We start from the raw sequence: 69,242 nt of genomic DNA on the forward strand, positions 1-69,242 counted from the left end.
CACCACCAGCGGCTTTGTCGAGTGTCAGCGGGAGTCACAGACATGCTTTTCTGTTAAACTTCAGGTTTATTGCTTTCAGGTAAGGAGAAAGGCAATTTCTCACTTGTGCGTGACAGATAACAACCAGATGCCAAAAGGGTGGATCCAATTTCTTCTTGTCACAGTGTTTCCTAGAAAGTCACAGTGAAAGCAAAAAGCAACGTGTTCAGAAGTCCACGAGTGAATCTACAGCCATGTTCTCCCAAGGGAGCAACAATCACAGAAAGGCACAACATCTTCTTCCCAACAGCAGCTCGTTCCTTGTTAGTGGAGCTTGTAGCTCTCCACGTGCTGCATTTTGCTCCTTTGGAAATCTTCATCTCTTTGCAGTAGTGGTTGATAAACTTTTACAACAGAGAATGATGGGTTCAAAGCAGTACCTAGCCAGATATTCACCTGAAATGCAGTTGCCAACTCGGCACAAGCCCCCTTCATGGTTACAGCTGTCTGGTCCATGAGCATCTCCTGTATAAAGAAGAGGCAAGTTGGTGGGTAAAATGCATGGGGCTTCCTCTGGCATCATGTGCCCAGCCAGCCAAGTCAGCACTGCGAGCGTGCATGGAGCCTGGTAACACAGGGCTGCAAAGAGCACATCTGGGGTCCCTGTTCCAAAGGACAGCTTCAGACATCTGCATTAAAAAACCCAAGTTGCGGAGCCAAACTCACTCAAGGAACATTTTATCACGCTGTTGTTTTTTCAGGACGTTGCCAAAGGCCATGCACGGGAGGTCAGAGCGGTTGTCCTCGCCCTACCAAGGAGGCAACTGCAGTCTGAGAAAAGGCAGAAACATTTTCCCAGAGCACAGGACATCTGTAGGGCTTCTCCAGCCAGTCTGCTCCCAGAAAGGCAGTGAGGTGCCCCATTTTCACAGCTTCTTCCCTGATCATTTTTACATTACGCAAGGGATTAAACCATGGATTTTGCCAACTATCTCATGCAGAAACCTGAGGGCAACTTTCCCCCTATTTTGCTTTGATTACACAGTGAGGAAAGACTAGTCCTGTTCCCAGATAGCTCTGTTTACCACCCTCGGCCTGGTCTTACCGTGACTGGTCAGGGAGACGAAGATTAAAATGAACCAAAGGATCCCCATTGCTTTTGTTCTTCTGGAAAATCGCAGGGCTGAGCATGAGATTTTACAGAAGCCTCTGTGTGCTGCTGGCATGCTGGATGGCATCTGGGAAGAGGAAGGGAGTAGGCAGGAGTTAATTGTATTCCAGTCTTGGGAGTAACTTTTACTGCTGAGAAACCCTCCGTGTCGTTCTGACCCAGTGCTGCAGCTCCAAACAACATTGACTTGCTTTACCTTTGCTGGTTATTGGCTTTCCCAATTCCTCTCCCCGGCAGTTGGCATTTTAGACTGGTAGATTGCCAGATGCAGGCAGCTCATTGGAAAAAGAGGCTCAAGGGGATCCTCTGCCCTTCTGCAGCCAGCAAAGTCTCCGGGGAGCTGATGGGTGGGAGGATGGCAACCTGCAAGGAAAGACTCCTGAGGAGCTGCAAGGAGGAGAATGGTGCAGGCTAGGAGTGGTTCATTTTTTTATCTGAGCTCATGTGAATATTTTCTCCAGCTGAAACCTGGGTGTGATTTTTTCCTGCCAAAAATGTCATTCCAGCTTTGGCTTCCGAGGAATTTGGGAGGCTTCATTCCTGAGCGTGATGAGCACTCAGCACTGGTGGAGGAGGTAGCCGGATGGCTCAGCAACGCACCCCTTGGTGGTAATAATGTGACAGATATACAGCTCTTGCTGTAAAATCAGCCTGTGATATTCCAGCTTCCCTTGCCTGGCTGCTGCCCCTGCCTGGTCCTGCTGTTTGCTGTCCCTTCAGCTATGTCAATATCACAGTTTGTGTTAATACATCCTAAATTGCATGGTTGAAAGATCAAGGTTAAAAATTCCCTTCCCCCTCAAAAAATGTAGTTCAGATGCACTTGATAGAGTCTAAGTTTTCTGTAGATCAGCTTGATTTATGTCCCCTGAAATGCCTAGTTATTGGGGATTTCTCCATAAGTGACAGTGGCAGACAAGACTCTGGAAGACCAGCATGATGCCCTGGGTCATCTCAGGTGACAACAATGTCCAGCTGTCAGGAGCTAAGTCTGGTCCTAAAGCCAAGAAGGACAAAAGACAGATTTTTTTCTTTCCCTAGGCTCAGATGCATTAAAACCTCTTGTTCAAAGGCTGACAAGTCCTGATCTAGAGCAGTCAAGTGCTGGCAAAACCCTCATTTTCCTTGTCCACTTATTCTCATTACCCATTAGTCCATGGTCACCTGGTGGACCAGAAATAGGTCCAATCACCCTCTTGGTGTGGGAACTACTCCCTTAGGACTAGAGTAAGGAGCTGGTCTGGGACCTTTACACAACTGTTTGAACACTGTAGTGGTTGGACTTGTCCCTCTGGGCTTTGTGGTGGGCAAACCTGTAAGGCCAGTATGGCAAAAGAGCTGGAAGGTGTGGAGCATTTTGTGCTAGAGCAATACTGATCTTGGAGGAACAGCAGTCATATGCCTGCTGCAGTCTGATAATAATTTCTAGGTGGGCATGCTCAGGTTTTGCAAAGGTCAGAATTCTTCTACCTCCTCTCTCCAGGCCATTTTTTGGATGTGTTGCTTTTTCAGTGCATTTTCACTCTAACAAAAGAGCTTGGACCTGATTTTTCCCTGTTGCCCTCTCCCAAGCAACATTACTCCCCTCTCCTCATCCTCTTCATGCCTTATAACTGATGTCAAAGCTTGGCTGGTCCCACTGTCACTTCGTGAGGGTGAGATGTATCCTCTCTTGAAAGGGTTGTAGGACTGCTTGCTGCTCCATGCTGTCTCTGAGGCTGGAAGGCGTGTGGTAGGCCAGGACCCCTCTCATGCTGTCCCAGATGCTGATCCACTCAGTAAGGATGCAGGGAAGTGAAACAACCCCCAAGCTGGAAGAGAAGCTTCTTGCCTGTGGCCCGTGGCAGTGTGTATCATGTCAGCTTTGCAAAGAGAGTTTGGAGGGTCTTTTGCGATCTAGGGTGGCAAAGGATGGTGCACATCTGGACATCTTTTGTGGCTGAATGATGGGACAACAGCTTGCATGGAAGGGGCACAACATATTGCAGTCTTGACAAAAATGAGCCCCTCACCTCTTTGCTTTTTGCCTCTGTGAAATAATTATTGGCATTTTGAGACAGCACTTCCTAAAAGGGACTATCCCACTGATAGCACACACATACCCAGAGTTTGTTAGAATCAGTTAAAAAGCAGGTTTGAGGGGACTTCCACAGTCCATCCCCCTGTCTGAAGTGTGGCCATCTTCAAAGCTGCATTCCCCCAAGGACTTGTACACTGTGGATTTACAGTGCACCACACATACACCGTACAGCTGTGGCTAAGTGCTATCATTATTAATAGCATCTTTCTGTGTTCCCTGGGCCAGGTGGTGTGGACATGCTCATCCCCTGAGTGTGATTCTGTGTGTGGCTTTCCACAAACAAGCACACAGTTGGTTCACTCCAGGGTGGAAATGGGGTGAAAATGGGGTGGAAATGGTTACAAATGCAGCACAGACAATCCAGTGCCCAACATCTCCATGCAAGGCAAGGGATGGATCAATGTGTTAGTACAGATGCGCCTTTTTGTTAACTCCAGGGGCTAGTAATGCTAAATTTTGTAGCTGTGCTAGGGAGAAACATTTCTTTATGAAAACAGGGGCAGCAAAGGCAAGATACTCAGTGCCAGGGTTTTAAGGGCTATAAGTCTTTACTTACACAGATAAGGAAGATCCTTCCCACCTCTTTGGCAGAGTTGGGGTATACACCTCAACAAGCCCCCCTCCTGTCCTCAGATAACCCTGGTCCAGGGAGAGCAGCCAGTGATGGTTGTGTGTGTCTTAGGAAGGCTGGAGGAACATGGTGCTGGCTTTGAAACCATCTCATGACATAGCCGTCAGTGGATGCACACCATCTGTAAATCTGAGTGCGGCCCTTTTTGTTTGGCATTGACCCAGGATCTTCTGAGAAATGATAAACACTTGGCTGGACAGCTGCAGCCACTGAGACTTGTTGTCCACCAGTGGCTGCTGAGCCGTGGGTCTCTTCTAAACCCCCAGGTCACTCCATGTTTTGGGTTTGCAATGTACCTTTGTGGGTGGGTGAATTCCTTTCACGGGAGGGTTTTCATCTGTGAGGTTATGGTGACCTCAGTGAGTCCCTAGATGAGTTTCTTTGGGAACTGTGCAGACTGTGACTTTTTCCTGTGTCTTTATCTGCACACACATCCTGATTTGGGGCTAATAGCAGGCTTTTTATACTTTGCTGATTTATATCTCATGACACCTCAGTGAAATCTTCTAGCAATCCATTAACTTGTTAGTTACAGTGCCTCTTCCTCCTGTACTAAAGATTTTTTTGCTCTCCTTCATGACTCAAAGAAGCTGAGATCTTGAATAAATTCGCAAACAATTACAAACTGCCACCACCCAACCAAAATCAGCTAATGGAAATAAAGTGAGAAGAAAGAAAATGGAAGTAAAGCTCAATGGTGAAAGGCCATATGTAAGACACAGGAAGACTTAGGTCTGACTTCTGATCTAGACTTTCTGGATGCCTCTGTCCTGTTGTCTGGAACCAGTGTCCTGGTTCACCAGTGTCCTGTATCCTCACCTTACCTCTGGAAGAACCTTCATGCTCAACATGAGAGTAAATCATACTTCGATCAATGTCAATGCACCTCCAAGTCTCAGATGACAGTGTCCTTTAAAAATGAATGAGAGGCAAGTAAGACATGCCAAGGAAAGCAATTTCATTATCACTGTCATTATATTGTTGATTACGGACAAAGGAGCATTTCTTAGAGAAGATCCCGGGTTCCCATGGCTAATGTACGTGATGGAATGGGATATCTTCAGGACATCACATCTTCTTCAGTTCCTTCTAATATATATATATATACCAGCAACAGAGCATGGTGTAACACTGACCAGTCTTTATATGTTTTTGTGCAGGACCATGGTCACCATGTTGGCATATCCCAGGCACCCAAGTGTAGACTGAGTCCTGCATGGACACATCACTGCTCAAAAAGACTCATTGAGATGGAAAACAGGTTTATGGAGACACCAGCCATGTGTCAGGGGACCGGACAAGAGAGGCTGACTCAGGCATGGTAGTGGGGGTGTATTTATATGTGGGAAAATTCAGTGGGAACAGAGACTAAAGCCCATTCATTGACTTCACTTGATTTTAGTGGGTCATGGGATAGGCCATAAATCAGATTATTTAATTAAAAAGAAACCAAAAAGTGGGGGTTTAAAAAATTATAATTATTAAAAAAATATATTAATCTTCTCTCACACATTTTTCTTTTATCAAAGCTTGAACTCCTTGGATATATCTTTACTAGTAAACAAAACAAGGCAGGGCATAAGATCTGGGATTTGATTATCCAAACTGTGAAATGCTTAGCATATCCCTGGGGAGGTTTTGGTCCAGGTTATTTCTCTCCCAAACTACTGCCAAGTGTGTCTGGGATCAGGGATCGTGTTCACCAGGCAGTCTGGATATAACCACCTGTTTCTGGAGGACAAGAGAGGATGGGCATGACCAGGTTATGATATTTGGCTTCAGGGCTAGAGAAGAGGCCCGGAGGCTGCTTAGTTTACTAGAAGAGTTGTAGCAATTCAGATACTGAATTGACATGAAAATTTACCCAGTTTTCTGTGAGCGAGTTGTCAGTTTGAAAGATATAAGGATCAGGGGAGACCTGGGCTCTGTCTCCAGCTTGCACTGACTGGCAGTATGATCTTGGGCTTTGAAGTCATTGGGAGAATTCAGGAGCTTAGGGATACACATGTGCCCAAATGATTTGTGGAAGCAAAGCACAATTGTTTGCCCAAGGGTACGTCACTCATCTGGTTATTTGTGCATCTGGGTTTGGTTTGCAAACGATTTCCCTGATATCTCCCCTCACATCTTTGTCTGATCTAAACATGTCCATTGATCCCCATCCCTGCAAAACACCCTCCACCACTCCAAAAAAAAGGGAGACAGCCAAAACCATGCCAAAGACCACAATGACAATTTATGAGTGCAGACCATCCAGCTCCAGCGCCTTAGCCTGGCTCTGATTATGTTACAAACATGACATAGCCTCAGAGACAGCTGGAGCAAGCCCAACATTTGCTTTGTGTCCACAATTCAGTAAAGTGCCTGAGTGGTGCAATGCACGCCAGGACTTCATCCTTGACGTATCTCAGAGGCTTGTCTGATGCCCTAGATTTTTGCAGCTCTAGATTTTGAATTGGATTTGTACTGGGTAAAGACCACTGTGGGTGCAGACCTGGAGGGTCACAAGGGGGAGTCAGCATTGCTATTACTCATGGCACACTGAGAGTCTTTCTGTCTGCAAGATGGTGAGATGTGCAGATGCTGGGCAGCGGGTGGCCAGACAGAAACACCTAGGCCTTAAGATTTTAAAATAAATTCTTCCTGGATCATAATTTGCAATGGCACTGGGCGGAGCGGGGTGTCAAAGAAGCAAAAGAGAAGAAGCTTTGTGCCCCAAAATCCTTCTAGTAGGAATTTCTTTTAATGAAAGAAGAACTACTATGTTTTTCAAGCCAAATCTAAAGTCTCAGGATGACTCTCCAACAGTTGACTCCTTTGCCAACTCCAAATTTCATTCTCTCTCTGCAGCATTTTAGTGCCTGTTGATAATGGGTGGCAATCTCATCTTCTCTGGTTGGTGCATGACCTGTAAACAGCTCAGCAGAGCACTCAGAGCCACCATTATTGATTAATTAAATATCACTTAAATCCTCCTACCCTGGAAAAGCCACATAACTCACAGGGAGGAGTAGGCAGTGTTCGTGCCTGGCATGGTGTGTGATGAGGGACATCTGGATATCTGAAAGCCTGAGTCAGTGGAGAAGTGATTCCTGGCTCTTTAAACTCTCTGCTTTCCACAGACCATCACGGATGTGTCAACAAGGTATTTTTCTCAACTTGCATCAAACTTTGAAAGAGCCGCTTTTGTTTCAGGTCTGGATAAAGGCTTGTGTGCTCAAACCCGTCCAACTTTTCCAGCTGTGCCAGTTGGCTCTCTCTCTGTACAGACCTTGCTCTGCTCATGTCATTCAACCATCAGAGCCATACTGAAATGGTGGAGTGACCTGAAAGCAGCCTCTCACCTACAAACTCCCTCTGTGCTTCACTTCTTTATTAGCCGTTTCCTCAAAAAACCCGCTTAATTGTCCTCAGTCTTGTAAAACATCCAAACATATCAACAACATGAGGCTGTCAAGCAAGATCAGGTTAATCAAGAAGACTGTAATAGAGGGGTAGCTCTGCAAGCAGATGTTTCCCTCTGATGACTCCCCCACAGCACGATGTCTGGCATTGGGGTAAGGCAGAGAGCCAGAGACAGCAGCTTCCTACAGACACTGTCATAGTTTTCTCAAAAAAACTCAGTTTCTTATGAACTTAAAGAAAAATCAGCTGCTTCTACCCACTCCTGAAGCAGACAAGCCATCTGCAGTATTGCTTCTCTTTCCACCTGTTCTCACTTGTCCTTCCAAGACTCCTCCAGGAAGAGTTGCTGACATTAAAAACTCCTAAAATAACACAGATCAACTGGTGTAGGCAGACCATAAGCCTGGGCTGGCCTTTACGATGTAATGCTTATATATTTGTGGGTATTTTCCTCCCTTGAGAATTTTTTTCCCTGTGTGTCATTACATAAATTGTCCTCCCTCTTCTCTAGCAAAAAACCATGAAGGGCAGACAACAGTCTTAAAAGGCCTCCTCAAATAATTTCTAAACCTTTCTTCCCACTTAGTACTCCATCCTAGGTAAAAAATGTGGCCTCAAGAAGGGTTCTACTGTTTCTAGCTGCAAGCCACACACACATGCCTGATTTGTGACACAAACTCAGGGAACACCTACATAAAATACTCCTTGAACTGCCAGCAATAGACACAGCAGAAAACACTCTCAGAGGTATTAAAAGAGTGCAAAGAATTTCTTGTAGAATGAATACTCCTAGGAGAAAATGAATTAAATCAGTTTGAACAGAACAATTGATTGGAGAGCCCTCCTGAAGAGCATTCATCTCCAACTACTAAGAATCCCTGCTGAGCTCTTGGCTGGTTACCTAGAGGGTCACAGGGAGAGGTGATTCTTCTTGTTGAAATAAAGGTAGAGGTCAATATCATTTTACACATCTTAAGAATGGAGGAAAAAAGTGTTAGACCAAGGTCATCTCACCTGTCTAAATGCTGTTTGGGTAAGAGTGGGGTCACTCTTTGGTCAGTGAGGGATGAGTGTGATGACCTTTCCAGTGGATCTGTTCCTCTCTGTAGTCAGAAGAGCAGCCTAGGACAACTGGCTGAGATTGGTTAAAACACTGGCTTAGAGAATGACCTTTCTGAAGTGTGTGATGGGGATGTGAACAAGACATTTACATTAGCTCAGGCTAGAGGGAAGGATGTCTCAGCTGCTGAGATACAGGATGATGGAAGTTTGCTGCTGCAAGGGGCTCTGTCCTGTATGGGAAGGGTTTGAAATGCTCCCATCCAAAGAAGGTACCATGGCTTGTTCTTCTAAGGTCATTTTTAGATGGGAGATGAATGCCACCCTTCCTCATGTTCCTCTGCAAAGATGTCCAGCTACTCAGCCTTCAACTGGAGAAATTAGAAAGCCAGAAGACATGACTGGGAGCTGCTGAGCACATGGAGATGATGCTCAGAAGCAAACGTTTTTCCATCTACATTTTGAATGAAAATTTTGCAGTTAATAAATTTAACTTTACCACAGAGGGAAGCACAGACTACATAAAATATTTTTAGCTAGACAGTTTTAGATAGATCTACCAGGTTACCCAGGTAGTACCTGTGTTCAAGTGGGTGCAGTTTATTGGTAGAAATAGGGAGGCAGAGAAGAGCAGTTGACTGGCATCCTGCTTTGGAGAATGGGGATTGAATAGTAGAGACATGGCCTGACCATGCCAGTTAGACAGCCCTTGCTTCCATCACTTTAATAGAAGGGAAGGTATTGTCATTAGGAAGGAAAGGAAGGAAGGAAGAAAGGAAGATAGAAAAGCAAGGGTGAAGGTTGTATTACGAGGGAATATGGTTTCCAAGGACATTACAGCAAAGTTTTTGTGCATTTCTCTGTGTGGGCATAATAGAGAGACATTCTGCCTCTTTCCATATATATATATATGACTGTTAGACTTGTTTATTTAGTATATATTACCTTTGTTATATAAAGAAACACGTCACCTCTCCTTAATTATACACTTTGCATGTTGAGAACACCAGACATCTTCTCTACAACACTAGGAAGAAAACTTGTTTGTTTTCTTGGCCATGCATTTCTGTGATTTTCTGCAATTCCGTGAGGTCTTTATTACACTTCTGTGCAGCACTTCCATTCTCTGTCAGGGCAAAGCCCCACTTGTTCTTGCAGACATCTGATTTCTGGAGGAACACAATGACCCCCCTCATCTTGACAAGTATGGAAGTTTGATGTCGTGTCTGCAATGAAAAGGATTTAAGTCAAAAGAGAAAACATTACACCACCATCTGAAACCACTCATACATGGACAGTGTCATGAAGTTCTGGCTGCTGTGTCTCCAAAAGCAAAGACACAAAGATGGACTACGGGGCTTATCAGAGCACTTTTGTAAAAAGAGGAATTTGTGACCCATCAACTTGGAAGAGAAATAACTGAAGGAGGGATATCGTAAAGGTATGAGGAAGGTGGATGCAGAAAGACTATATTTCATTTGCAGTACAGAAGTAGGCGATACTGAATAAAATTATGAGGGAAGAGGTTTAAAAAAAAAAAAAAAAAACACCAAAAAACACCAACAGAAGAAATTCCTAATCTAAGGGGGAAAAATCCAGTAAGGACTTTTTAAACACAAAGATGTTTATGTCTAAAAATCCTGAGCTGCAGATTCATGAAAGCCAGTAGAATATATAAGAAAGTGTGCTTATATGGTTTGAGTGTTCATTAATAGTCATTTTACACACATAGAGTAACTGTATGGAAATATTCACTTCTGCAGACAGATACAGGATGAACCTTAGGTCTGATTAGCGCAGTTGGCTATAAAGCATGTATTGACTTAATGATATATGATGTTGACTATTGAGGAGCTCCAAAACTAAGCAGGTCCAGAAAAGATTAGATAAATTTACAGGGAAGAGGTCAGCTGGCACCTATTACACATAGCAGTGTGGATACAGTCAGCAGTGTCCCAACATATGATTATAGGAAGATATATCAAGGAAGGAGGACTCTGTGTGGGTCACACACGGTTTTTATTTTATTTCCCCAGGGAATCTGTTCTGTTGGAGATAGAACATTGGGCTATGTGGTATTTGGCCAACCCAAAATGGCAATTCTGTTCCCGTGCTCCATGCTGACATTAGTGGAGGAACAGACAAGTCCATCGTTGTAGGTGGGAGCACATGACTTAGGCCATTTGGAGACAGAGTAAGAATGTGTTTCACTGACTTTAGTAATCTCCTCTCCAAACATTGGCTGCCTGGGCAGGGTTTCCACACATACCTATGCAGCAGGTTTTCTGACGCCAAGAGCAAGTTCCAAACGCAGCAAATGGCTCTGGGCAGGATTTTGAATGGAAGCAGAAACCGTGGTATCCAACACAACGTAAGGTGTCTTTGGGCAAGATGAGACCTACAGAAGAATGGGATTCCCAGTTGTGTTGCAGGATCAGTCCATTTCTCATGGTCCCCCTCCTGCTGAAGCCCCACAGAGCCCAGTTAGAGGTCTGATACAAATATCCCCAAAGACCAAAGCAGCTTTTCCAAAAGTTTTGAGAAGCCTCATGGAACCTCACAGGACTCCAAGGAAGATCTCTGTACAACTAGAGAAAAAAGGTAGTTGTTGATGGCAAGTTTCTGAACATATCCTGGGCACGCATGTTATAGTGGGTAGGGACAGCCCAGCCTTCTAAGTTCCAGGACTGCAAAGCTGCAGGCCAGTCATGCAAGGGTCATCAAGGTGCTAGTATGTCCTAAAAACAAATCAAAAGCTGGAATCTGACCTAGTTAACTGGGACAAGAGGTTTGCCCAGTTCCTTCCTTCTCTGAAAACCTTACTCCAAGATGGGGAATTTCATTGGGCATGAAGAAAAGCTAAGCTAAAATCACGATCAGTAAATGAGTCAGTGGAGTAGAAGGGCTGAGGAAAGGGACCCAGCATATCCAGAGAGCTAAAGTAAACTTCACTGGTGTAGCTCAACCTGAGTAATACAAGGGAACACCTCTGCTCCTTTCCTACTGTACACAGAGGGGACAATTTATGACCCTGAGATAAGAAGAGGCAGGTGATTTCCATGGTACCATCTTCCAGTAGTGCCACAACTTGGCACAAAGCTACTTCAGAGAGTCATAAGGAGCCAACACACAGTAGTGGCTTCTGTGGAGAGGTTCTGGTTTGACATCTGATCACCATAGGTTCATTTTTCACTGCTTCTAGACTGAGAAATAGGGAACAGCTCTAATGAAAGCACAGAGGAGTACATTCTGCACCACCACTCAAGCTAGTTGTACCTCCTACACAGGCAGACCCCAGCGTGGGTCTTGCCCCTTACCTGGAACAGCCTGGAGGAGGAAGAGGAGAAGAGCCATGAGGCAGGAGAAGAGCTTCATGGTGGAAGGTCTCAGCTGCAGTGTGGAGACAGGGCCACAATGCCAGACCCTTTGAGCAGGGGAAGAGGGAGCACTCGCATTTATAGGGCTGTGGGAACAGACCTGGCTGTCCGGGGGACCTTGGCAATGTTGAGTGGGGAAGGCAATGAGTACAGCTTGACCGCTGCACATGGCTAAACCTGAACAATAGCAGAGGGTCACAAAAACAGGCAGAGAGGAAACTATACCTCCCTACCCAGCCACTGGGAAGGCTACTTCTCAATACCAACCCACCCGGAGAGCTTCATTACTTGTTACCATCAAAGACCAAGGTGGTTGGTAATGGACCACCCAAAGAAAATTAGCCATCATTTTGGTGGGAGAGGAGGCACCTGGGAGTGCCAGAAGACTGTTGATGATGGTAAGTATAGGAGAAGGTCCAAGGTTCTGCTGCAATGTTTGCAGTCTCCATTCATCAATGCAAAGAAATGCTTTTTGCATCATTTCCCTAACTGAAAAATAAAATTTGAACCAACTAAACAACCAATTTTCTTTCTGAAAATATTAGTTGGTTGTTATGGTGGACTCAATTCAGTTGTCAAAATATATAGGCTTAAGTCATGTGAGCTGCTCTAGGATATCCGAAGAATCTCATGAGACTATCTGGTAAGACACAGGACCTCTAGGACAATCTGCACACGATTAGAGAGAGGGGCAAATGGATGGCCATGTGTATAGCCTAACTTATTTAAAACGGCACTAGACACTCATGTGTGGTCAGCTGACTGAAGCTTAGGCGGTGGTTAGTGTGACGCTCAGATACTGAGATGGAAGCATCTACAATCGATGTGGTTGCATGGAAATGAGATGTTTAATTAGTGGTTCTAGGGCTCACATCACTTGTTTGGCTATAATAGGACCTTAGGAGCCAACACACACGCAGAAACCTCCATTGTAGATACTTGTACTTAGCTGGCCAAGTCCAGAACTAAGGGCATCTATTGTTATTAAAGATGCCTCAGGGATCCCATCTGGCCTCCAGCTGCTGCTCTCTGAGGGTGCAGATCCCCCATAGATCCTGCATGACACCTGCCAAGTCCCAGGCAGCCATCCACATTTCTAATGTCACAGGGCCTCTCAGATGACTCTAGTCTATGTGTGGGGGCAACTGGGTTAATTCCTAAACGTTCTTCTCAGTTCTGAACTTCTGGTTGTGGTCATTTTGTAGGAAAAAAAATCTCTTGGGAACCAGTGTTGCATCAGAGGACACACAGCAGAGGCATACATGAGGTGCAGATTATCAGAGTTTGCAGCACACTCAGTTTTGCAGGTGTATAAAGAGAAGAGGTTAAGTGAGATTGTATAAAGAGAAGAGGTTAAGTGAGATTTATGATACAGTCTTCATAAGGATCTGTCTGTACAGTGTTTGAATTGTGCTACCGACAGTCACATTGGAATGGTAGCTGACAGCTCAGGTTCTCCTTCAGAGCAGAAGAAACCAGTGTAACTTGAGCCTGTCTCTATACATGGTATTTATCCGTGTTGTTCTGACCCAGTGGCCTTGATATCAACAATACAAACCTTTCCCTTAGTCAGTGTATATTGTTCTCTGCCTTTCTGGTTTCTTTGTTAGTTTCTTATTGCAAATTTGCAGGCACCATTGAGCCTCACAGGCAACTATGTGGCAGGAGAGCTTTTCATATCCATTTTCAGGCACTCCAGGGAAATGGATGAAACAAAGACCTTGACAAGAAAACTTTAGTTGGCTCAGGCTCCCGCTGAAGCCAAGGGGAATATCGCAGCTCTCAGACAGGATCCGACATCACAGAAGAAATACTCACACATGGGGAAAGCTCTGCCCCTTGCCTAATGATCAGTTCTGCAGCTGGGGCTGCAGAAAGTCACCAACCCTCCATGTAGTCAATAGCTCATGCTCATTGTTGCAATGGTCACAGGAAAGGCCTGTTCCCAGTTCACCCAGTTTACCAGCAGACAGGACTGCTGGAGAGTATTTCATGCATTTCCACACAGGGTGTGAAAATGCAAACTGCAGAATTCTGAGCAGGGTTGTTTTAATCACTATTTTAGTCATTAGCATTATTAAGATGAATCCCACATGATTTGGGATCTTCTGTTTTGTGGCGTTTAGTGGAGCATGTCTCACATTAGATGTATGCAAACTACAAGTGGGGTTCCCCTCACCCCACCTGAGATATCTGCAGTTTAGAGTCTGCGTTGGAGCCACTCGTGTAGCCAGTGTCCTATCTACAGTGTGATACTCTGGCAGACTCATCCAGTGCTTGCTTCTCTCCAGTGACTATGAAGGGAATGCAGAAGACTACTTCAGATGGAGGGATCTGTACTGTTAACCTCCCAAAAAAGTGGGATAAAACCCATCCCAGCTCGCTAATATAACATCATCTCCTAGTTTTCTCTTGGAGTCGATGGAGACTCAAAGACTTCCAGAGAAGACTTCAGCCCTGTCTGAGATACATGTCTGAGGCAGGTGGGATAGACAGGGTGGGATAGAAGATGGCTGTTTCTCTTTCTTCTGGTCAACAGAGATAAACCCTTTAGTGATCTTTCTGCTGTGGAGTAGATCTTGCTAATCCAGCCTTCCACACCAATATAGGCTGCCTGTATAGTAGTGTCCCTACCCACCCCATTCAGTTACATTCGCTAATGTAACAAAAGTCATAGCCTGAAAAACATATTGTATGGGTATCAATCCCACCAGCAAGGTTACCTCTTCTGGTGACATGGAAGCATAGGAAGTGTTGAGTGGGTATTTACACGTATTTCCAGAGGATAACTGCATCCCTGCTGCAACTGGTGTGGAAGCACACAGCAGTCATCAATACGGGTTGAGAACTGGGTGACCCACTAGATTGACTTCTAAAGTTGCAGAGGCTCTGGCTGTAGAAGAGCCTTCCAGTGTTGTAACGAGGTCCTTAGCCATGGGTCTGGCAGCCACAGCCATCTCCACTAGGCAGTTCTTACCTTGAAATCACCATGATGGCTCCTGAAAACTATCTGCCATGCCAAATCATCGTAGCTCCATGTCTTGGAGTAGGGATATGCTGAAGAAGATGTAGATCCATCTTAGTGGCAGACAGCAATGATAGAGAAGCTTCTACCATCGTGTGAAATGTGTATTCTCTCCTTTCAGTAGATTCAGAAAACTATGGATCTTTCTGTGGGACTCACATCCCTTTGAGAGCTTAAGGAAGGGAGTATGCAAGAGAAGAGAGGACTTCTCTTTAATTTTGAAGCTTTCAGTCAATGGACCTGGAATAGCTCTGAGTAACCTGGGATGCTAAAATTATGGGAAACCTCTGCTTCCCCCAAGAACTTATACAGACTTGCGTTATGGCAATGTAAATCAGCAGAATTTGATTGCAGTTGGGGTGCAGTTCTCCTCAAACTAGCTGAAAAACAGACCTTATTTATAACATTGTAAGGAGCTGGAAAGGTACTGGGGGGAAAATGGGGTGTTATGCTGAGAAATTTGAAAATTTCAGTATTCTGTCAAACTGATATCATACAGACATCAATATATTCTGCTTAAAAATAAAAATGAACACAGCAAAGCCAAGTGTCCAGAAATATCTCATGCATCTCTTCAAGATATTTTATGGCCCTATAGTCTATCAGTTATCTAACACACAAATATACCCCTACGTGGAGACACCTACTTTAATTGTACAAATCCTTGAGCTGACTCCCACCCCCAGGGAGGATTCAGTTGCCTGAACATGGTATCACTGTAGATGTCCTGGATCATCTAAGATATCTGCACAGGGTGGAAGTCTATGAGATACTCAGATGCTTCTGGAGAGGCAAATGTAGACCAGGCAGCATATCCCGTAAGACAACACTAGCTGTTCGAATTTAGGCAGCTGAATCTCTCCCATTATGTTGTGCAGTTGGAAACTAAGCAAGTACCAGAGTGGGATAGATGAGGAGAGGTGCCACTGTGAGGTAGTCAGCAGGGAGCAGGTGAAGCTCCCCATGACCACATCTGAGGCTGCACTTCTAGAAAACTGTGGGCTGATAGGGGGAAAGTCTAACAGAGACCAGTGGGGTTGAATAGCCAAAAAAAGTATATGAGATATGGAAAAAGAGCTGTATTTCCATGAAGGAAACAAGCTGAATTTCCAGCCTGGACCAGGGATGGATGGTCCTTCACTGAGCAAAATGCAACTCCAGCCTCTCTCTGCAGCTTGTGGAACTCATGAGCTAGTTCATGGCTCCCTCTTGTGGGAAGACATGATGGAGGAGGAAGGGACAGCAAGGCCCGTCTTGTGGGGCAGGGTTTGCTCAGAAGGAAAGGTAGGTGCCTGCCTCTCTGCTCCATCCTCAGCATCGATAATTCACAGAGTAAATCTGTGACTATTATTGATATGTCTGGAGAGCAGGGATTGCTTCTGGTTGCAGACACCAAATTTTAGGGACTGGAGTGAGTTGCCCACATTCAGGATGTGTATATTTATAAAGTTAAACTTTTTCTAACTTCATATAAGTTTATATAACTTTATAAAGCTTTGTAACTACACTAATAATGGGAGCTCTGCTGCCTAGAGGGCACAGGTAGGCATCTTCCTTGTAGACACATTCAGGTGTCTAAAGCAGGATCCCAGCCCTAGAGACCTTCTCCTAGTGCTTGATGCCTTGCTAATCAATGCTACCTCATACAGTCAGAGAGCACTAACCACATAATGCCAGCTATTTCGTTTAAAAAAACCCCTAATTTTCAAAAGCTTGAAAAGGGAGGATTTCAGAAAGTCTTCTGAGATTTCTTTTTTCACAAGTGAAGAATGTTTCTATGTAGAAATATACCCTACCACTAGCTCGAGTAAGATTGTCGTGACTTACTCCCAAACAATTATCCACAAATAGAAATCTAATAAAGTTCAGCAACAGTCTTTGCCTCCAAATGAATATTGTGTATCTCATGTATTTGTGTACAGTGGACAAGTAGCTCATTGGCTATGCAATTCAAGCAAACTGCCTAAAGTGTAGCTAGATAACTATATGCACTGCAGAAAATAAATGCATTTATTAAACTATCACTTATACCATTCCTCATTTGGATGCTGTAGTTTTTATTTGCATTTATTTGTAATTTTCTCATTTTTTAACTTCATTTCTCAAGGATTTTCTAAAAAGCGTCATTCTTAATAACAACAATAAGTTCTGTTTTACATCACAAACTTGTACTCTTATATTAAGTAGTTTGTATTCTTTAAGAGGAAAGAGACATATTAGTAATTGTGTCAGAGCTCTAACTCTAAGATTTTTAACATGAGCTCTAGGGCAAGCAGGAACAGAGTGCAAAGATGTCAGAATTTGTGACACTAGGCAGAAGGTAGAGCAGCGAGGAGCAATGTAGGATGAAATGGAGGTGGAACAAAACAGAGATGGGTTGAGGGCTAAAAACCATGCTCTGGAAGAGAAAGGGAATGAGACAGGTAGAGGCACAGCCATCCTGCCTCTATCCAGTCTCGCAGGAGGTCCAGTTGAAATGGGACATTTGTGAATAAGGTGTTAAAACACCTGTCTGTGAGAAAAATGCCTGATGGATTTCTGATAGAAAAATATCTTATTGTTGGCAGAATACATGACAAAACAAGGGAATAAGCCAGAGCCAGGGCAATACCCAAAGTTGGTTACCCACCACTTGCAGAAGGACACCAGGGCAGCCCAATTGCCATCACCTGCACCATGGCCAGGCTGTGGGCAGGATTAGGTCAGGTCAGGCAGAACTGAACCCTGCAGACTCCTGGTGCATTGTCCATTGCACCACTGGTGCCAGCCCCTGCCCATAGGGTGCCCCCACCATGACCCTGCCCCAGCCAGCCTGTACCCAGCAGACTTCCTCCAGCACACTGGTGTGGGCTCGGAGTTGAAGAAGAAAGAAAGTTTCATCTCCTCTCTGAGACCTTTTTCCATAACAACCTTGTACTAACCAACTGTGGGGAAAGGACTGGGCAGCCAGAGCTGGCTGTGGATCTTGCCTGCACTGTTGGTGGACCTTGCCTGTACTCATGAGATGTCTTGTCTTCCCTGCAGAAGGTCGAGCTGCCATTCCCAGGCAAAACAGGGTTTGGTTACCTACATCAGGAGCTCTAGTGTCCATCTCTGACTGGGCTGAGCCCATGGGTTGTCTGTTTTTAACACTGTCCACCACCATTTCTGTGTGTGTACTCAAGAGCCCACCACAGGCTGAGCTGCAGGAGGGACCATGGTCCCTTCTCTGTGTTCTGCCCTGGGCCATCATCCTCCCTCAGAGCATCCCTGAGCCGGGCTTCTGCCCACACTGACCTCACAGACCACCCCATCCTAGCCTGCACGTTCATCCTCCAGCTTGGACTCCTCTCTGCATCCAGGCCTTGGCCATCCTTCCCCTCTATAGCTGCAGCTGAGGGGGTCCTGGACACCCCTGGGGTGCTCCCCACAGAGAGGACATCCCCATGGAGAGGCCGGGATCCGTGCTGGGGACCTGCATCCTTCCACCCTGACCTCGTGGCGCAAGGGCAGCGCGTCTGACTCCAGATCAGAAGGTTGTGTGTTCAAATCACACCGGGGTCAGCCTTGGGGCAACCACTGGCCAACCTCTGTATTGTCTCCCTGCTTTTCTGGGGGCTGCCTCTGCAAGGCATTGGCCAACTAAGGTGGGGCACCTCAGGAACAGCTGAGGGGGGAAACATGATGTCCAGAGCTTTCCTTTCAGGCAGACTATACTTGTTGAAGGTTATGGTGGCCAATATAGGGGTGTGTTCTGGTGGGTGTCTTCTACAGGTGGCCTCCTGGGGGACCTGGACTTGCCCTCAGGCAATAGTTGCCTGGGAGGGTGGTACAGTCATGGGGTGGTACAGTCAGTCGGTCCAGGGGATTTCTGGACGGGGCCAAGGACAATCCTTTGGTGAAGGACTTTGGAAATAGAGACAAGTTTCTGACGAACAACATGAGAAGCTTTTTTAAGAATACTAAGAAGGAATATCTGGGGAGCTCTAATCTGGTCAGCCTCACCTCAGAGCCCAGATGAAGACTGTGGAATAAACACTCCTGAAAGCCATGCCCAAATGAAGGAAGGATGTGATGATGACTGCAAACGGTGACCATGGATTTATGAAGGACAGAACACTCTTGGCCAGCATGATAGGTTTCCTTGAAGAGATGACTTCCTCAGGGGTCAAAAAGACACCAAGGAACATCATTTATCTTGACTATGATTTGACCTCTGGTGGGGTCTCCCAGACTGAGCACAGTAGCAGGACACAGACAGAGCGCCTGAGCTGAATCCCAAGGCAGAGTAAAGTGTCTGGACCATGGGGCTGAGGGGGTTGTGGTCAGCGGTTGGCAGTCCAGCTGACATTCTCACCACCTGATGTTGCACTGGGAGTTGTTTGGTGTCTTTGTGATGGGAACAGAGGATGTTCTGCAGAACAAAGGACACGGTCAGCCTTCCAGGGCTACAGGGATGGTGAGGGGCCGGGGCCAGTGGCGCAATGGACAACGCGCCTGACTACGGATCAGGAGATTGCAGGTTCGACTCCTGCCTGGCTCGACACTTTTAGCCTGGAGGCTGCTTCTCCTGCCCTCTGTGAGGACCTTCCTTCCCCTGCCCCTCATCCATCCTCAGGGCCTTCTGCAGGGCAAAAGTGCTGGGGTGTCCTCTTGCCCTTCAGTAAGAAATAAAGGGTTCCTACAGATCTTATGGTGGAGCTGGGCACCTTGTCTCTTCACTCTTCTCTATTCAATACTGACATCCCTCTATTCCCAATATTTACTCATGTTCCACACTGGGAATACTGCACACGGCTTTGGGGCCCCCAGTATAAGGACATTGGTGAACTGGAACAAGTCTAGTTGAGGACCACCATGAGGGCCACCAAAATGGCCTGATGTTGGTCTGATGGCTTCTCCTCATACTCACTGCATGAGTAGAAGCCATGGGAACTGTGTTTATTTGGCCTGGGGAAGAGGAGGTTTCAGTGAGAACCTGATAACAAACCTCTAGTACCTATGAGGTCGTCCAGCCAGGTTCTTCACAGCTTTTCATGATGAAAGGATGAGAGACGATAAGTATAAATTGAAATGGGAGGTTCTGTCAAATATGAGGGAAAAGTATTTTCTAAATTTTCTGTCATTGATGAAGATGGGCAGGAGCGAAGGATAGAGAGGGACAGTGAAAAAGGGAGGGAGCTGCAACCAAGGCATGGGAATGGGGGCTCAACAGTTTTCAGTTGGTGCAAAAAGTGCCCAGTGGTTGCCAGGGTTAATGACTGAGGAGGGGGAGACATCTCATTTGCCTTGCAGGAGGCTCAGCTGCAATGCCCAGCTTATCAGGGTCTGGGTCAGCCCTGCGTCTCCTGGGAGCTGTAGTGGTCAGTTCTGGAGTGGTCCCCATGGGGAGAGCATCCCCACCACCCAGGCTGGGTCCATGCCTAAGGGCTGCATCCCTCCATATCGACCTGGTAGCACAAGGGCAGCATGTCTGACTCCAGATGAAGAGGTTGTATGCTTGAATCACACCAGGGTAAAGGTTCCCCATTTCTGCAGGGTGTTGCTGGGGTGTTTCCTCCACATGTGGCAGGACTTTCCTTTTGTCCTCTCTAAGGTTCATGAGGTTACTATCAGCACATTTCTTCTGCCTCACAAGACCTTTCTGAAAAGCAATCCTTCCCTCCAGCATATCAGCCTCTGCTCCTAATTTGATGTTGTCCAGAAACTTGCTGAGTGTGCACCTCATCCCATCATGCAGGTTGTTAATGAAGACATTTAAGAGTATCAGTACCAGCATCAACACCTGCAAACTCCGTTAGTAACAGGACAGCTGCTACATTTCCAAATGGTGATTCCAAAACTGGGTCTGATGGTCCATCTGGGATTTCACCCACCTTCTTAGCCTCTCCTTCAGTCCATATCTTTTCAATCTGGACACAAGAAGACTCAGAGACCCTGTTTAAAAGTCAAGATAAACAAATGTTTCTTTCCCAGATTCCAGCAAGGCAGGCAGTTGGGTAGGTCAGGTAAGTAAATCTATGCTGGCAACTGCTTTTGTGTCCTTCATGTGCCCATTTTGCTCAAGTGATTCCTGACTTGATCATCCTCTGCCATGAATAATCCACTGCCATAGGCTCTGTCAGAAGGCAAAAGAATGTAAAGCTGAGAGCAGAGCTCATCAATAAGGACAGAGGCAGAGAAGGCATTGAGTACCTCAGCCTGCTTCATGTCTGTTGGTGTTTCCCTCACTCACTCAGAAGTGTTCCCACACTTACTTTTAATTTTCTTTTTCTGCCAATGTGATTCTAAAAGCCATTTTGTTGACCTTTCACATGCCTACCAATCTCAGCTCCATCTGAGCTTTGGTTTTCTTGTGTCAGCAACTAATTCTAGCCATCAGATTGGGGGAATCGTTACCACCCTGTCTGACACTTGCGGGACCACATCTGTAGTGTGTATCCAGTTTGGGGATCTCCAGGACAAGAAAGACATTTACAGACAGTGTTAAGTCTCAGAGATAGTCATCCAGATGAAAAGGTAATGGAGTGGCTGTTGAGGAGTGGCCTAGAGAACTAGGTTTCTATAATATGGAGAAGAAGAGGTCAAGGAAGGATTATAATATTGGTTTATGCCATGTATGCTACATAGAAAGTGGAGCCAGGCTTTTCTTGTGGACATAGAGGATGGAGCTCAACAACAACAGATTACATCAAGGAAAATCTCTATTAAGATGATAGGAAAAAAATTTCACACATCAGAGGTCACACATTAGAACAGGGTCCCAGAGAGGTTTTGGAGTTCCCATCCTTGGAGACATTCAAAGCTCGACTAACAAAATGACCTAATGTGAAAGACTTTTGTGCTCTGAGCAGGGGATTAGATCACTTGGCTTCCAGGGATCTCATAAAATCTAATTTTTTCTATACTTAACTAAAATCTCTGGCAGCCTTCCCTGCTCCCCTCACAAAGCCCATCCAGCGATGGGAAGCCCCCAGAACTCCAGGAGAGCTGGGGCCAGTGGCGCAATGGACAACGCGCCTGACTACGGATCAGGAGATTGCAGGTTCGACTCCTGCCTGGCTCGCCATTTTCCTGCCCACATTCTGGCCGTAGTACTGATGGGGACAGGGGACACCCCTTTCTCCATGGTGGCCTGCCTTTGCCTGGAGTTTCTCCCTTCTTGCTGGGCTTCCTGCACAGTAAAATCTTCCCTCACATCAGAAGATCTGACTGGATATACTGGCAAAAAAACCAAAAATTCACTGTGAGGGTGGTAAATCACTGAGAGAGGGGCCCAGAGAGGCTGTGGGACTCTCCATTTTGGAGTTACTTAGAGTTCAAGCAGGCAAGTCACTGATCTGAATGTCATAAGTTGATAAGAAATTTGGACTAGAGACCTTCACATGTCATTTCCAACCGGAATCACTCTATTATTCAATGGGAAATGCCTACTTGCATGTTCTTTTGCTGCTTCATCCCATGTTGGCAGGCTCATGGATTTGTCACTACCTTTGTGGTACCTTCATCCTGCATGCGGCTTGGACAAGGAAAGTCGAAGATGTCCATGTAGAGGCTAGCCCAGACCAAATGGCCATCAAGAAAAGATCTCACTACCCACAACTCACCTGCTCTGCCCTCTGTCATCAGGCAGTAGAGGACAATACAGTAGGCTTTGGGCTGAGCTCAACCCACAGTTATTCACCACAGCTCCAGAGAGCCCTGGGCTGCTCCAAGCCCTGCGTTGGCTGGGAATTGTAGCTCCACATCCCATGGGGCAGGCAAGATGTGTCCTCCAACCCACCAGAGCAGCTGAGGGGCTGGAGGCCACCATCGGCCCTTGCTGCCTGGCCTACTTGAGGGGGGACTCAGCACAGGCACCACTTCTTCTGGGTGGTGGGACCAGTGGGACCAATACTGACGTCTCCCCCATAGGTAAATATGGCAAGACTGTCATGGATGGGGAAGGAGGAAGCTAGGTGAGGTCTTTCCACTCCTCTTTGACCACCAACAGATGTGGATGGTACAGAAAGCACAGTGGGGGCACCAGGTGGGACTAGAGGCTGGGGCCAGTGGCGCAATGGACAACGCGCCTGACTACGGATCAGGAGACTGCAGGTTCGACTCCTGCCTGGCTCACCCTGAAACTGCCTGGGTGTTGTGGAGGTGACAAGGGACAGCTATCTTCATTAGGTCCTTCCCCTTCTGGGCTTTTTTTCCATCTCTCTGGCATCAGCATCACAGGAGAATCATTTTGTAACACACTACATCTAAGCTGCAAGCAAGCCACCTTCTTCAAGAGCCACCACCCCTCAGGTCCTTTTTGACCTGGCCTGCTGACTTCCTAGATTGCTGGGCAGCAAGATTGCTCCTGAGGTCTCTCAGTGTGTGTTTTCTTCATAAGCCCTGTGCAGATCTCCTCTCTGTCCTCCTGAGCACCACGGGTTGAAAGATACCTGAAGCCTCACTTGTAACTGTGGGTAAGGGGTGGGTGGAAAAGGATCTGGGACATTGGGCTTCAAGGGTTGTTGTCAGGGGCTAGAAGTGCAAATGGTGGTTAATTACTCCTAGTGTTCCTCAGGGGTCAGTGCTGACACTGACACTGTTGAATATCTTCATTGTCATGCTCAGTAATGGGATTGGATGAATCCCATGTGAGTTCATGGATGACGCCAGTGGGGGGGAGAGCAGCTGACACTGGCAGGGATGGTTATCATTCAGAGTCACCTGGACAGGGTGAAGGAAGTTCAGCAACAGAAAACTCAACATCCTGCCAACAGCATGCTGGGTTGTCCTAGTAAGGACATAGCCACCAGCTCAAGAGGAGTGATTACTGGCCATCATCCAGCACTCCTGAGACCATCACTGGGGCACTGAGTCCAAGACTGAGCTCCTCAATACAAACAAGACACTGACAACATGGAGCAAGTATAGAATTGTCCTTTTCTATGCTTTTCCACACCTCTTTCAGCTTTTCCCTTAGTTAATGTTTTTTAAAGCCTGCCGTCAGACATACTTTTGTCTCTTCCTGACTCATATACCATGTATTCTCCTGAGCAATCCTAATTCCTAAAATAAGGTTGTAAAGTCATAGAAGTGAGGGGTCTGAGTTGCCTGGGTGTTATGTCCCTCCATCCTGGCCCTGTGGCACAAGGACAGCACGTCTGCATCTGGATCACAAAGTTGGGTGTCTGAATCCCACTGAGGCTGGGCTTGGGACAGTCCGGCAGGCAGATGGCCTGTCCATGCTTTCCGTGGGGCTCATCGATGTTGCACGCAGAACTTTGTAAAGCACTGACAAACAGCAGCAAGACCCATGTGAGCCTGAAAAGTTGTTGGGGACCAGAGAACATGAATGTGCCAAGACAGACTAAGAGTGCTGGTTTCTCCAGCCTACAGGGTGGCAGTCCAGGAGGCATCTTCATTCTGCTATGGGATTTGCTGTGGTGTCCCTGGTTATGGTATGGGCCTCAGCTCTGCCCCTTTTGGCCTGCCCAGCTCCACCATAAGGTCTGGAGAAACTGTTTCCATCTTGCAGGGCAAGAGGACACCCCAGCACTTTTGCCCTGCAGAAGGCCCTGAGGATGGATGAGGGGCAGGGGAAGGAAGGTCCTCACAGAGGGCAGGAGAAGCAGCCTCCAGGCTAAAAGTGTCGAGCCAGGCAGGAGTCGAACCTGCAATCTCCTGATCCGTAGTCAGGCGCGTTGTCCATTGCGCCACTGGCCCCGGCCCCTCACCATCCCTGTAGCCCTGGAAGGCTGACCGTGTCCTTTGTTCTGCAGAACATCCTCTGTTCCCATCACAAAGACACCAAACAACTCCCAGTGCAACGTCAGGAGGTGAGAATGTCAGCTGGACTGCCAACCGCTGACCACAACCCCCTCAGCCCCATGGTCCAGACACTTTACTCTGCCTTGGGATTCAGCTCAGGCGCTCTGTCTGTGTCCTGCTACTGTGCTCAAACAACTCCCAGTGCAACATCAGGTGGTGAGGAACGTCAGCTGGACTGCCAACCGCTGACCACAACCCCCTCAGCCCCATGGTGCAGACACTTTACTCTGCCTTGGGATTCAGCTCAGGCGCTCTGTCTGTGTCCTGCTACTGTGCTCAGTCTGGGAGACCCCACCAGAGGTCAAATCATAGTCAAGATAAATGATGTTCCTTGGTGTCTTTTTGACCCCTGAGGAAGTCATCTCTTCAAGGAAACCTATCATGCTGGCCAAGAGTGTTCTGCCCTTCATAAATCCATGGTCACCGTTTGCAGTCATCATCACATCCTTCCTTCATTTGGGCATGGCTTTCAGGAGTGTTTATTCCACAGTCTTCATCTGGGCTCTGAGGTGAGGCTGACCAGATTAGAGCTCCCCAGATATTCCTTCTTAGTATTCTTAAAAAAGCTTCTCATGTTGTTCATCAGAAACTTGTCTCTATTTCCAAAGTCCTTCACCAAAGGATTGTCCTTGGCCCCGTCCAGAAATCCCCTGGACTGACTGACTGTACCACCCCATGTTACCCTCCCAGGCAACTATTGCGTGAGGGCAAGTCCAGGTGCCCCAGGAGTGACTGAGCATGCAGTTATGAAGCTTCTTGCACTCCTGTGAGGAAAACTTCATTTCCTTTTGCTTCTTGATGGGGCAAAATTTGGTAGACACCCACCACAACACCTCCCTGCATTGGCCTCCACTCTGGAGTAACCCATAACCTCTCAACCTGACCCATATCATGTGGCTGAAAGGGAAGCTCTGGGCATCACATTTCCCCCATAGCCCATTCCCAAGATGACCCTCTATAGCTGGTCAATGCCTTGCAGAGCCCTGCCCCTCACACAGACCAGCCCCTCAGAAAAGCAGGAGCAATAGAGAGGGTGGCCAGTGGTTGCCCCAAGGCTGACCCCGGTGTGATTTGAACACACAACCTTCTGATCTGGAGTCAGATGCGCTGCCCTTGCGCCACGAGGTCAGGGTAGAGGGATGCAGGTCACTGGTATGGACCCTGGCCTGGGCAGTGGGGATGTCCTCTCTGTGGGGAGCACCCCAGGGGTGTCTGAGCCACCCCAAGAGAAAGACTATGGGAGGAAGAGAAGACAGGGCCACCCCTTGAGGAGACACCAGCCAAGTTGTGCCCACAGCACAGTGACCCGTCTGGAGGGTGAAAGCCCAGGGAGGGATGGGTCAGAGGTGCAGAGTGAACAACATGGGTCCAGGATATGCAGGGTGTCCTGGTTTCATCTGGCATAGAGTTAGGAGCTAGAATGGTGCTATGTTTTGGATTCAATATGGGATCTGGTATGAGAAGGATGCTGATAATACACTGATGTTTATGGTTGTTGCTAAGAGATCAAGGTCTCCCCACGTCCTGTCCATTCGTAGGTGTGCAAGAAGTTGCGAGGGGGCATAAACAGAGCACGGGACCCAAATTAACCAATGGAATATTCCATATCATGTAACTTCATGCTCAGTACATAAATGAGGGGTGGCTGGGAAGGGGACGGGTTCTCTCTTGCTTCCAGGACTGTGACTGCAAGATCTTGGCTTTTTGGGATCGCTAGCTGGGAATGGGCTGGGTATCAGTCAGCAGGTGGTGAGCAATCATGTTGTACATTAGCTGTTTGTACTTTCTATTATTATTGTTGTTTTATTTTATTACAATTACTAAACTGCTTTTTATCTCAACCTATGAGTGTCCCTTTAACCCTCCAATTCACTCTCTCTCCAATTCTCTCTCCCGTCCCCTGGGCGGGGGGAGGGTGAGCAAGCGGCCGCGTGGTGTTTGGCTGCCAGCTGAGTTCAAAGCACGACATGGTGGCAGGTGAACTCAAAGCACACTCCATCCTCCTGCTGTGCCAGGCTGTGCAAAAGGCATGAGGGTCCCTCCTGCCACAGGGCTTGAGGTGGGTGCTTGTGCATCTGCCAGGTGAATGGGGTCTCTCTTCCCAGGGAGGTGGTGGGCCACCATCCCTCCTGCTCCTCTGGAGACACCACTCTCAGGAGCCTGTTACTCCTGGGAGAGGCCCTGCAGGGCTGTTCTGGAGAATGGTTGTGTTTTGACCTTCCTCCTCTGAAGTACCTCATTTAGAGCCCACCTTGCAGACTTAGCAAGGCTACTGGCAAAGATAGTCCCACTCTATCAGGTTAATCAAAAGTCCCCTTCTCTCAAAGAATGGCCCATGGCCATAAAGTCCAGGATGACACACGATCAGAATATCTCCCAGCCCCGACCTCGTGGCGCAATGGTAGCGCGTCTGACTCCAGATCAGAAGGCTGTGTGTTCAAATCACACCGGGGTCAGGATGTGGGGTAGCACAGTGAGATGAGCATCTCCTGGGCAATTGTTTTTGCCCTCCCACTCTCTATGCCACAGCCCTGGTGAAGGGCAGTAGATGTGCCAGGGCAGAGTGGTCTCTCCTTGATGGACCAGTGTTGGGAAGTATCTGGACAGCTTCAGCCTTCCCTAGTCCTAGGTTTACATAGCAGACAGGATTAGTGGACATCCCAGCTGTGGTTTTACGTCTGGGTAACACTTGTCCTGGTCCTAATACCCCTCCAGAAGGCCAAGTGCATCTGACTCCAGATGAGGACTTCTACAAAAAGCCCAGCCTGCAGTCTCCTGATCCATAGCAGGGCACGTTATCCATTGCAGCACTGGCCCTTGCAAGCCTGGCACCCTATGGCAACACGTTGTCTTGTTGGTATTTGTGTTTTTTGCCTCCCATCTTATCACTGTGCACTCTGAGAAAAGTCTAGGTCCATCTAGTCTATATCCTGCTGATAGGCGGTTGAAGGGTGGGATAAGACCTCTTTGCATATTCTTCCTCAGCTTGAATAAACCTAATTCTTTCCACCTTTCCTTGCATCTCAAGTACCCAGATCCCCCACCACCTTGGTGGGTCTCACTGGACTTGCTTCATTATTTTAATGTCTTTTTGTTGATTCTGTTGAAACACCTGGCTGTAGGGAAACAAAACCAAGCTGTCAGGACTAGCCATCAGGATCTTTAACTCTCTACTTACTCTCTTCCTTCCCCATCCATTTCTTGGTGAGGGGGGCAGAGGGGATGGAGGGCTGGAAAAAAGGATACTCGAAGTTATGGGAATGACCTTATATGAGTTATAGTTGATTTAAAGTAGTTGAACTCTTTTAAGGGATTTTTAAAGGTTAATTTTAAAAGACATAAATAGAGCACGTAATGAAAAGAGACAATGAAGCAAGGCAAGGAAAAAGTAGGGGGAAAAAAATGTAATTTCTCCAGTTGTATCCACACCAGGGGTGCACTGCCCCACAGCAGGTCCAGGCTGCTACTCCTGTGCCAGGACCGGGCATTTAGTAGGAAGCAAAGCCCCATGGTTCTGCATCTTGCACACAGAGGAGGGCATTGACCAAAAAGTCTGTGAGAACACAAGTGTGGGACTCACCTAACAAGGCAGCCTTGAGCTCACACCTTCAATGAACTCAGGTGTTCCTGATGCTTTGGACATCAGTTGAATGGTGGTATCTGTACATAGTACTGGGCTAGCATCTTCAGAAGCTCAGGCAACTATTTAGACAGTGAGGAAGATCAGCTAAGGGTATCTGGTACATCGAATCTATCAAAAAGGTAATTTCCATGGATTCATGGGTGGTGGGATTGCACATGGTCTTTGGCAATTTTGCTGGCCTGAAAGTACTAGGAGCTTAATCTACCTGACACAGGCTGTTCTGTCTGACCACCCAGCTCTGGAAGACCCCCTTTCTGTCCATAGCTTGCATGGCAGCATCCACAAGTGTCTTGCGGAATGGGGACCGAGGGGAAAAATAGACAACTCCTGGGCTCAGACCATCCCACAGCTGGTCATCACAGCCCTAGAGAGCCCGGGGGATGCCCTAAGCCTGACATTGCCTGGGAATCACAGCCACAGACAGAAGGCAGAAGAATCTGATGAACCAAGGAGTGCAAGTTCCTTTAGGATGCTTCCACTGTTCCTAACCCCGTACCAAAAAACTAAGTGTACGTCCTTCCATGACTCCTGTTCTCACTTATCTGATGAATAAGTGAATGAATAAACGGATGAATAAACCGATAATAAATGAATAAACCGATGGGGGGTTGAGCGGGGGATTTCACCGGTGACTCTCCTCCAGATGTCGCCACCTCACTGCTGTTTAATGTCCTTGGCTCTTCCAAAAAATGAGCAAGAGGAGCATGCAAAAGGCAGGGGAGATGTGTCCTGGCTGTGGACCAAATGCACATAGCTGTGACAAGGGGGAAACATTGCAGATGGTATCTGTACATGCCAAATCCTGTATGTGCTGAGTGCATCCACTCAGCTGCGGTCACTGCTGAACCAGGGGCATCATTCATACCACCACCCTGTCTCTGTAATGTGATTTTCTGTCCCTTTGACTTCTCTCAGTGGAAAGAAACTCAGGTATTTCCTTTTGCAGATCTTCCACAGATGAAAAAAAAAATACAGTACAGATGGCTAGATGCTTTTGCTGGGAGTGTTAGTGCACTCCTGAAAGAACGGTAGGAAGTATTACTCTGGTATACTTCTTGTTAGAAGTAGTATTTTCACTGCAGCCGATGTGAACAGTTTTTACATTTCATAAAAAATGCTGAGATTTACAATTATTGTCACTCTTCAGCAGGCTGTACTTTTAAGACTTTTTAAAGAATTTTTTTTTTTTAAAGCAGGAATGACTTGAGTCACAATATAGGCAAGAGCTGGCTGGTGATGAGGTTTAGTCAAAGGGACAGTTTATCAAGCAGTAGAACTTGATGTCTCCCACGCAAAGGAAGTTGTCACAGGTTAATAATAACCAAATTATTGAATAATCTTGAGGGTCTTTGAATTTTTCTAGTTGAAACACTCTACCTTGCATAAACAAGGACATTTCTGAGGCCATATCAGATAGGGAAGTGTGAGGAGAAAAGCTTGAAAATATTCCATAAAATCATAAGTCCTTGTAACAAATGCTGTTTCAGATATATCTTTATTTTCCAATGAAAATCCACTTCTCAGAAAATTGTGATCAGTCCTATTGAGGTCCATTACACAAAACAGTTTACTCTAAATACTGACATACAATGAGCTTGACCAGAGGAGGACATGAAGCCTGTGAGCACAAGGCAAATTTTCTTGAGTTGGGATCCCTGCTCACGGCACTAGCTTGGGTCCAGCTCTGGATTTTCTGTGTCTGGTGTAAATTATTACAGATACTTTAAATATATTGTCAGGCGGTGAGAATTTTTCCTGGCTGTATAAGCATTTGTGCCACTCCTGTGTCACCAGGCTATGTTCGCTTCTAGCACGATCCCACAACTGCACTGGAAGCTGAAGTTTCATTTTCATTTCCCTCCACCCTCTTGACTCAAGACTCAGTGTCTAAGTTGAGGACAAAATCACATCTCCCTGTTAGTGACCAAGGTAAGGTCATTTTTGTTCTGCTGGACCTTTTATAAGGCTAAAGATCCTCCTGTTTATGGCGGGAGGCTAACTCCTAGGCATCGGTGCTAATAACAAGGTCTTTAGCCTCTTTTTTCCTCAGTATCTGAATCACTGACAGAGCAGTTGTTGGAGAAGTGATGGACTCTATTAAGATCTAAATCCCAAGCTTTGGGTCTCTTATTTTCGCTGGTCAGGCCTATCCCTGGAGGGTCTCATCCTTATCCCTATTTACATCTAAGGCTCGCCCATGCCTTACTGCAGAGCAGGATGGAGGTGACAGGGCTGTGACTGTCGGTCATACGTGTTGTGCCCCAATCTTCAATGTGTGGATGGATTATTGCAAATATCTTCAGCAACAATACGGAAAAAGAAGTAAAGAGTGGAATCTCCAGGTCTGCAATTTTTATTTCAGATATTTAAAAGCTGTGCCAGTTGCAAGGAACTTCATAAAATGGAATGAGTGGGAAAATAGATGATAGAAGTGCTTCAGTGTACTACATCCAGGGGAAAATAACCCAGGCTGTCACACTGGACTGACAGTTACAACCCAGGAAAGACATCTGCAGACAGCAACTCGTTGACCTTGCTGTCATGGGAGGCCGTGAAGGCAAACAGTACCAGCAAGGTCAAAAAGGTCTATATACAGATGGTCCAATAGGGCATTACTCTGTTCTTATGTTATAACATGAGGTCAAGATTGCCCCAGAAGAGAGTTGTTGGGGATTATTTCTTTCCCAATATATATTTTGGTGATAGCATATGGCTGATATCAGGAGGCAGAAGGGCTTTCAGATAGTACACTGATATCTTTAAAATCAGACCATACACCAGATGTGGTACAAGATGGATTATTAACTAAGACACCCACAAGAAGTATCTCTTTGGAATGATTTCAGGGCAAAACAAATAAAAGGACTCAAAGCAGTTTCTTATATCTACCTCTGTTGCAATCCTCAAACCTGGAAACACACACACACAAGCACACATACACACACATACACTCATGGTTGCACCTTTCTCTTAGGGTTTTTTGAGCCAAAACTGTCTAATTTTTTCATTCCACTGTTTCAACTAAATCTTCAAATCTCTTTGTGACACCAAGTTCAAGATCTGCATTCATAATTATTTTTGTTAACCTCTTTTTGCTATTTTTCCCTTTTTTTCCAGGTGCAGACCCAGGATATACTCCTGAGTGAATGTCAAGTTGTATCTTTAGGAACTGGACAGATATCAGAACAAAGTCCAGGAAGACCTAGACAAAGCACAAGGACCACCCTTGTGAGCAGACACCAATGCTGATATTGAGATGAAATAAAGTGTAAATTTTTTAAATGGATAAATGCCTAAGTGAGAAGTATACAAGTCAGAGTTCATCAGTTTTCACGTAACTGTTCCAATAGTATTGCCTGCTCTATCACAGTTCATTAGGTTTTCAAAGCCCCAGAGTTGTGCTAGACTCTTCTTATGTCTTATGTTTGCAGTGTAGAAGTCATGATGTGGATTTCTCCTGAGAAAGAAAGTGGCAAGATGGAGCTGTAGCATATGGCCCTGCTCAGCACATCATTCCCCTTCTCCGAAGGCTGTTAGAGGGATAATATCAAAGAGTGATTTTCCTTACAGCATCTCAGATGTACTGGCATCCCCTGGGGCAACAGAGCATTGTCTCCATTCATACATTAATTCTTACAATACCCCTGGGAAGCGGGGAAGAGAAAACCTTCTCCTGGTTTTATCAACATGGGGATGGAAAGACTTTCTTGGGAACAAGCTGTTGAAGCAAGGAGTCAATCCTGTGCTTTGGAGGCTCCACACATGTATCACCATGCCATCCCTGAAAGACTCTGCCCTGACCAACCTTCTGTGAGATCTTAGGCAAGTCAGCACATGTGAAAGTTAGGAAAGGGTGTGCAGAGCCATTCCACATCTACTTCAGGGTCCTGTCTCTTACAGCAGTCCAGATACCCACAGACAAGATTAAGAAAAAGACAGGCAGAGCCTCATATTTTCCTTGATACACTCTCTGAGCTTCCCACTGACACTTACTTCCAGAAATGGGATGGATTTGTGTGTTTACCACCACTACAGAGTGTTTTCCTGGGAATTTGGTTGATCATTTTCAAATATACAAAATTCCAGAGGATTTTGAGCTATTTTTCTCATTGATCAGGAGAGAAAAGGACACACAGATGATGGCACCGGAGTAGTTCAGATGCCACTTCTATCACTGTCCCAAATAATTGAGATTTTCTGTAAGCATCAATTAGTTGCACAATTACCCAGCAAGGCAAGCTCAGCTGCCACTGGATCACATGCAGTACTCTAACAAGACTCAGCAGATTCCTGGCTGCTCTCCCCTCCTCTGCTTGCTTCTTTCTGTGCCTCTATTTCCCTTTCCAGTTGGTGACTTCCCACCAGGGAAGGGCTTGTCCAGGTATCAGATGGGGCACAACAGAGACTACCTAATTCTAGTACAAAGGAGATCATAATTAACAAGACATGGAGAGCTGTCTATAAAAATCTCACTGTTCCAGCCTACAGTACATTTATTTACCTGTTTACATCAGGAAAAAAGGCAAAATCCACTGTTTATCCATTTCCCCAGCAGGGTAAGCCCCTATTTTATACAGCTGAAGAAAGGCAGGGGAAAAACCATGCAGATGCAGCGTATCTGGGTAACATTAATTCCCCATCCGAAAGAGCTGCAAGACCTGTCAGACCTTCTCACCTTGATATTATCAGTACACTTTTCATGGGTGCCTCATGGCCATGGTGTTCTCTCAGTACACCTTTTTCACAAGGTTTGTGCCGGTAGAAGATGAAAAGCTGCTTCTTAGTCTTTCGTGCATGGAAAACCAACCAAATTTTCTTTCCTTTATATGAACTTTTCCCTGGGATTTTGACACTTATGTAAGAACAGGAGCTCTCTGCCAAATGGGATTTGGTCCCACAGCTTGCTTGCTTGCTTCCTTACTTACTTCCTTTATGCTTCTGAGATTTTAAATCATATTTCTGTACTCAAAACTGTTCTTGCAACTAAATCATGACACAAGACCTATGTCCTTTATACTGGAGAAATGGCTGATCAAATAAAGAACTGTTGTAATCAAAAGGACCAGTTGGTTTGTAGGGGAAAAGCCAGAGATTTCACTTATTTGTGGGGTGATTGCAGCAGCTTTGGTCCAAATAGTATACCAGCATAGCTGATGAGTGTTTTGGGACAGGAGGAATGAGTGGAGGGGAAGGAGAGAGGGAAAGACTCTATCTACCCTTTCCTGTGACAACATCCATAGCAAAATTCCCTGGGGCAGTATCAAGTCCATGCTGGCAAGCAAACCAGTGTAGGGACAGAGGCATAGGACCATGGATCTATAATATCAGCTAAGCTGGGTGCTGTTTGGGCCCAGGCCAACTAGCACTGACCCAAACTATCCTTGGGCACAGCTGGGGGTTGGTATGGGCCAGGGACCATTCCCAATACATAGTTTTTATTTCAGCCACCTTGTTCTGGAGGGTGAAAGAGTTTAACAATATGGATGTGGCCAGCCATCCTAGCTGCCTTAGGAACGATCCCCATCATGTTTAATTTCATGGTTGACACAATTCTCCCCCCTGTCCTTCCTCTGATAACCTCCTTCCACCCACTGTTGGACTGGCTCCACTGTCACCCGTCACCAGACTCCATCAGCACACAGGAAGATACATCAGAATCACTTCTGTCATACCAAAATTTCCCTGTTCAGCATCTAGCCTTCTGCCCCAACCCAATGGAAGGAGTTAGACAGAAAAGAAAACCCAGACTTTAAGGCTAAACATGTACCTGTTCACAATCAGCTCCAGATGATATGACTAGGCAGCCCAGAGGACTCTGCCTTGCAGGTCCTACCTAAAGAGCAGTGATCCGTGGGCCTTGCCTGGGAAGAGGTGGCACAATTTTGCATTGGTAAGGAATCAGGCTTTTTGCTATATTTGTATAATTCCTTACCAAGGCCAAAACTTTAGATACGCTATTTGCACTAACACCCACAAAACCATACATGCTGCCCCTCTGAAGGGCTGGAAATGGAGGTGAAGGGTGGGTGAAACCGTGTTTTACACCCTCAGCAAAGACATCGCATGAAAAGTGTACAGAGGACTCTGAGAAACGCAGCTCTTCATGCTGCTAGCAAGTCTTGGCCTTTCCAAAGGTCATTTGCCTGGCAGTGCCTGGCTCATTACCCAGGAGGAATCCCATCTTCGGAACAGGGGTTGAGGTGCTGCTGTTAGAGGCATGGTTTCCCAGCAAAGTCATGCACCAGGGAGCAGGAGCTATTAGCCGTGGGTGGTTCTGTGGAGACCTTTATGCAGGAGGCTGGAAGTGACCCTCTTAGCTGCTGTGGGGTTGGGTCCCTGCAAATGGCCTTGAGCATTTTGTCAACTTCAGCAGATGAAAATAGGATTGGCTTATGCCCTGGCAGTGTGTCTGTGAGTTCAAAAATTAACAACTCAGTGGCTTCCCTTTCCTTTTGAGGGACTCTTTCAAGCTGGCCTCTGAAGGTGCTGCAGTATTAGTCCTGCTCCCAGCTAAGACTGGACAAAGCCTCATCCCCCAGCATGGGGACCAGAGTGGTGGGAAAACACCATCCACGGATGGGGAGATGAAATAAGGAGAGAGGCAGAAAGCAGATTTACATGGTGCTCCCAGAGTCTCACCTGATAGATGCTTAACTCAAAGAGATATTTAAGGGACAGAGACAGGACATATCAAAGAGATGCTTAGAGTCCTGTCTCTGACCCCTAAGAAATAGTATAGTCATATATTGAGGCATTTTCAACCCACAAAGGGTGCTGTTCCAGGGAGAAAATTAATGGAAAGTTGTCTTAAACTAGAAATCGGGAAGCAAATATTTTTGTGATGAAGGCACAAGGAAAGAGCTCTTACTCCCCAGCCAGGCACTGCCCATTCTCTTCCCATCCCCAGCAGACGTAACCCACCGTGTGGTAGAAAGCAAATACCACATACATCTCTGGTCCCTGCATGCATTACACAGTGCACTGATTAGTTCATTGGAAACTGATTATGTACTTCATTACGTCATGGTTTACACAGCCAGGTTTTGCGTGTGATACTGACTTCAGAAGGTGTGAGCTGCTTTCCAGAGGGCTAGAAACGAACTAAGTAATTTGAAGTAACTAGGTATTTATTATAAGGGAGTCCTCCAGGTGGCTCGTCTTCTTTAAAGGATTATATTTCAAGTCATCTTTTATAACTCCATGGATATATTTTCTTTGTTAGATTGCTGATATATTTTCTTTTAGTATTGTCCCTGACTGTGTGTTGTCTGTCCAAGTAGAGATCTGCAATGGTTGACTTCCAATGTGGGATTTAGATGTGACTCACAAGCACCTAATCACTGTGATTTCCTTTGGTGACAGTGACAACCAAGCAGAGGTAGACACCGTGAGGAAACCCTGTGCAACTCCAAACTTTAATCAGGACACCAATCTGCGTAGAAGATTGTTGTCTTAATCACAAATCATTTATAACACAGGAAAGATTGCTAGCAGCAAGACAAAGAGGCATTCAAAACAGCTGAGCTATGGATAGGGGGAAGAGGGACAGTTGCTGGAGCACCTTGTAATTGGTGCAAAACCAGACAAATATGAATATCTGTAATATGTTTAGTTGCAAATACAGACTGGAAAGCTATACTTCTGTACTAGTAACAGTGCCTCTCCCTAGGCCCTGAGATCCTATGGCATGGTGTGACCATACCCATATCGTGCAACTGTCTCAGCCTCCAAAACAAGGTTACACATCAGGCTGCCTACTGGATTAGTTCCTAGCAGGAGTAATTGTTGAAACAGCCCAGGAATTTTTGGCAGAGAGATAACAGAGGCTAAAACTGCCAGGGCTGTTCTAATAATTTAATGTTATGGATGATCAAGTTTCAGTGATTGTGTCCTGGCACTTCTTAATCTGTTTGTACTGACACAGAGAGGTCAGCTGAATTACTGTTCAGACTCTGCTAACTGTATTAGCTACAGCTCGACAGGTTATAATGAGATTTTGGATGTAGCAGACACAACGGACTTGTCTATTACACATGAAAACAAGCATGCATATGCAGGTGAAGGTCAGTGCCGTGCTGACCTGTGATATATGTATTGTATGACTCCAATTCTTGTGGCTGCAGCGTTAGCAGCTTCCTACCTAACAAGAGCCAAAGGAGCTCTAGAGATTTTATTTTTGATGATGATGTTACCACAGTCAGCAGAGATCTACCCGTTACACATAGGAGCAGACATTTTGGTGCTGCACAGAAGGAAGCATTTAGACACTGCTCACTGTCTAATGAAAACACTTCTGGTGTTTTAGTTTGCCATCAACTGCACAATAATTCTTAAAAATTAAAGCTTCTGTGCTATTTCATATGATACCACACAGAAGCCTCAGCCCCTTCCAGGAAAAGCATCACTCCAGCAGCATTAGTGCTGTGTGACAGATCAGGAAACTCATCAGCCAGGACCAGAGAAGTACTAGTCTTTTCTCCATACATACAGGAGACCCTGCCTCCCAGCCTTCCTCTCAAACACTGATTATTGTTCCTTTTAACCCTCATCTCTACCGAGGAATCTTCCTTTTACATGGGCTTTAGAGGCGCAGAGGACATTACATTCTCTACGCTGATTTTCAGCGTTCTCACGTAAATGTCTGATGTTGACTCACTGTATAGATTACAACACGAGGACACAAGAAATTGAGATCAAAGCACTGCAGCATCCCTGAACCTTATGTGCACAGAGGTGCTGCAGCCTCCTCTTCTGCCCACCTCAGATTTGTGCCTTTTCAGTGATGCTAGCAAGTCTCTTACCCATCAGGTTTCTTCAACTGCTCTTTGCTGTATTTTTCTTCCTCTAAAAGGTTTAAGGAGTTTCTCTAATAGAGCACCATTCTAGCTATCACGAGCACAGTGAGGGCTGATGGAAGAACGGAAGGAAAACGTGTCTGATGTTTTTTGCTTTAAGCCCTCTGCACCCATTTAGCCTGTGTGAAATGGCATAAAACACTCTACTGACAAGTCACACGTGGAAGTATTTTGTAGAAGAGCAGAGTGTTTCTATCTGAGGATTTCCACTAATATGGCTCCATGGATGAAGCAACATCATCCCTCATGTTCCCATTCTCATTGTGCCCTTAGTAAGACGATGCCGAAGGATACCTGGTGGGATGGCAAGTGAATAAATGGACATGGCAGTGGTCAAGATTACACATGGATTTGCAGACTGATTGGTCTGAGCTCCTCCTTCGCTGAGCTAGGAGTGATATGCCTGTGTGTCAAAAGATGTAAGATGCAATGGATGTCAGCTTCACCTGTAGCTATCTGAGCAGAGGTGCAGAGTGCATATCTCTTACCACCGGCATCTGCAGTCAGCTGTGGGAGAGAACCACACCGTTACTTACACTGCAAAGGAGAGAGCTGTAAATTTGATTGACATCAATTTCCCACATAGAAAACTGTAAAAGCAGACCAGCCAGCTAAAAAAGTAGGAAAACCCAAATGTGTTTGTTAAAATTGCCCTGTGTGTACACGATGATGGGGATAAAAAGAATGTAAGATTTCAGTCTACGTTCTTTTATCTTGTGTGCTAAAACTTGGAAGCATCAGACAAAGGGCACAATTGAAGAACATATTGTTATCATAATTTATAAACTTATTGGTGACTAATGGTATATAAGGCACTGAAAACATAAATTACTCTGCATGTATTGTAAGGATTTGTGCCATAATTAGGAAAACCAGGAGAATACTGAATTATGTGCTAACATGAACTTGGTTTTAGTGGGATGTAAACATATGCTTTCCTAAATAACCATGTGCCTAGGTGGTTTTAAAGGCATACTTATCGTTACAAGGGTAAAATCAAGTCCTACCAGTGTCCAAATACATGTACACCATTATAAATAACCATCATCAAAAGTATAATAGTTCTTAGACTCTAAAAAGACATTTTATCATTCATTAACTGTTAAGTTGTGCTTAAGAGAAAGTCTTTGAGAAAATGTTGAGGCAAAAAGCAATCAACACCATATATGGTGCTCATTATTAATTATTATGGGAGACAGTTTGTCAGTCAAGAAGGGAAGAAGAGAAGAAAAACATCTGCCTTGCAGAAGACGGAGAAATCTGCTCAGTTGTTGTGTGATCCTTTATCAGGATGAGTTGATGTTTGCAAGGGCTGGCCCCACTCAACATTTTAGATTTTGCTTGCCTTTGGAAAGCTGTGCTGCTAGGGCAAAATTCAGAAAAACTTGATTGCAAACAACAAAACATAAATATCTATTCATACCTTACAGATTTACAAAATTGCCTATTAGTAAATGGGGAGAAATAAAGGGAGCACCATTCTGAGATATTGTGTCCTTCATGATCATCCAGAGATCTGCTGATGTACCAAGTCCTTCTTTTGCACTCAGCTGTAGGAGCACAGGTAAGGGAGCTTCTACTATTATAAGTTGCCCATCTTTTCCTGGTCTCAAAGACAAAATGAAATGTCTTTTGAGTGTCACATGTGTCTTCCCTTTCTCATTTTCTACCAATATTCTCATGGAATCTTTTATGTCTTGTTTGCACTGCAGTATTCTTACCTAAGGCTTTACGTGAAGTTCCCCCAACACCTATTTGCTTAGAAAGCCTAATTTCTCTGGGGTAGGTACCTACAACTCCTTGAGTTCCCAGCTCATGTCTGGAAGTTGACATTCAACAGAGATCTCCAGGACTCCTTCCTGGCTCTGACTACCATGGGACACAGCTCCACATACACACTGTCATGTTCCAGCCCCAGGTCAAAGCTGTGCTGCACAAATTGCTCTGTTCCTCAGGTGTTTTGTACAAGTTTGGCCTGGTTTTAAACAACCAGCTCAGACCTGTCTTTGTTTTTACTAGAAGACAAAGTCATGGAATTTTCCTGTTGCTCTGGATTACCTTTTCAGGCTGCCTGTGCTAGCAGTGCTTAAAATGTTGTTCACTTTCCTGGAGGGCTGTTTTACTTCTGCAGCAAATAAGGTTGTTCATCAAAATCTATGAATGCTATGGCAATTTGCATCACTGAAATTTAAACACTTCGACTCTGATAATAGATTTATTCTGTTCCACAGGTGGGAAAGAATAGAACCCTGAAAGGAAGCAGAACTTGTTCAAATACTCCATGTGATAGCAAAAGTAGTCACTACCTTCCCCAGTGCAACATTCTGATTTTATTTGAAGAAACATGACTCCTCCCTAACATAACTTCTTTAGGGAGCAATGAGTGCTCAAAAAGCACACTTGTATTTGCAAAACATCACACCACCATTGTCCTGTCTATGTGAAAGACAGGTGGAGGAAAATCATATTTCAATAGGTCTTCATAAAAGCAAAAGGATTTTGTTTCCTGGTTTCTTCACGTTCATGTTGCAGGTCAGGTGTCTGTCTCTCTGTTCGGGTGTCCCAATGGCAGCTCACTGAAAGAGAAAAGAGAGGAGGGACAAATCAGCTCTCCTCTCCATTCGAAATGGGGAAAGCTGGAGAGCTGCTGGCAAAAGAAGAGATAATTTCCAAGGCAAGGGTACAAAAAAGGACATTCTGGAGAGCTTGGCATTTCCTGGTTAATCAGATTTTATGGGTGGAAGAGGCAAATCAGTGTTTATCTTACTGTTATTCGCTGCATAAACACTTAAGTAACTCACCTTGTTGCTACTTTCTCAGCTGCTTAAGCTTGCCTGTTAGTATGTAGATTAAACATAAACACTGGTAATGTTTTCATCCTACAAATAATTCTTAGAACAAAAATACCATTAACCCTGAGTTAAATATAATAAAAGAGGTAATAAGGAAGCAAACCGCTGAACCAGAATGCCAGAGCTAGGAACTGCAGAAACGCCTGGGCTTTGATAGCGATTAACCTGTTTATTATGTGTGATGGTATTTGGGCAAAGGGAGGATTCCCATGGGTGAAAAGCTGTTGTAGTCATTTTTGATCTACAAGCCCGGGATTTCATGAAGCAGAACCTTCAGGGCTTTGATCCCCTAACCAATGCTTCTCAGAAAATTTACAGCCACAGGTATCACGCTCTGAAGTGAAGCCCCAGAAGATGTTGCACTTCAAGACAATATGTTTGCTGAGGTTGTTATGGAACCAGCCTATACTCCCAAACTTTTGGGGCAATATGAAGGGAAACAAAAGGGGACATCAAAAGTTAGTAAAAATGCAAAGCACTCAAGGTGGCATATAAATGAGAATTAAAGAAGGGAGAGAGCTTTGCGTCAGCCCTCTGTGGTGGGTGAGGATGTCCTGGAATCTGTTTAAAAAGTGACAAAGCAAAGTTGCATCATCTCAAATCTTTCCCAATGCTTTTCTTTGCCTTTGACATCACCTGCCTGGTGAGAGAGATGGGGAGACAAAGTCAAAACGTTATGTGACTTGTCAGCGAGTGACAGATCCAGGGTCAATAGTGGGACCAGACTCCAACGGTGGCTGACTCCCCACCCCTCTGCCTGACCCATCCCCATGACTGTGTTGGAATCAGGTCTGCAGAAGCCATGCAAATGGGTGCAGCTCGGTGGGGCTTGGCTGATGGTCACATTATATAACTGACAAGGTCAGTGGAAATTCACCCTTGGGGATTGCAACATGTTCACTGCACATTTCATTGCAACCTGCGATAAGGGGGATGACCAGTCTGCTTTCCAGAAGATTGGTTGCAGTTACTTATTGACAGAGCACTCAGCTGTCAAACTTTCACAATCCCACAGGCCCTATAAATACCAGATGCCTTTCCTAGACTCTTCCTCAAACAAACTTCATCCTCCGTCGGTCTTTCAGGCACTTTGCAGGAGCACAGAGTCCACAAACGACTGGCAGCCATGAGGATCCTCTACCTGCTCTTCGCTGTTGTCTTCCTCCTCTTCCAGGCTACTCCAGGTGAGAAGCAAAATAAATCCTACAAAGAACAAAAGGGCTTGTAAGCAGAAGTGTGTGCATAGGAGGAAAAAAGCAACTATCAACTGTCAGGAAAAATCTGATGCTGTTGGGATGGTGTTATGCAGTGGATGGAACGAAGAACATCTGTGCTCATGATGACTCTCTTCCTAAAAAAGCAACACATGATTTATTGCATATTTATCCTTCATCATTTTAGACTGAAAACTGAGATTTTTAATGTCTTCCCCTTCCCACAGGTTCTGCAGATCCTATTTTTCCTGACACTGCAGAGTGCAGGAGCCAGGGAAATTTCTGCCGTGCTGGGACATGCCCACCCACCTTCACTGCCTCGGGGTCATGCCATGGCGGGCTGCTGAAATGCTGTTCCAAGTAAGTGCCGCAAGACTGAAGGGCATCAGGGGGCATTTTTGTCCTGCCATTTTATCAACTGTTTCTTTGAATAATATGCACAACTCCATGGGGCTGGCATGGCAGCCATGTGTGAGAAAGTCCAGATGGAGGATGAACATTTATACTATGTAGATGTGTGTTTAAGGGGACAATTTATTTTAATGGAAGTTGTGTATGAGAGCAAAAGTTCAGGAAGGTCAAAATTTCCCAGAATTTGGTATTTTTCACTTTATTTTAAACTTTGATGGGGGAAAAAAAGAGATGATTTTCCAATAAATTATTAGGAAATTATTTCACAGTATTTTCACCCTTCAGGTGAAACAGTGTATCCTCCCTATGTTCTTTTCATTTCCAAAATGACCTAGAAATTCGGATTTTAAAAAACAAAAGATGTTCACAGAACAGATGATTTTACAAAGGAAGTATGTGATCCCTCAGTCTCTGTGAACAATCATTCTCTTTAGGAAGCAGTTTCTACTGGTAGCAAATAGACTGCTAGGATCAGAACTCAAACATCAGATTTCTGTAAGAACATCTGTTAGGCTTGATCAAAGAAGAATTGGGCTGGGAAAAGAACAAGACCTCTTGAGTTTGGTTCCTGGTTTAATTTTTCTACAGAAATACTCTTTCTCAGAAGAACGTACCCATATGTGATAATGATAGATGCTAACGTTCAGGATTAAAACTCTTCCTACTGGGTGGTTAGATTTTCAGCTGGGTTTGTCAATACATCTGTAGAAGTTGAAACCAACAGGGTATTCTGAGGTACAATATAAATTTTTCCCAGCTCAGTTGCTTGAAAAGAAATCTTTAAAACTGGACACAATGAGTTTGATTCAGTCAGCCACATTGAGATGTTTCGTGGCATCTGAAGTGCCTTGGAGTACTTAAACCATATATACATGTTTGGCTGAGGTAGCTCATGACCTGTGGGAAAACATTGATTTACAGAAAAGATGACTGGAAGCCAAACAGATACCCCACAGCTCTTCAAATGGCAATGGACTTGTGTGATTCAGTAACTAATTCAAATCCCCAATCTTTATTTTGGGGTGAGCTGAATCTAAATTTTGTTACTAGTAGTAATATAACTAGTTTGCCAGTGATCATAGTTCTTGTGAACTGGATGTCTGCAGACCTAGACACCCAGCACACATGGGCACCCTTCCATGGAGGCATCTAAATGTAGATATCTAAACCTGAAGGCTGAACCCATCCTGTACATTTATTCTGAAAGGTAATTAGCAGGTATTGAAGCTTTTAGAGATTGAGTTTAGATTGCACTTCAGCAAAATAACAAGACCCTTTGTATCCTTACAGGATTTTGCCAGAATAAGAAGAGAAGGCTTTCCTGTGTCAGTGCCCTTGTACCAGCAACATTTCTACTGCCTTGAGGAGGTGATTTTGATGGATTCCTCCTCTATCTAAACCCTCCTGCAAATGAGCATTAAAAGAAGCTTCCAGGGGGTACATCCTGTTAGCACGCTGCTTCTGGAAATCCAGGTTTTTCCTTGCTGAAGTCACTCCCTTTTTTTGCTTTTAATACACAAGCCACTTTGACACCTTGGCCACCTCTTCCAGCCTACCTCACAGGGATGTTTGGATGTTCAATCAGTTCAGGTTCATGCAGCTTTTGGAGGATATGAAGCAATATATATATTATTATTTTATTCACACACAAAAATAAATGTCTTCTTAAACAAATAACTGTGATCTTTTATTGTTACTAACAGTAATTTTCTCAGTGGTTTTGACTCAAGGCTCATGAGCCATGCAATCTTTTTAAACAAGTCTGTGCAGACTCACATATTCCCATGTGATTTGGAAATGGGAATAGCTAAAACAGCAAGTTTTGATGATGATATTAAAGTATTCAGGATAACAAGACTGAAAATTGAGAGTGAAGAACTGTACAAGCAACTCTTGATAGTGATTGGACAAAATGGCAATCAATAAACACCTCCAGTATTGCAAACTTCATATGTATGTGTATATATAAATATATATATACACCTGACTTCATAAACACAGTGATGGGATCTGAACTATCTCTACTCAGAAACAAGATTTAGGGTGTTATATAGACTTGTTTTGAAAACATCAGACCTGTGTTCAATAGCAGTCAGAAAAGTCAATTAAATGTCCTGTATTATTCAGTAGTACAGATATAGCCATGAGTGCTATAGTGCTAAAAATGCAAAACCAAGGTGTTTTTCATTGTTTCCTCCAATAGTTACAGATGTACAATCAACTTCTTTCTCCCATCACAATTAGTCATGGAGGCAAGAAGTCCATTTTTTTGGAGTCTATTTCATACATCTATCTTGAAAAGATGTAAGGCAACACAGGAATGATTTCATCCAGGTGCGTTAGAAAAACCTTAGGAGTTTCCCCACGGCACTGGAACCTATTTTTAAGCAATTTAATTGATCCTCATGTCTCTGAATTTGGAGCTGTATCAACCAAAGAAAGAGATACTCCTTCCCCACAACTGTAGCCTTCTTTTTTTTTTTTTTGTATCTAAAGAGTCTAAAAAGAACCCCAATCAAAACCACAAAGGAAATGCAGGATTCAAAAAGGTCAAATTAACACAGAGGTTTCGCAGCATTTAGTTCCTTTTTCTTGTCTTAACTTCCCCATTAAAACCTTGACAGGACTTATTAATCTGAAGAGGAGATGTCCCATTTTTCTCTGTTATTTTGCAAATATCCTGCACAAGGTTTCTATAAGCTGTATTTGTGCAAGAAAAAAGATCTCTTGACTTCTGCAGCTTTGGGTCTGTCAAATGAGGCTAGATCCCTTTCTTCTGAATCAACATCTACAACAGGACTGTACTCTGTAAGTGTTAAATGACACCGAAGAGCTACATATTCCATGTACTTCTGTGGCTTCTTGGCTTAGACAGAAAAGGCCTGAGGATATAGCAGTAACTCATGTTTGAGGCTGCCTTGAGTAATCTGCCTGACTGGAGTAATCTTATTTATATTAGCAACTAAAATGTCCAGGGGCAGTTTTCTGGTGAAGTGGAAGACTACTCACCAGATGTCCTTGCCTCCAAAATAAGATTGTTGCATTCAAGATGTGTACCAAGAGCTGTCCCTGGTCTGTGCTAACCCCTGAACCATGCCCAAGATTTGTTCAGGAGCTGACTAACTGACCCACTCCTAAGCTACAACAAAGATCCTGATAACATTTAGACATCAGGCTAATCATTTAGCAAACATGTCTCACTGCCCATAAACTGGTCCTGTTCAGCTCACTACTACAGACACTGATGATCTTCTCTCCATCCCTCACGTTCCTCCTGCAAGAAAATGTCTGGCATTAGATCCAGGTAAATTCAGGACAGACTGTGCCTCAGATTACCTTCTTGTTCCAACAAAACACATTTCTAGTGTTTGTCATAGAGGTGTTACTCCAAACAGAGTGGTCTGTCTCTAGATGCTGGACCTCGCATCCATCAAGGTCTTTTGTTTCACCCCAGCAGCCACCCTCACTGCCATATGTAGGTAACTTCAGGCTCATTGTCCCATTTTTGCCCAATTTCTATGGAGCCCCTTGAGTCTCCATCTCACCTCTGCACTCCCCCTGTCCCCTGAGTGGAGCCTGGGTTTGGTCTCATGTCAGATGGCTCACAGCTCTCCTGTGTTGCTTGCTCGACAGTGTTCTGCTTCTCCCACACCAGTTTGCTGGCTTTTCTCTCTCATGCATTGATGACAGAGAGTTCTTCCTAGGAAGTTCCTCATCCCATGTCTGTTGAGAACGTCCCTACTAGGAAACCTTTGGTTTTTCCCTTGGAGAGCTGGCAGGAAGGAAGCTGCACCTAAACTCCTTGATAGTGCAGCTATGGTAGAAGCCAGATCATAGAAAAGAGATCTCTTGATTGATGCACACATTCCAAAGCTAATGCAGGACCTCAGAAAATCTTATCCTTGATCATCTGATGAATGAAACAGCTTTCAAAATGATTGAGATAGGTACTTTCAAAAAATTTGCTGATCAGTGACTTCTTCCCCTCACAGCTCTCTTTCACAGCAGGGAGACAGATTGGAGATGGTCCCATGGCTGATCTTGGACAAACACTTCAGTCACTAGGACTAGAGATCCTGCACTGAAATCTAGTTTCATGCATGAGCAGCCTCTATCCAGTGCTCCCTCAAGGGTAACGAACATTGTGTACCTTCCGCCCACAGTCATTTTCACTGCGTCCGCAAATGTCTGTGCCTCCCACCATCATCTTTTCCTTGCACTTAACTTTTGGACAGGGGAACTTAACAACACTGCTTGCTGCCACCTGGTTTTTAACTCCTAGACCATAGGAGATTTCCACTAAATTAATTCTCCCCTTCTGTTCTGGCAGATTGGCTGGCTGTCAGTTGTAATTCAAAGCAGGGACTCTTCTTCAGGTCCAAAGACATTCGCGCTCCTTGCCCTGCAGCCCAGAAAACTGTGGCAATTTCCCAAACTGAAAAGGCAAACAACAAACTAACAAACCCCCTGAAGGAACAGTGAGCCAGAGAGATAAATTTACTCTTTCTGGATGGCGAATTGCCGTTTCTTCACAAGGACAGGTCCCATACAAAATCCCCCACTCAGTCCTTTGCAACCAGGTCAAATATTAACTCTAACAGACACCTCAGGATTAACAGCTTCCCATCAGTAACAGACCTACTGCTTTCTCTGCATGCTGGTGACTGTTTGCCAGCATCTTCTCCTGGTGCTCCAGGAGAAGGAAGAAGTAGGACACCTCACTCAGGCTCCCTTTCCCCAGAGTCAGTCTTCAAGGGGGCTGGTTTTGCCCCAGGTGTATTTACCTTTCCATGGAGGGAGCCTGAACCTGGGACAAGTATTGCTTCCACTCTCCAGCTGGAGCTGGGAGAGGGAGGTGAGGAGGATGGAGCTGTTCCCCTGTTCCTTCTCTCTCCCCGACATTGTTTGGTTCCAAAGAGCATTGAACAACGTGTGACAGTGGGGGCTGACCCCAGCAGGGTTTGCTCAGCAACCTCACTCCCCAAAACAAACATCCCTGCCGCTCATGCCACCTGCGACAGGCAGGAGGAGAATTATGCAAGGAGTAGACAAGCACATTTTCCTTTTCCATTAACGCCTGTTATTTTTTCAAAGAAACTCCACTCTTGATGGTTTCCTTATGGCTGGCCATGTTTTATGATCATGGACTGCCCCTTTCTTTCCCTCTTTTTGGCCATGCTCTGTTTTCAGAAATAAAACTGAGGGTGCGTGTGGATGGGGTGCCTGTCTGAAACCTTGAGCAGGTGCACAGAGTGGTTTGGGTTGTGGGGTTGCATCGACGTTCTAGCTCACAGATCAGAAATCAGACAGCTGGTCAATATTCCCTATGGTTTGCTTAAAATAAATTTTCAGCACACACACAGAGACACAGAGTGTTTTAATATAAAAGACTGGCTCCTCAAAACTTCATTTCCCATGTTCAGGGGGAAAACAGAGGAGAGATGAAGGAGGATTCCTTCCTCATCCTCTGCCTGAAGCAAAAGAAGGCAGCAACACAGTACACAACACGAGGTACAAATGATTTCACCTTCTGTACCCTCATCTCCGCAGAGGATGTTGGTGAAGACACCAACTATAAAGGCAAGAGACCATTTAAGAACCTGTGCCTCTGCCTCAACAATGTGTCCAAAAATGCATGGCTTTTCCCTAGATCACCACTGCCCACCCCAGTTCTCACGGCTCCCTGGAAGAGAACCGAAGCTCCATTTTTGCATCACGTTCCCTAAGAACTTCATCACAGCAACCCACCACTGGCAGTCTGGGAGGCGCAAAGAGAGGGAGGTGTGGGCATGATGCCCCCAGGCATCTTCTGGGTGTTGTGCCCATCACATGAGACAGAGACATGAGGCTTCCCCTCCTTCCCTTGGACCTCAGGGGCCATGGTAATGCTGCCAGTTCTATCTGTCCTGCCAACATTACACAGCTGCCCAACCTGCTGAGCAGGGACAAATGTTCATGAAGCATGGAGGGGAATTTGTCCACTTGGCCACCTGCATCCTCTTGCCCCTCCTCAACCTCCTCATCTGCCCTCCACTGTAAAGAAGATTTTTGCTTGTTTCTATAATCCTAGTCCTGACATAGCAAGCTAATGTGTTTTTTTTCACAAACTGAAGCACCCGCTTCATGCCCTACACCCAATTTGTAGCAGCCAATTTACCAGACACAGACCTCTCTGCCCTCTGCGTGCAGACATAGCTCACCTCCTGCTGCTATTCTCCATCGCTTCAGTTTGCTACTCTCATTGAAGCAGTAAAAAATTAAGCACCCTCATGACTTGATTTCATTAATGTTTCTTGGCTTATACTGATTCTCTGAAAAAAAACTCTGCGCTTGAGTTTGCCAAGACTTATATATCTCAGGAGTGGCATTTCTTGGAGACAAGCACAAGTATTAAGTGTTGCACAAAGCTCTGGTGACGCTTCCTCTGGTCCATCTTATATATGGCAAGTCCTACACATGCATTAAAAAAATGTTCAGATTTCACGCATGAAAAAAATTTTCAGCTTTTTTTTTTCAGATACAGAGAAAGGTTACCCGGTGATAAGAGGTGTGGAAACATCACATGCAAGTAGGTTTTGTATATTGAATGTACAAAATCAGAAAGAGAGATGTGAGTCTTTTCATAACCACATCAGGAAGGTGACTAACAACAAGGGAAAATGTTGTTAAAACCACATCATTTTGGGCAAAGAATGAGTAGGTTTAGACTCTCCACAATGGCTAGACTTTGGAAGAAGGTTCAAAACATCAGAGTAGGGTATGGGAATGCAGTGCCTGTAACAGCAGCAAGTAACATGACCTCACTGTTTTCAGGACAGAGCTTAGGTGACTGCTGAAAGGGAATTGGGATGCAAAGTCCTGTGATAGCATGGCACAACCCACAGTGGTGTCCCTTTCACTCCTTTCTGTCTAATGGCTGCTTCTTCAAGGTTTGGAACAAATCCATGCCTGAAGTCACAAATATAAGATGCAGAGAGTAACTGAGCTCTGAACCATGAAGAACAATTGGGAGACTGGAGCTCCTATAATATCTGCTGATTTCATAGCCAGGAGGGGTAATATCCACAACCCTTTCACCCCTACCCTGCCTTCTTCAGTTGCAGCCCTACAACTCCGATCCAAGCAAGGACTGAAGCTCTGATCCTTTGCTGCATTCAAGGAGGAGAGTCTGTTGCCTCCTTGGTTCATGCAACCTTGCAGGCTTTTGCTACGCTCACTGTGCCTCGTGGCTGGGGGGAGGATAGGCTGTCACAAGACCATGGCCAAGAGCCATGAAGCATCAGCAGATTCTCATCATTTACAGTACTGCAGATCACAGGAACCCACCTCCTTCCTCCTCCAATCCTGTGTCCTTCCCGGGTGCAGCCCACCAGCTGGCACAGGCCATGCAAGCACAGAGTGATTTGGTCATTGCTCAGGTCAGGCATCTTCAAATGGGTTAGGTTGCAACATCCTCATACATCACCAGTCTCTATAGTAATAGGGCAATGAACTCACTGTTCTTCAGACAACCACTTCTCCGCCCCCCTGGTTCTCTGCACTGCTCCATCCCAGAGCCTTTATAAGTAGAGGGACTAACCATCTTCTGCCTTGATCATCAGCTTCTGTCCGTCTTCAAGTATCTTCATACCTGCAAAGGCTATCCTACTACCAGCTGGCAGTCATGAGAATCCTTTTCTTTCTCGTTGCTGTTCTCTTCTTCCTCTTCCAGGCTGCTCCAGGTAAGATTGAAAACAGATGAGGTGAAGGCTGAAAGGGTGCATGTGCAGAGAAGTCTGTTAGAGACCAGTGCTGAGGTTCAGATTACCTCTGTGCTCTTGGACTCCAGGACTTTCATATTAGAAGCCCCCTTCCTTAGTCATAGTCCTAATCTTGAAGCTATTGAGTTGAGGTCCTTCATAGGCTTCCTGATGGTCTCTTTCTAGCATCTTGTGTTCCAGTCACATGGTGACACAATGGGAAAAAAGATGCTTCTGTGTATTGAGGTAATTCTTAGGCTCATACTTAAGATGCAACCCTGCAATGTGAGAGCTTTCTCTTCTCACGTCTGCACCCACACCTCCTGACTGTGTATTCTAGAGGAAGAGACCTATATTTTTGGAAAAAAAAAAGTAGTTGTGACTGTGGGTTTTTGCCTGAAGTCTCTATTGTCCATGTGCATTAAGTGCGTTTAGAGCACATGCATCTTTCCAGGGTGTTTGGGGGACTTCAGAGAAGTTTAAGCTATCTCCATCCTTGCTTTGGTTTGCAGTAGATTCAAATTCGTACCTACTTTCCTAAACCAGCAAATGTCTACTCAAAGAAGAAATGTAGAACCACTTAGTCAAAAGCAGGCACTTGTAAGGAGCTTTAGATAAAGTCTGTACTACAGGCTTCTGGATTGCTTTCTTGGACTTTTCCTATTTTATGCGTCACAAAAAGTATTCTCTATTTCAAAACAAACCCCGGAGATGGCTGCAGGCCTGGTGCAATTCCAGTAGAACGTCTGTGAAAGGACAACAAGTTACCTTATATCTTTTCATAAAGACTTACACACAGAGAAGATCCATAATACTACATGGCTTTTTAATTTAGGAGACAAGGGAAACCAAGGTCTAATGATGTCTTTAAAATCAGCTGAGTGAAATTAGCAACACACAATCCTTGAATAATATGTCATTAAGACAAAAGACTTGAGAACCACTAGGACAAATTGGTTGAAATGTGGTAGATCTAATATAGAATAAAGCTTGCACGCCTTTCAAGTTAAGGAGAGTCCGGTTTGATGACAGGTGTGGCTTGAGCTAGACACAGAGAGTACTGGGTGAGATGATCGGGTTTGTGCTTAGCAAGAAGTTGGGGCAGCTGATGAGGGCCTCTTCTGCCTTTTAAGTCACAGATATACAAGGCTACAGGTGATATAAGAGATCCACTGAAATAATACAGAAATAACACAATTTGAATCTGAAGTTGAGCATCACAGTGGGAATAAATAATGTTTGGCCTGGAAATACTCTGAACCTGAACTTGGGGCCAGACTTTCACCTGGGATAAACCCAGGAATATCCCCCGATGATGATGGAGCTGCAGTCTTTGTCACCACCTGAACATTTGGCCCTTCAGTGCTGAACATACAGGCACGCTAAAATCGTCATAGCATCTAGCTAAACCATATACAGTACTAGTGTCAACAGTCATTGACTTTATGGTGTATATTTAAGTGTATAAATATTTTAGTTGGGCAAATGTTAGTCCCATTGATTTGGCTGTGATTAAGATTTATCTTTTCTGAAGTTTTATGCCATCTATATTAGCCATACCATATTTCACACGGTAACACAGTGCGCAGGTTTCCTGTGAGCACGCCGCTCATGCTCACAACGCTCAATGCTTCCTGTGAAGAAGCTCTTCAAAGTAGGAGATAAAGATTATGAGTCGCAAATATGCTTTACATTAGCTGAAACTTGAACTGAAAACTTGAAGAAACTCAGAACATTTTTATTTGAATATCATCACTTTTTTTTTTTTTCTGAGAGTAATGTGAGATTAATTTTAAAAATACATTTTTCTGTGTTTCCTATGGCTTTTTCATATAACACAGTATTTCTGTGTGTAACTGGAATGACAAGCACATGTCTCCAGAAGAGATGCTAGGGAAGCAGACTGTTATCTTCGGGTCACTATGAATCAGGTAGACTGTTTCTCCAGGCTGTAATGGAGAGATGCTAGCATTACAGCTTGCTCTTCTGGTTAGTTTGCATTTCATAGGGATGTAAAGGCCTTAAGAAGGTGTGATCAGGTTACCCCAGTCACAAACCAGGCACCGTGACAGGAAACCAAATACCATGCCAGATAAATCCAATGCTCTGTCTTGACAAATAAACACGAATTTTTCCTTGGGTTTTTTTTGCAGCTTACAGCCAGGAAGCTGCTGACACCTTAGCATGCCGTCAAAACCGGGGGTCCTGCTCGTTTGTTGCATGCTCGGCTCCTCTGGTTGACATTGGGACCTGCCGTGGTGGGAAGCTGAAATGCTGCAAATGGTAAGATGAATTCCTCCAGAGAAACATCACTTCACCGAGAGAAAATAGACTTACTGGGCTTTTCCCCTTTCGGCATACAACAGGCCACCTTCTCCAGCTCTCTACGTCCTCCAAAAAAACCCCTCTAATTACTGGAGTTTGTGGCTGGTAACAAAAAGGCGGAGCCTTGTGGTGTCAAAAATGCCAGTCTGCTTTCTCTGAAAAACCACAGGGAGAAGTTGATGATGAGCAGAGAGGAACCTGGAGTTTGCACATCTAATATTGCTAATAAATTATCACATAGCACAAACAACTTTTTCCAGCGTGAGTCTGCTACCAGGGCAGAACTAGCTCATGCTCAAACTCTGCCTCTACTAAGCAGAGTGGACGCAACTGACTTGAGACAGCTCTGAGGGCGCTCCCTCAATCCACACAGGCAGTAGCATGGAGCTTCACACTACCAAAAAAACCCACTTATCAGCACAGAATAACCATTAAACAAGTCAGGATTCATTGCAGGGTGCAGTTTTCCATCTCAGTTACTTAATCTAGCGCAAAGTGCCAGATATTAGAATAAAGTGCCACAGGACATTTTCTACCCTCTAGGTGGGAACACTCCAACATGTTTTCATCAGCACCAGCAAAAAAGCATCTGCATTTGTAGGAGATATCCCATGCGGGGTGATGCTGTAATATGCCATGGTCCAGTTCTGCAGTTGGTGACATTTCATACCATACATGTTGTTTGTTTTTTTTTTTTAAATTTGCGTTTTTATTTAATCTAATTGGGTTTCTGTGAAACACCATGCCGGAAGATGCACAAAAAGTAGAAGCTTTGTCACTCTTTTTCATAGAAAAAGGGCATGGAGGGCATGGAGGAAAGAGAGAAGATCAGCCAGTTTGTCCAGTGTAGCTCTTTATTCCTAAACTAGCTTTATTCTTAGAAGATACCCTGGCCGGTATTCTGGGTCATCAGCAGCTGCAGCCGAATAGCTGTGGTGTGTACTGAGTGGTGACATCCACATCCTCCATTTTATCTGGGTTGTCTTATGGCCAAAAACACAGGTCAGCATTCCAGATCATAAGGATCTCAGCTAATCTTTAACCCCATATGTTACCTTATGTCTACAGTAGTCTGAGATGGCAAGGTATAATTTACTTGTTTGATGGACTAGCTGAGCACCTGACTTTTCTTTGCAGGACACCCAGTTCCTAAAACTGACACCTCACTGACCACATAGACAAGAACTCTGGGCATCTGAGACACCTCTCATCTTTTGACAACAATGGATCCCAGCCCCAGTGAAAGCCTGGGAAGCCTTTCCCGTGGGGGTGAAGACCCTTAGGAGCACAAGAAGATCTGAGGAGGAGTTCTTGTACCCTGATAAAGAGATTTGCAGCTTCTAATAAAAGCAAGTCACTGTGAAACCACATTGCTGATATTTGTTCATGTATGTCAGGATGGTTTTTGCTGTTCTTATTTTCTATAAAAATCAACCTGTAAATGAAGTTTATTTAACTAAATTAAGTTAATTTAAGTGCATGTGTCGTTGAGTCCTGTTAAATCGTTCTGCAGAGTGTCTGTGTTGCGGCGATTTGTGTGGCAACATATATAAGGATAAATCAAAAAGCAGTAGAGGCCATTCCCTCTGCCATCCCAGTCCACGGCACCAGGCTGGGGTTCAGGAGACAGGCTTAGTCCTCTGCTCCTCTACAGGGCTGTGTTTGCTATCCCAACCTGGAGTGCTGGGAATGGCAACGCAGAGAAACTCCAGGGTGGCAGAAGACCAACTTCTTTAGGTCTTGAAACTTCCTCACCATATTCATGTCATTCTGCTCCTGCTGCCTTTATTTAGTCCAGACTAGCATCATATTAATGGAATTTTGCTTCTCTGGATTCTAAACTAATCAGACTATTTATCACTACGCTAAGCTGTCTGTTTGCGTGCCCATCAGCCTGGAGTTTCATCAGCTGCTGTTGCAAGGTATAGATGCATCCCCTGCCTCCTTGCCCTATCCCTAACGCCCCAGAGTGCTAATGCGAAGGCCAAAAGGATTTGAGATAAGGGATGACTAAGAATATCCATGCTCTCCATGCCACGAGCTGCTATGGATGGTTTTAGGACTGCCATGGGTCCTGAACATGGTTAGTTTGTGCCAGATTTCTACCAGCCTAATCACAGTGGGTTTGGAGAAGTTATTCTGGACTGTTACTGGTCAACCTAATAATGGACAGGACCAGGCCATATTTGTGTCCATACAGCAGTTTCGTTTCTTCTGCTCTTCATGGATAAGTTTACCACAAGGCACATCTCAAGCTGACCCCAAGTGAGATGAGAGCCAGATCCTACAGAAAAACACACACCAAGACAATTCCTCACAGGTATAAGGATCAAACACAAGTCTGTGTTTATTAAAATTTATTGAGATATGTAGACTATGAAATACAAACATCAACTGAGCAGTCAGTGTCTCTTGGAGACATTGTCTTTTAGTATTATTCACATTATTGCTAACTTTAAAAGAAAAAGAAAATAATTAATATCTGTTCTGAAGGCCAAAGGAACAGCTCTGCATCCTCTCATGGGGGTCTCATGATCTCTCTCGGATAGATGTTGGTGGCCACAATATAGTTTCAACAAAAAACATTTTAGAAAAATTAGAAATATTGGTCTTTTCTAGGTGGTTCAAGAACTGCTTTGGAGTTTCTTCAGGTCATTAATTTTGTTTGTGGAGGAGTTTTTTTCTTTCAATTCTTGTTCATGCTTTGGTGTGTGCTTGTGTGTGTTAAAGGCATATATTCAGCTCAAAATTCCAGATTTTCCAATAGGATGATGCATCTCTTAAATTGCCAGAAGCTCTGCTCAGCCCATCTGAGATGCCAACAGTCACTAATCATACTGCAAAAAAGGAAAGAAACTTTCAGATTTTGTACTTATAACCAGGAAAGGATTTGAATAAAAAGCACAGAAGGGATTGAATGAGCACCAAGAGCTGATATTCCTGGGTAAGTCATCAGTGCTTAGTAGGATATTCACAGTCCTGCTGCTGCTGAATTTTAATCATAAATTGCCTTTCTATTTTACTTAATAATGAATTGCCCTGTCTCTGTACCTGAAGCTTCCTATTCATCTTGAAATCTCTGGTATGGAGAGGAATTTCAGATGCTCATGCTATGTTTTTAACATCTCTGCTATTAATATTAAACAAGGTTTAAATAAGATCCCCCAGAAATAAAACTAGCCACAGTATCTTACAGCAAAAAGAAGCAGAAAATGAAATATTAGAATCAGTGGAGGCAGAGTGTAAATTTTCATAGATGTTCATTTCTGCAGTTTCATATTGGAGTAAAGATACAGGTTGAAACTAAGGATTCCTGTAAGGAAATCAAGAAAAAAATACGATTTAATGATTTGGTTTTGTCTAAAAGGGAAGAATTATGGAACTGTAGAAAACATCTTCCAGAACAACATGACTTTCAGGTTGTTCTTCTGACTGTGAGACCTGTCAGACTTTGCAGTGTGGAACAGACATGTTTCCTATGAACCTGAACTAAATGTCCCCAGTCTCCAGACAGAGTTCACACTGAGAGACGTGTCCTCTGAAGCCAGTATTATTCATCATGAGCAGTTTGAACCAGCTAATGGGAATGGCAGAAAAAAGAGTTCATTTCTAGCTAGTTATTTATCTCTGCCAAAGAGATTTGACTGTGATCTTTCCCAGGAGGCACTCGAGTTACATCATTAATGGTACAGAGGGAGCTGGTGAGGAAATCCTCAGGAAATCCTATATCTGAGTGTGCAGAGTCTCTGCTCCCTTGCCAGCTTGCACTAGAGGAGTTTCACATTGGAAGGGCAGTGTGAAAGTTAATAATAAACCCTATTCCCCCCAGAAACACCTGATCTTCATCAAATCTGTAACTCACCACAGTCCGACAGCAAGGGACCCCTTGCTGGCAGCGTCCAAAGGACCTCATGTTGGGTAGAGGACAGTGGTTGGTGGAACAGGTACCCCCAGCTTGTTTGCATTGCACATCGTTACTAGGTGCACGCATGAAACCTGCACATAAAAAAAAAAAAAAAAAAAAAAGCCAGAGTCTTGATTTTCCTTCTGAAAGAAGACTAAGAACAAGATAGGGTTATAGTGTGACAGCAATAGTCTAGTCTGCCTGCAGGCTGCCCCAACCTGTACCATTAAATTCCCTTATTTTCCAAAACAGGAGGGTTCAGTGCATCCAATGGACCCAGCTGGCATCTGTTCACTGCTAAAGTGTGCCCAACGTGCTGGCAGTGCTAGCTGGTGTGGGATGAAAGGGACTAAACCCCATTTTATTTCCATTTCTATTTTAGGTTCTTCACACTCACAATCTTCCCCCTGCATTTCCTTTGATTTTGTGTAGCTCTTACCTAAAGTGCCTTGGAGCACAAAAAGAAGAACAGCAAAGAAAAGGGAAAATATCTTCATGTCTGAAATCAGTGCCACCAAATACAGCAGCTACTAAGAAAAAAACAGAAAGAGATCATGCGTTTGTCCTGCATTTGTCATTACCGGATCAAACACTACAACATATAAACTGCATTTTATTAATAAAAATTGTCATTTATGCAATGAAATAAATGTTCTAGATTAAATCCATTGAAGTACCACTTTCAGAGGAAAGGTGTGCTTGAAAGTACATTGCGTGAAATCAAGAAAATGTATTTATGCCTATAAAATTTAGAAGAATGAGATTAATATCATGGATGTCTTTCCATCACCTGCAAAGACAGCCTACACCAGCTCCAGCGAAGACTCCTGTATTTGAATCCCATGGATAATAAACACTCAGCAGCTTTAATTATTTGAATAATAGTAATTTTTGTAGCTTACAAGCCAGTAGTAATTCCTTTACAGAAAAATCTAAGGAGCCATCTACCTCTATAATGTGTGCCAGCTGAAAGCCTCGAAGTATCTCTCCACCATCGTTTCTTGCTGCAGATTCCAATTAACTTTTGAAAATAATACAAACTACTATAATCATTCAGAATCACCATTATTGACTATAACAATCAGCCAAATGCATTACTGAAATACCAAGCATTATACATTGCAGTAGTTTATGAGAATTTAATTAAGCTGCAAAATTATATTTCTTGGAACAATGGATTTCTGTTTTAGAGAAGAAAAGAATATGATCACAAAGGTATGTATTTTTCTCCTTATCAGTTGAAAATGGTGTGGAAACTCTACACCTTCAGCTCACCCTCGAGGACTTCAGGAGAGGCAGCAGAGTGCCCAGTCTGTCCTACCTGGTTCCTCTCAATGGGGAGCTTCACGGAGTGATGTCTTTCCCCAAAACAACTGTCTTTATATATTCCTGTTGATCACAGAGCTGCCACAGACCAACTGGCCAAGGACATGGACTTCTCACAGCGATTCCCAGCAGCTGAAATGTCACTTCCCAGCAGCTGATGAGAAATGGTGACCACTCATGAACTCCCTCCCCTTCCTATGGCAAATGAGCTGGCTCTTCCAAAAAACACCTTACACCACCCTGGTTTGTGTACAACACATTGATCTATCGTGGGCTGTGAAAAAAAATCCTAGGACATGCACTGAAAACTGCGGGTTTGGCTCCAGTGGGGACCTAGTTCTACAGGGCTGTCCCATGGCCACGGTGCCTGCTGATGGCTGCAGAAAGGTCCTCTCTGAAACCTGGAGATACCTACCACAGCACCTAAAGAGCTACACTGGGGAAGCTCAGTTTTTGCACTAGACTTTAAAAAAATAAAAAGCTCTTGGTAGGTCTTGGGGGCTGTAGATAATGTCTTGAGAGCAAAGAGGAGTTGAGTGCCCAGCGTAGTTTGAGCAGTCCTTTTACAGCAGAAGAGCACTCTTATCTGTGCACAAAGAATATTTTCATTTTCATGTATTTACTACATTTGGATTCTACCCATTGCAGAGGAAATAACTGTTGTTGGAATAATTAAAGTTTCAGGGAGGGACTCACTTCCACGCACCCGCTTGCTGGGTGGCCAAAGGAACCAACCTCCACAAAACATGTTTTGATCAAACCTGTGCCCCCAAAGGATTTACACCAGAGAGGCTGACGGCAGCACTGGTATCTCCTGGACCCTGAACCCATCCAGGGGAGCCCAGAAAAAGATGTTGTGTTTTGTCTGTCATGCTACTAAGTCTAGAAAACAACCCAACAGCCTTGTACTCCAAACAGCCATCCAGACAACATCCATCTACCCAGGTCACCTGCCTCCCAGAAGAGGGCAATGAAGAGCTAATACTGAAATATCACTCCAGCAGCCTTCTTCAGTCAAGTACGTAAATTATTCTGACAGCAGGGGTTTATGGATTTTCCTCTTAATTATACCGATGTCTTCTGATTCCCAGCATTGATATGTTAGTGAATTATGTTTTCTGACAGTCCAACTTCAACGCCCTCAATGTTTGGCAATCTGCTGTGGACTCCTGCAATGGTCCAGAAGCCAGTCCTTGATCTGAAAATCATATTGAGCTTAATAGGTGACAGAAGCAGGTCCAGGGAGGAGTGTGGGGTTTTTTTGCCTCAGCAGCTGGAGACAGCCAACAATGAGCACCTGGGCAGGTGGGACACATTTACTTCCTTTTAGAAATCATCAGTCTCTGTGTCACAGGAGCCTGAAATCCTGTTTACTTAGGCCCAAGTGATATGATAGGAAAAACCCAAACAGGTGCTTTAACCACCCAGAAAGGAACAGCTATTTTAAATCCCATTCCTGTATAATTTACTTGATGGAACATGTCTATGTGGTTTACAGTAGGGAGGAGCATTCGTTCCTATTGTTTGGGTTTGTTTTTTTCTTTTTTAAAAAATTACTTAGGCAATCAAATGATGAAATGTAAAGAGGCAGAAATAAACACTGTGAATATTAAATCCATAAATGTGTTCCTAGAGGCGTAGAGCTCTGAACTGAGCTTTTGGGGTTTGTCAATCAGTTACCTCCTGAAAAGGACCTTGAAAGAGGATAAAATGACTCTTTCCCCCTGTTTCCCCCTTTGTGCCTGTGCCACCTGTTCAAAGTGGTGCAAAACAGACCAAAGCTCAAATACGAATGAAGACTGGGATAAGATCTTCAACTAATTCATTATATCTGTTGTTATACTTGATGGTAAACTTACTTCAAATTTCTTAAATATGGTAATTGAACTATCTGTTATTTTAATTACAGTATACTGTTATTGGCTCTAAATATTGTTTTGGCTGCTCAAGCTCTCCAAAGTGACACATTTCCTTAACCTGTTTCTTGGCAATTAAACATGTGTAATAAAAGAATGAATATTGCATATCAATTAATATTGTATACTGAAAACATTTTGACAGCTGTATGTCTTAGTTTCCTTTCTCTGCAGTACTGCAAAGGATACTGTGTGGAGCCCTAAATATCATGTTCTGCTTTTAGACAGAGAACATGTGCAGGCACACACAAACACACATATATATGCATTTGCATGCCTGAGTACTTATATATTTATAATATATAAATGTTCTAAGAGAAATAAAAGCTGAATTTTCTAAACTGCTTTGTATTTTATCTTAGCTGAAGAATATGTGAATAGAAAAGCGTAATCCAGATACTCTAATCTGTGGTTTACTCAGGAATAGTCAGGCTATTAATTTCACTAATTGTTTATTTAAAGTTACACCTATTCTATACTGACGGCATTTCTTACTCTCACATTTCTCTACAGTTCTAGAAAATCCACACTACTAACTATATATATTTATAATATCTTTAATATGAACACGTGGAAGGAATCTTCTAAATCCCAGCTGGCTTTTTATCACTCAGCATGCCACAGACTCCTGTCTCTGTGAATATCCAGAATTCTTTTGTTCACACTTAGACAAGTACCACCTGAGATGCCCTTGTGTCCCCCACCCTCCGCGGCTGCTCCAGCAAGGCTTAGTCTCTTCTCTCCTGACCTTGTCCACCAGCCTCAGGTGGAGGTCTGAGACAGTCCAGAGCACCACAAATTGCTCTAAATGCTAGTGTAAAGGCAACTAAATTAAACTCTCTGTGCCTATATATCACCTATGTCTTGCTGCAGCTTACCTCTGATGGTGGGATGTCCTCAGCCAACTTGAAGCCATAGGATCCTTCACCTTCTCTTTGCCATCCTCTTCCTCCAGTGTCCTCTGTGCAGGTGACAGGAAGGGCTGACAGACCTTTGGTACAATTGCCCAATGCTTGTCCTTGCAGCACGTCCACAATTTAAAAAAAAAAAAGGCACGAAATCCTGTTGGGGAACAGCCCTGCTGTTATTTGGTGGCCTTGGCCAGCCTTGTGGAAACCTGCCCAGACCTGACGTGCCCAAAACCTGCCTGGAAGTCACAACCGCTGCCCGCTGTTTGTGCAGCCACGCAGAGTGAGCTGCCCTGCTCCCTCCGGGCACGACAGCAGGGCTGCACCTCTCACACCTCAGAGACCCCCGAGCTCAGAGGAGACACAAGCAAACAGAGGGCTCACGAGCTGCTTCCAATGTGAGGTAAATGTGCTGCTCGGAGAACCAGAGAGCAGAAATTCAGCTTTACGTCTACAGAGCAGCAGTAATAGTTGTCTGTGCTTCACCAGCTGTATTGCAGAGCCAAGCTTTATGCCACATGGAGAATTTACCCAACTGGGACCAAAACATAGATTTAAATAACCTGATGGTGGACTTCTGAGCTTCCTTTCCATTCAGGGAACTCAAGCTGATAGCTGGTCTTGAGGAGAGTATTCCCAGCACTGAGATTTCTTGAAATCATCCACACAGAGTCCTGCAGAAAGAAACAGCCTGTTCCAGTGCCCTTCCTCACGCAAGTGTGGCATCCCTTCTGGGCAGCAAGGTTTATGGTCCTCCTGGTTACATGGTCCAGAAGGTCTATAAAGCACCACAGCAGTCACCACGGGAAGTCAGCAACACCACCAGTGACACCTATTCTGTTACACATTTATTTTTATTCCAGTGGGACATTGTCTCATAGACACAGTTGTTGTAAAGGGAAAATTCAGGACTCCAAGACATCAGTTCAATTCAGGACTCCAAGACAAGTTTTAGGTTCCTCCTCTTCCTTTCATCCAAGGCAATTTAAAGCATTTTTACACATATGGCCCAATTTAAGAGCAGCAATGGCTCACGCAAGTTTTGGGCTGCTGCAGTATTGAGTTGCCTGAATCAGGAATAGTCCCAGCACCTTTTAAGGCAAATCTAGTTTCTTCTTTCACATAAAGAAGCCATAACCAGGCAGTCCCTGGGCACTCCTGCTTCAGCCCGACATCACCAGTGCAATTAATGTCCATGAAACCTGGTGCCACTCAGCTCCCATCTCCAGCACAAGCCCTACCCAGAAAATTACCATTCCACTCTGTGTAATTTTTTGAAGCCGTATGCTCTTCCAAGGGGAACAGGGTAGACAGACACAGCAGTGCAACTGTCAATAGGGAAAACAACTGGAATAAAAATGAATAAAGTCTCCCGGAGAGAGATGGGGAGTGCTGCTCCTTCTGGTCATGCTGCAAAACTCAGCAGGGAGCATCTGTCAAAGGTTCTGGTTTGTTATTTGAAAAAGAATAGCTGTATATGTGGTGCAAAACTAAGCACTGTGGTACAGAGAAGAAAGAAGGAAATCATTCAGTGTTATTTTCCTACAGCTTTTATTTCTGTCTCTCTGTAAACCCCTCTGTAACTTTCTACTGCAACCCAGGTTTCAGCTCTTCGTGACCCAGTGCCCAGCCCAGCTGCACAATGGGGCCTGGGATGCTGAGGAACTGAGCAAGATGGGTTTAAGAGATATAATAAATTAACCTCTCTGTTAATCCTCTCTTTATACACATAAAGATGCCCGGGGGGAAGAAAAAAAAAAAAAAAAACGACAAATGGGGATTTATGCAAACATGAGGCACCACAGAGTCAGGAAGCCACTGATGATCTGTCTTCTGTGCTGTCAAACCTCTGGTTACAGCTGCACACCCACATCTTCCTCCCACCTCTCCCCTTTATAACACCAGATGTACAAACATGGCACAGCCCAGCTTCAAGGCTGCAACCTCCGGACAAGGGCACCACAGATCCAGACCTCCTGCCTGGTGGGACACAGCACAGAGAAGTGTCTGATGGCCAAGCTGACAGCAGCTGTGTGCACCTGCCATCCTCCAACTATGGAAACGAACTCCCTGTGGCATGGGTTAACAAATCTGCTGCTGCAAGACATGGCTTGAGTTTAAATTGTTGGCTCATGGACAATTATTTGTTGACATTTTGTGTGTGGGGGTTAAACTTCTGGAGCAGAGAGTCGAATGGGTGGAAACACATCCAGAGGAGATGGGGGAACGTGATTGAGAAGGTCCCAAAGGAACAGGGACCAGACATTTTGTCAGTATGGGGATAAGGAAAGGTGGAAAGAAAGAACATTTCTTGCTGCCACAGAAAGAGACTGTGTGAGGTTTATAATAACCAGAAAACCACATAAAGTTCCCAGACTAAAGGTAAACCTGGAGGAAAGGTTGGCTCACCAGTAGACACAGGCGGCAAGGAGATCTGCATTTTATCCATGTCAAAAATCTCCTCATTTGACTCTGTGCTCCAATAAAATCAGTGTTGGAGATCCAGAGAATTTTTTTTAATGTGTTGCCTGTGAAAAAAAAATGCAGAGAATTCCTCCTCCGTGCCATGGCTGACTTGGTGGACTGTCAGTGGTTTAAAAACACGTGGCCAGCTACATCGATCACTGCTGTGGAAGAGGAGACAGACCCTCAGCAGTGCTTCCTAACCAGGCTTCTCACATGTGCTGCTCATCCTCCCTGTCCTGGCCAGTGACATTTGCTGGATTATATGGAATAAACTGTCAATCAAGATGTCCTGATCTCCAATAAAGAGGCTGGACTTAGTGATACAGTTGAGACTTAGAGCAGAAGTGCTTCAGAAAGAGAAATTGCTGCTTCTGTGCCCCAGAAAGGACTTAGGCTGAGTAACAGCAAATGTGCTCATAGCTCAGAAACTGTAAAATCTTGGCAACTTTTGAAGAAAATATTTGGTGTTTGAATACCTGTATGTATACTGATCCATATATAATTTGTATATACAAATATACACGTACATAGAGAGTATGTGTGACTTCTGACTGCCATTCAAAACCAGAAAGATTAGAAATTAAATTTCTTCTTAATAAACTGCTTACCATTTATAGATAATTTGAGAAATATATATGAGGTTGGCAGGTGTGCTGGTTATCCTGCCAGAGGCTTGACAACCTTAGAAAGATTGAGTAAAAGTTGATATCAGAAAGGACACTGAAACAGCAGGGAAAAAACCAAGAATAATCCAGAGAGGAAGTAGTAGAAATGAAAATGTGATCTATTATAAAATGATATATGAAAGACTGTATTCATGTTGTAATTTCATACCTCATATTTCATTATGCACTATTGACTTTGTAATTAATAAGCTGAAAATTGAGCAGTGCTTATTCTTTTACTGATGTGGAGAAAAGACAACCAGAAGGTTAGATGTGAAGGACAAAATATTATGAAGGGAAACAATGACTGTGCTATGGCTGCAAATTAGACAAATTAGCTGCCTACCAAAGGCAGAATAAGGGGCCTGCAAGACCAAAAGGAGCAGTCATTGCATGTTCCCAGGTATTTTACATAACCCTGTGGCCTAACGTATCTTACACAAACCTGGATGTTTTAAGATGGATTGCACAAAGATCAGGGGCTTTGTGGTGAAAGCAGTCTCAAAGCAGACCCTCCTTTCTCATTGGAAGAAACCAAAGTACAGGACACATTTGCCTGGAAAAGGCTTTTTCCATTGGCTCATTACTGCACTGCCAGCATCCCTAAACCTTTATATAAAGAGGCATGTTTGGGTCTGGGGCACCCACTGGAGGAGAGACAGAGAGCAGCAGTGATCCTCCACCTCCTCCACTGGTAACTCTCTGCCTGGTTCTGGACAGGCACCTTTACGTCTTCATCTTTCTATACTTCTTTTCCTTTCACTTATCTCAAGTCTAATAAGTATTATGCTTTCATTAAACCCTTCCTTCTCATTACTCCAGTGAATGCGTCCGGTCTGTACATGCTTTACAGAACTATGGGTAGGTTGCTTGCAGGGCTTGCAGGAGGAAATTTTGTTTGCTGACCTCCAAGGGGAGTGAACAGAGACCCAGAAACCTTCACTCAAGGCATCAGAGACAAAGGGCCTGTTGGTTAAGAAATGTCTATCTTCCTACAGAAACAGGCATCTAGCCAGCACAGCAGTCCAGAGTTGCATTTGGAGATCCATGTCTTGCCTGAATTCCAGTAAAATTTTGAGTGAGTTGCCATCTTAATTGATGTTCAAGAGATACAGATGTCTTTTTCAGACTTCCCTAAGGACAATGGTTGGTTCTGTCTCTGAACACTTTGTGAACTACAGTAGGTTGAAGGTGAATAATTCATGGGTCTGTGTTGGTACTAGGGTAACTTGCCTGGTGTTGAACAGATCTGGAATATCCTTTTTCAATGCAATAAGACCAATATTAAAAAAAAAAACCACAAACACAACCAAAAAAACCAACACCAAAACACCATAGAATCCCAGGATGGTTTTAGTTGGAAGGGAGTCCAGGAGTTTCTAGTCTGAATCCATGCTCAAAGCATGGCTAATTAGGTCAGGTTTAAATTTTGAATACATCCAAAGATGCAGTTTTCACTCTATTTCGTTCAAGTCCACTGTGTTTTATAAGACTTTGGTTTTGTTTGCTCAGGGCATGTTTTAAGCAGTTCTTTGTCTCGCAGTGAGGAGGGCACCCTCTATTCAGTGTCATTCAGTCTTGTGATCTCTGCTCGTTGCAGGTAAGGAATTCACCTCCCAGCCGTGGCCATGAGGATCCTTTACCAGCTCCTGGTTGTCCTCTTCATGATGCTCCAAGGGGCTACAGGTAATGTGTGAGGGGAGTGGAGGGAGGAATTAGAGGAGAGAAAGAGGCTGCATCCCCTTTTGCTCACCTTCATGGTAAATGACTATTCTCTTTCCACTGTGCAGGTCAGCCCTTTGTTCCTGGGTCATTCGGTCATTGTATAGCCCAAAATGGACGCTGCTTCCCAGGGATATGTCGTCGGCCATATTACTGGGTGGGAACATGTCGTAATGGATATTCTTGCTGCAAAAGGTATGTAGAAGTGCAGGGATCACTGTGGCAATGACTGATATCTTCCTTACCTTTTCTTCAGAGCAACATCTTAGAGGCATAGCTCCTGACACCATCCTGTCTCACTTCTCCAATGCCAAACCTGCTGGCATAGAGGGTCCTCAGGGGGGCATTCACATCCCATGGCAGCCTCTGCTCCAGTGCCATGAAATAAAGAGGAAATCACTGCAGAAAACCTACTGGTGGATAACCTGAAACTCTCTCTTCTTCATCTTTCAGAGGGTGGAGTAACTGAAGACTCACAGGATTCTCCTTGGAAATCCTTTTTGCTTCTACCGAATGGCCTCTGAATCGCCCTGATACCATTGTTCCTGACGGTACTGGTTCTTGCTGGAACAAAAAGCGCTCAAACTCTTCCTTTGCAGTGAAGCAAACATCAGCGTCTGCAAAAAGATAAATATGAACCTGGCAACACCATGGAAATTATTTCTTTCTCCCCTGCTTTAATAAAATCAGTTACAATGGCATTCATATGGCTGAACTTTGGGTATTTTTGTAAGGAAGGAGGGGATATTTCGTAAGACTGCTCACGCTATGGGCAGTAACACACAGGTGGGCTGGTGGCCTTTACAGCTAAATATTTCTCCACTTGCATCCCACTGCACCCCCAGGGAAAAGGGAGGTAATTTCATCCCTCACTTCCCAATGGCCATATTCCTGGGACACTCCTGCAGTGATCATGGTATCCTTGCCAGGGATGAACCCTAGCTTCTCTCTGTGATTATTTCATGGGTGCTTCTGTCCAGCAGGTACACATTCTAGTAGTTTCCAGGATGCTTTTTGATGGTATTATGGTATTTTTGACTAAGATGTCAGAGACAGAAACTGTGTTTTCTGTCTCGTTTTCCCTGTCATCATGGTCTAGCAGTGTAGCAAATGTCAAGATATCTTCAGATCCTTCCTTCAGAGGGTCCGAGAGAAATTTCACTTCTGAGAGGACCTCACACAAGGGAAAACCAGAAATATTTTGGATAATATCAGACCCTCGAAAGTGACACAAACCAGAAAAAAGGTACAAAGAAGGAAAGAGAAAGAGACTAGCAAACACATTTCCCAAAATTATGGATGTGCAACACAGTGATTCGGCCATTATCTTCTCAGAAGCGGTTGCTGAATGTGCACAGAACAGTGCCCAGTCAAATACATTACCAAACTGAGATGGTTTTGACTCCTAATGGCTTGCTGGGTGGGGCAGAGGTGCCCACATATGTAAAAAGCTCTCAGAAGGGGTAATGGTGGCTTTGTTAGAGACACAGGTCCCATTTATACTGTTCTGCAGAATTAATGCTTATGACTCCAGCTTGCAGGAGATGCTGTAGCACAACATCTCCTAATGCAATGTTTCTGGGTTTCTTGCATCCTTATTGTTACTTTTACATTTATTCTAACAGCCTTATTGTAAATGTTTGTACTTCAGTTAAAAATATTTAGAAAAATTTCTCTCCAATAACTATAAAGGAAGAGCAGTGAAAATAGCTTGGACTTTGATTTTTACCTTTAGGACATCTAAAGTTTGGTGAGGTCACTCCTGCCCTTTGCCTCTAGGAAATATGAATCAGCTTACAGAGATTCATTGGGTTTTAGAAACTTTAGGCTACATGGCCTGTTCCAAGGAGATTTGAACACACACTGCATGCCTGCCAGTCACAGTGTAGTCCGTATACCAAGAGGTTGGACTCTGCACTGATATCATGATATCTTCAATTAGCTGTCAGGTTGAAGATAAGACGGATGGCAGATCCATTCACACAGATGTTAATCTCATCAATTCTCCTGGTTACTCAAGATAACTATGTAATCATTAAAGTCTTGAGCTTGATTAAATACTTTCTGTGTACTGTTTGAAGTTTATGACTGTGTATCCATTTGTTATTGATTCAGATGATCTATACTTGGGTCAAAACTTTATCTGTTAACTATAATACACACCTTTCAAATTCACTTATGACTATAGAACATTTAAATACTGGTTATCCTCCTTTTGGTGGATCTACTTTGGCAGTGCAACTGCTACTAACAGCTTTTGCAGCTAATCTAGAGGAGTCTGAATTTCTATACTATACATTCCACAGTGTCATCAAAATACCTTGATCTGTGCATTGGTTATGCCTTATGGGTGTCACTCGGTTCAGTGCACATGAAGGAGGCTAAGGGATGATGTTGCCGTACAACTGAGGAGCAGTCTGTGGTTAGCTAGGCCACCAACCATCACTGTTGTTCAGCCTAGCTCATCTTTGGAGCTAAACCTTTGCTCTTTGGTAAACTGCTAACTTATCCTTTTGTTGGTCCCAATGTTCTAGCTGTGCCTGCATGCAATGACTTCCAGATACTTGGAGCCTTCATTGCCATAAACAAACCCTCCTCTAGAGACAAGGGATGGAACAGCAGACAGGTATTTTGTGTAGCAGCATTGTAAATAGGGGTGACACTACTGAAAGACCTCCCTAATATTTGCTGCTTTGTTTTTCCACTAGAAAACTATCAGGAGTAGAGTTTGAGATTCTCCCTTTTACTCCTAATTGCCTCATCTGTGTTAGATACACACTCCTGAGATGGAGGTAAGACCCTTCTTCCTCTCTGGGAAGTGATCTTGGCACAATTACCCAAACACCTTGATTTGGAAAGGGTAAAAAACATTTCTCCTCACAACACTCTTCAGCTTCATAGTGAAGACACTTCCCTTAGTAGTGTATCCCACCTGCACCAGGCAGAGCAGCCCTTCAGGCTCCATCTATTGGTTCTTGTGCCAAGGCTCTAAGCACTATATTATCACATAAAATGCTGACCCCATCATAATATTTCTTCTTCTTCAAAGAGGACTGAGTGATCTGGACCTCAAATGGGTGGGAGAGTGTGGTATTGTTGGTGAACTCCAACTTGAAGAAGTTGGAGTGAAGACTTGCCGTGGAGATAGAGAGAAACATAATTGGATCATCTTCTGAACTTTGCTGAAACAAGAAAACAAAAGAAACATGTTATTTAAGCAGAAGGAAACTCTCCATGAAGACTCCCTTTCCTTCTGCACTGGAAATAGTGAGGAAGTAGATGGTGTTTTGGTAGAAAGGATTACTTACCTAAAGTCAAGACCCAAATGATTGTGAGGTGCTGCCCAACTTAGCTGGGCCACATTTCATGCACTTTCCTGCCCAGATAGCCTGGGTGAAATAATGTTGGTGCTACTGTGATCCTGGTGTAAGTCAGGTCTACCAGCAAAAGGCATTGGAGAAAAACACTGAGATTGTGAAGGGCAAAACACTGATATGTCCTTCATGATGTACAAAACTGGGTGACAGTCTCCTGCTCATAAAAACAGGACCTGCAGGTGGGGATGGAAAGGTTATCCACCCTGAGAGCCACAAACCAAAATCTTGATAAGGCCTGCCTCACCACTGTGAGCTTTGGACAACCAAAGGTGCTCCATCTCTCCTCTGCTTCTGCCTTCCCCATGTCCAGGCAGAGGTATTTTGATGGCAATGATGGGAGTGACCATGTAGAATTTATAATTAACAGCGTTGAGGATGCTCAGCACTAAAGCCAAGTCGTTGACATTACTTGCACATAGGACCTTAGACATGGTAAAAATTAACGATGCATCTTTGTTTCCTTGAGGAATCAGGTTGAGTAACAGTAACGGTTAGCAGGCAAGCTAACCACAGACTCTTGGCAAGCTGTGAAGCAACTGCAACTTTTGCAATTTTATTCCCTACGTTTTCTGCTTTATGGCCAGAAGTTCATAGAAACAGCAGAAATTCAATTATCATTTTTTCCTACTGCAGAAACAGTTCACTTATAAAAATATGTAGAAAATAAAAAGCTATCTCAATTATCAGTGTATGCATTTAAGATAAACAATTTTCACATGCATATATATCTAGGTGTGTCTGTGTGTGTATGCACATGTGTACACTTCTGCATACTTAAGAAATTTATATCAAAGTATTGAAAAAATCACATCATTAGTAACTAAACTGAGGAACCAATAAGCAATTAAAGTATTTCAGTTTAGTTTTGATACTAAATGATCTGTAAGACATGGTGTCATTTGCAGAGATCTTGGTCAATTAGAAACACTAGTCATCCAAAATAGCAAATGTATCATAATTATTATATATATATAAAATATATATATATAATTATATATATAACCATTATGATGTACTTCAGGTGTCATTAAAATATTGCATGAACAATTTTTTTTGACTGAAGTGAGGAGTAGAGTAAAGTATGATCTGAAAAAGTATTTAGTATTGGTGTCTTTGGATAGTTATTGGGTATGTCAGCAAGTGAGTTGGTCTAATGGAAGATCAGTAGATAGGAAAGGATCACCCTATAGATTGTGCTGAGGCTCCTCAAATCTTCATTATATTGATTTATGAATTCAGTTTGGCCTGGATTTTGCTATTGACTAAATCATAAGACAATGTAAGTTGGAATGGGTGTTTGGAGACCATCTGGTCCATTCAGCCCTCCAGACAGAGACAGTTTCAAGGATAGACCAGGTTGCTTAGAGCTTTTTCCAGTTGAATTTGAATATCTATATGGGGAT

At 44.3% G+C, this 69,242-nt stretch overlaps 5 protein-coding genes, 1 long non-coding RNA gene and 7 other non-coding genes across 14 annotated transcripts; 7 read left to right on the forward strand and 6 right to left on the reverse strand.

Annotated features, from left to right (window-relative positions):
* Positions 1 to 43: 43 nt before the first annotated feature.
* On the reverse strand, positions 44 to 1,730 carry LOC141941696 (gallinacin-12-like). The gene is made up of 4 exons (XM_074864673.1): positions 1,619 to 1,730; positions 1,347 to 1,513; positions 1,085 to 1,217; positions 44 to 504 (listed from the first exon to the last, which is right to left on the reverse strand). Exons 3-4 carry the CDS (start codon positions 1,215 to 1,217, stop codon positions 356 to 358), a joined length of 282 nt encoding a protein of 93 aa, XP_074720774.1. The 5' UTR covers positions 1,347 to 1,513; positions 1,619 to 1,730; the 3' UTR covers positions 44 to 355.
* A 7,693-nt stretch (positions 1,731 to 9,423) lies between these two features.
* Positions 9,424 to 11,700, reverse strand: LOC141941697 (gallinacin-11-like). The gene is made up of 3 exons (XM_074864674.1): positions 11,643 to 11,700; positions 10,595 to 10,723; positions 9,424 to 9,551 (listed from the first exon to the last, which is right to left on the reverse strand). The coding sequence occupies exons 1-3, from the start codon at positions 11,698 to 11,700 to the stop codon at positions 9,424 to 9,426; spliced, it is 315 nt and encodes a 104-aa protein (XP_074720775.1).
* A 6,498-nt stretch (positions 11,701 to 18,198) lies between these two features.
* TRNAW-CCA (transfer RNA tryptophan (anticodon CCA)) lies at positions 18,199 to 18,270 on the forward strand. The gene has a single exon. It is a non-coding gene; the product is annotated as a tRNA-Trp (tRNA).
* Positions 18,271 to 19,176: 906 nt separating this feature from the next.
* Positions 19,177 to 19,249, forward strand: TRNAR-ACG (transfer RNA arginine (anticodon ACG)). Its single transcript has one exon. It is a non-coding gene; the product is annotated as a tRNA-Arg (tRNA).
* A 2,450-nt stretch (positions 19,250 to 21,699) lies between these two features.
* On the forward strand, positions 21,700 to 21,772 carry TRNAR-ACG (transfer RNA arginine (anticodon ACG)). Its single transcript has one exon. It is a non-coding gene; the product is annotated as a tRNA-Arg (tRNA).
* A 979-nt stretch (positions 21,773 to 22,751) lies between these two features.
* On the forward strand, positions 22,752 to 22,824 carry TRNAR-ACG (transfer RNA arginine (anticodon ACG)). Its single transcript has one exon. It is a non-coding gene; the product is annotated as a tRNA-Arg (tRNA).
* Positions 22,825 to 24,338: 1,514 nt separating this feature from the next.
* On the reverse strand, positions 24,339 to 24,411 carry TRNAR-ACG (transfer RNA arginine (anticodon ACG)). Its single transcript has one exon. It is a non-coding gene; the product is annotated as a tRNA-Arg (tRNA).
* A 1,161-nt stretch (positions 24,412 to 25,572) lies between these two features.
* Positions 25,573 to 25,644, reverse strand: TRNAW-CCA (transfer RNA tryptophan (anticodon CCA)). The gene has a single exon. It is a non-coding gene; the product is annotated as a tRNA-Trp (tRNA).
* Positions 25,645 to 26,900: 1,256 nt separating this feature from the next.
* On the forward strand, positions 26,901 to 26,972 carry TRNAW-CCA (transfer RNA tryptophan (anticodon CCA)). The gene has a single exon. It is a non-coding gene; the product is annotated as a tRNA-Trp (tRNA).
* Positions 26,973 to 39,321: 12,349 nt separating this feature from the next.
* Positions 39,322 to 40,964, reverse strand: LOC141940456 (uncharacterized). Its single transcript, XR_012627995.1, has 2 exons — positions 40,895 to 40,964; positions 39,322 to 39,590 (listed from the first exon to the last, which is right to left on the reverse strand). It is a non-coding gene; the product is annotated as an uncharacterized LOC141940456 (long non-coding RNA).
* Positions 40,898 to 41,444, forward strand: LOC141940455 (gallinacin-10-like). Its single transcript, XM_074861344.1, has 2 exons — positions 40,898 to 41,050; positions 41,308 to 41,444. The coding sequence occupies exons 1-2, from the start codon at positions 40,993 to 40,995 to the stop codon at positions 41,442 to 41,444; spliced, it is 195 nt and encodes a 64-aa protein (XP_074717445.1). The 5' UTR covers positions 40,898 to 40,992.
* Positions 41,445 to 49,052: 7,608 nt separating this feature from the next.
* Positions 49,053 to 52,925, forward strand: LOC141940457 (gallinacin-9). Of its 2 annotated transcripts, XM_074861345.1 has the most exons (3): positions 49,053 to 49,212; positions 51,384 to 51,513; positions 52,693 to 52,925. In XM_074861345.1, the coding sequence occupies exons 1-3, from the start codon at positions 49,155 to 49,157 to the stop codon at positions 52,706 to 52,708; spliced, it is 204 nt and encodes a 67-aa protein (XP_074717446.1). In that variant the 5' UTR covers positions 49,053 to 49,154; the 3' UTR covers positions 52,709 to 52,925. The 2 variants fall into 2 exon arrangements, with proteins under 2 accessions (XP_074717446.1, XP_074717447.1); XM_074861346.1 differs by lacking the exon at positions 52,693 to 52,925 and having other exon boundaries at positions 51,384 to 51,517.
* A 1,325-nt stretch (positions 52,926 to 54,250) lies between these two features.
* Positions 54,251 to 56,796, reverse strand: LOC141940458 (gallinacin-8-like). The gene is made up of 4 exons (XM_074861347.1): positions 56,735 to 56,796; positions 55,899 to 55,986; positions 55,418 to 55,551; positions 54,251 to 54,392 (listed from the first exon to the last, which is right to left on the reverse strand). The coding sequence occupies exons 2-4, from the start codon at positions 55,954 to 55,956 to the stop codon at positions 54,384 to 54,386; spliced, it is 201 nt and encodes a 66-aa protein (XP_074717448.1). The 5' UTR covers positions 55,957 to 55,986; positions 56,735 to 56,796; the 3' UTR covers positions 54,251 to 54,383.
* Positions 56,797 to 69,242: the final 12,446 nt, after the last annotated feature.

Source organism: Strix uralensis, chromosome 3 (genome assembly GCF_047716275.1).
Source record: "Strix uralensis isolate ZFMK-TIS-50842 chromosome 3, bStrUra1, whole genome shotgun sequence".
NCBI classification, from domain to species: domain Eukaryota; kingdom Metazoa; phylum Chordata; class Aves; order Strigiformes; family Strigidae; genus Strix; species Strix uralensis.

Excerpts from the sequence above, each read along its gene's own strand:
- LOC141940455 (XM_074861344.1), top strand. The coding sequence starts at position 40,993 with ATGAGGATCCTCTACCTGCTCTTCGCTGTTGTCTTCCTCCTCTTCCAG. Across the intron at positions 41,051-41,307 it reads CCTCTTCCAGGCTACTCCAG|GTTCTGCAGATCCTATTTTT; the intron begins GTGAGAAGCAAA and ends CCCTTCCCACAG.
- LOC141940458 (XM_074861347.1), bottom strand. The coding sequence starts at position 55,956 with ATGAAGATATTTTCCCTTTTCTTTGCTGTTCTTCTTTTTGTGCTCCAA. Across the intron at positions 55,552-55,898 it reads TGTGCTCCAAGGCACTTTAG|GTTTCATGCGTGCACCTAGT; the intron begins GTAAGAGCTACA and ends TTTTATGTGCAG.
- LOC141941697 (XM_074864674.1), bottom strand. The coding sequence starts at position 11,700 with ATGAAGCTCTTCTCCTGCCTCATGGCTCTTCTCCTCTTCCTCCTCCAG. Across the intron at positions 10,724-11,642 it reads CCTCCTCCAGGCTGTTCCAG|GTCTCATCTTGCCCAAAGAC; the intron begins GTAAGGGGCAAG and ends ATTCTTCTGTAG. Across the intron at positions 9,552-10,594 it reads TCAGAAAACCTGCTGCATAG|ACACGACATCAAACTTCCAT; the intron begins GTATGTGTGGAA and ends TTTTCATTGCAG.
- LOC141940457 (XM_074861345.1), top strand. The coding sequence starts at position 49,155 with ATGAGAATCCTTTTCTTTCTCGTTGCTGTTCTCTTCTTCCTCTTCCAG. Across the intron at positions 49,213-51,383 it reads CCTCTTCCAGGCTGCTCCAG|CTTACAGCCAGGAAGCTGCT; the intron begins GTAAGATTGAAA and ends TTTTTTTTGCAG.
- LOC141941696 (XM_074864673.1), bottom strand. The coding sequence starts at position 1,217 with ATGCCATCCAGCATGCCAGCAGCACACAGAGGCTTCTGTAAAATCTCA. Across the intron at positions 505-1,084 it reads CGTCTCCCTGACCAGTCACG|GAGATGCTCATGGACCAGAC; the intron begins GTAAGACCAGGC and ends TTCTTTATACAG.